The sequence below is a fragment of the Oncorhynchus kisutch genome, unplaced genomic scaffold, assembly GCF_002021735.2.
Source record: "Oncorhynchus kisutch isolate 150728-3 unplaced genomic scaffold, Okis_V2 Okis09a-Okis19a_hom, whole genome shotgun sequence".
In the NCBI taxonomy this organism is placed as follows: domain Eukaryota; kingdom Metazoa; phylum Chordata; class Actinopteri; order Salmoniformes; family Salmonidae; genus Oncorhynchus; species Oncorhynchus kisutch.
The window spans coordinates 12,080,338-12,152,426 of NW_022261985.1; the positions used below are offsets into that span (position 1 = coordinate 12,080,338).

At 45.2% G+C, this 72,089-nt stretch overlaps 1 protein-coding gene across 2 annotated transcripts; it reads right to left on the minus strand.

The window, feature by feature from the left end:
• Positions 1-19,617: 19,617 nt before the first annotated feature.
• Positions 19,618-51,111, minus strand: mdm1 (Mdm1 nuclear protein). Of its 2 annotated transcripts, XM_031815471.1 has the most exons (15): positions 50,957-51,111; positions 50,115-50,223; positions 47,592-47,893; positions 47,175-47,315; positions 45,727-45,909; positions 41,081-41,217; positions 40,102-40,198; positions 39,585-39,623; positions 30,860-31,068; positions 30,495-30,746; positions 29,762-29,901; positions 28,592-28,725; positions 25,440-25,671; positions 23,551-23,619; positions 19,618-20,026 (listed from the first exon to the last, which is right to left on the minus strand). In XM_031815471.1, exons 1-15 carry the CDS (start codon positions 50,972-50,974, stop codon positions 19,917-19,919), a joined length of 2,172 nt encoding a protein of 723 aa, XP_031671331.1. In that variant the 5' UTR covers positions 50,975-51,111; the 3' UTR covers positions 19,618-19,916. The 2 variants fall into 2 exon arrangements, with proteins under 2 accessions (XP_031671331.1, XP_031671332.1); XM_031815472.1 differs by lacking the exon at positions 39,585-39,623.
• Positions 51,112-72,089: the final 20,978 nt, after the last annotated feature.

The following is a 72,089-nucleotide window of genomic DNA, read 5'->3' on the forward strand; positions in this document are numbered from 1 at the left end:
TCACAGTTAGGAGCTGAGAGGTGGTGGTGGTGGTGGGGGGTCACAGTTAGGAGCTGAGAGGTGGTGGTGGTGGTGGTGGGGGGGGTCACAGTTAGGAGCTGAGAGGTGTGGTGGGGGGGGTCACAGTTAGGAGCTGAGAGGTGTGGTGGTGGGGGGGTCACAGTTAGGAGCTGAGAGGTGTGGTGGTGGGGGTCACAGTTAGGAGCTGAGAGGTGTGGTGGTGGGGGGTCACAGTTAGGAGCTGAGAGGTGTGGTGGTGGGGGGTCACAGTTAGGAGCTGAGAGGTGTGGTGGTGGGGGGTCACAGTCAGGAGCTGAGAGGTGTGGTGGGGGTCACAGTCAGGAGCTGAGAGGTGTGGTGGGGGGGGTCACAGTTAAGAGATGAGAGGTGTGGTGGTGGGGGGTCACAGTTAGGAGCTGAGAGGTGGTGGTGGGGGGGTGGTGGGGGGTCACAGTTAGGAGCTGAGAGGTGTGGTGGTGGGGGTCACAGTTAGGAGCTGAGAGGTGTGGTGGTGGGGGGTCACAGTTAGGAGCTGAGAGGTGTGGTGGGGGTCACAGTTAGGAGCTGAGAGGTGGTGGTGGTGGTGGTGGTGGTGGTGGATCACAGTTAGGAGCTGAGAGGTGGTGGTGGTGGTGGGGGGTCACAGTTAGGAGCTGAGAGGTGGTGGTGGTGGTGGTGGTGGGGGGTCACAGTTAGGAGTTGAGAGGTGGTGGGGGGGTCACAGTTAGGAGCTGAGAGGTGTGGTGGTGGGGGGTTTCACAGTTAGGAGCTGAGAGGTGTGGTGGTGGTGGTGGGGGGGGGGTCACAGTTAGGAGCTGAGAGGTGTGATGGTGGGGGGGTCACAGTTAGGAGCTGAGAGGTGTGGTGGTGGTGGGGGGTCACAGTTAGGAGCTGAGAGGTGTGGTGGTGGGGGGTTTTACAGTTAGGAGCTGAGAGGTGTGGTGGTGGTGGGGGGGGGTAACAGTTAGGAGCTGAGGAGTGTGGTGGTGGGGGTGGGGGGGTAACAGTTAGGAGTTGAGAGGTGTGGTGGTGGGGGGGTCACAGTTAGGAGCTGAGAGGTGTGGTGGTGGTGGGGGGGGGGGGTAACAGTTAGGAGCTGAGGGGTGTGGTGGTGGTGGTGGGGGGGGTCACAGTAAGGAGCTGAGAGGTGGTGGTGGGGGGGGTCACAGTAAGGAGCTGAGAGGTGTGGTGGGGGGTGTAACAGTTAGGAGTTGAGAGATGTGGTGGGGGGGGGGGGTAACAGTTAGGAGCTGAGAGGTGTGGTGGTGGTGGGGGGTCTGAGCTGAGAGGTGTCACTGTCTCCATGGGGTATCACTGTCACCATGGGGTAATTCTGGGTAATTCTCAGGAAGATACATCCTCTGTTTCCTCTGCTGATGTGGAACAGGAAATAGCTGTAAAAACTCCAGGTCTTTATCTCTCTCTGTCTGTGTTTCATCACCTTAAACACTCCAGAGGTGGAATACAAGAACCTGGCCCGGCCACGCCCCGGCCACGCCCCCAGCCAAACCTCCGCCAGTTACTTCCCCTGGCCTGCATGTGGAGCAGAGAAGAGCAGAGAGGAACCAGGAAGTAAGTGTTTACCTGTCTCAGGTGTCATCATGTTGTCATTTACCTGAACTGGGGAAGCAGGTCAACTTCCTGATTGGACAATCCCACTGTTGGAGCATGCTTTCTGCATGACACAATACACACACTCATGCACCAACACACCCTCACACACACACACAAAACACACACATACACACAGACACAAACACACTCACACACATGGAGACTCACACACATACACACACATGGAGACTCACTCACACACACACACACACACACACACATGGAGACACACACACACACACACTCGGAGACACACATACACACACACACACATGGATACACAAACACACACATGCAGACACAAACACAAGTACACACACTTGGAGACACACACGCGTCAACGATAGTTAATGTTATTGTATGTTCCAGACTCTCTCAGTAACGACCATCCAAGGTTTAGATAGTATGTTTCAGAGCATAATGACAGCCCTTCTGCTTCTGTCATCAACTCTCACTGATAAGAGACGTATTATATATTGCTATAATAATGAAGGCCTAAATTGCCTGTCAAATTGTTCCTATTTCAATATCACAGTCTGTAGATGTTTTCCGGACTCAGATGAAGTCTAGTACTGGACTCAATGGAGAATCTCCAGGAAACTGGCCCAATCAATTTAGGAACCATTTATTGATGAATTCACCCTTAAACCTTGCTGTGTGGTCGCTGTACACAGTGAACAATGTATTTCTATGGGAAAAACAGTTGTGTGCTGAATGTGTGAATTTAATGTTGTTTGTATGTTCAGCGTCTAAAGATCTTTCTGGAAAAATAAAGATATTCTACCTCTGTCTAAGTCTATAACGTAACACTGTAACTACCTCTGTCTAAGTCTATAACGTAACACTGTAACTACCTCTGTCTAAGTCTATAACGTACACTGTAACTACTGCTGTCTAAGTCTATAACGTACACTGTAACTACTGCTGTCTAAGTCTATAACATAACACTGTAACTACTGCTGTCTAAGTCTATAACGTAACACTGTAACTACTGCTGTCTAAGTCTATAACGTACACTGTAACTACCTCTGTCTAAGTCTATAACGTAACACTGTAACTACTGCTGTCTAAGTCTATAACGTACACTGTAACTACCTCTGTCTAAGTCTATAACGTACACTGTAACTACCTCTGTCTAAGTCTATAACGTAACACTGTAACTACCTCTGTCTAAGTCTATAACGTACACTGTAACTACCTCTGTCTAAGTCTATAACGTAACACTGTAACTACCTCTGTCTAAGTCTATAACGTAACACTGTAACTACCTCTGTCTAAGTCTATAACGTAACACTGTAACTACCTCTGTCTAAGTCTATAACGTACACTAACTACCTCTGTCTAAGTCTATAACGTACACTGTAACTACCTCTGTCTAAGTCTATAACGTACACTGTAACTACCTCTGTCTAAGTCTATAACGTACACTGTAACTACTGCTGTCTAAGTCTATAACGTACACTGTAACTACTGCTGTCTAAGTCTATAACGTACACTGTAACTACCTCTGTCTAAGTCTATAACGTACACTGTAACTACTGCTGTCTAAGTCTATAACGTACACTGTAACTACTGCTGTCTAAGTCTATAACGTACACTAACTACCTCTGTCTAAGTCTATAACGTACACTAACTACCTCTCTCTAAGTCTATAACGTACACTGTAACTACCTCTGTCTAAGTCTATAACGTACACTGTGTAAAGACAATAATATATTTTACAAGAAGAATGTGTTTTTGAAAAGTGTTTTATTTTAGGAATCTTAGGTTACAAACACTGTGGTAAATCCAATACATTTCCCCATGTTACAGACAGCTGCATTCACTTCCTATATAAATACAATCACTTTATAGCAAAATACATATTTGCTCAATAGATGTAATAATAACTTAAACATTTCATAATCATTAAAACAAATGATAATAACTTAAAAATGGAATAAATTCTCTGTTTAAATATATTGAATAAATATAGTATTATTATTGTGTCCAGCACAAGATGTAGAAAGTAAGGGCCACCATGGGGCTACATATGAAATGATCAAGACCCTGCACATCTGATGTCAACAGAATCAGGATGCATTTGAAATACATTTCACCAGTTTGCATGTTGCTTAGTAACAACAATAAATAGATCAATAATAAATAAGCAATGCAAAATGAATACAAATATAACACACAATATCCTTATAGGATATCAGGTACAGAAACATAGCATGACTAAAACCTAGATGTACATCTCTGTGTGATGATATAGGATGTGTTGGATCTAGATGTACATCTCTATGTGATGATATAGGATGTGTTGGATCTAGGCGTACATCTCTATGTGATGATATAGGATGTGTTGGATCTAGGCGTACATCTCTATGTGATGATATAGGATGTGTTGGATCTAGATGTACTTCTCTATGTGATGATATAGGATGATGTTGGATCTAGGCGTACATCTCTATGTGATGATATAGGATGATGTTGGATCTAGATGTACATCTCTATGTGATGATATAGGATGATGTTGGATCTAGATGTACATCTCTATGTGATGATATAGGATGATGTTGGATCTAGATGTACATCTCTATGTGATGATATAGGATGATGTTGGATCTAGATGTACATCTCTATGTGATGATATAGGATGTGTTGGATCTAGATTTACATCTCTATGTGATGATATAGGATGATGTTGGATCTAGATGTACTTCTCTATGTGATGATATAGGATGATGTTGGATCTAGATGTACATCTCTATGTGATGATATAGGATGATGTTGGATCTAGATGTACTTCTCTATGTGATGATATAGGATGATGTTGGATCTAGATGTACATCTCTATGTGATGATATAGGATGTGTTGGATCTAGATTTACATCTCTATGTGATGATATAGGATGATGTTGGATCCAGATGTACTTCTCTATGTGATGATATAGGATGATGTTGGATCTAGATGTACATCTCTATGTGATGATATAGGATGATGTTGGATCTAGGCGTACATCTCTATGTGATGATATAGGATGATGTTGGATCTAGGCGTACATCTCTATGTGATGATATAGGATGATGTTGGATCTAGGCGTACATCTCTATGTGATGATATAGGATGATGTTGGATCTAGGCGTACATCTCTATGTGGTGATATAGGATGATGTTGGATCTAGGCGTGCACACAGAAGTCTTTCAGGAAGGTGAAGAGGATGTCAATCTCTCCAATGGCTTTCTTGATCCCTTTCCCCTCCTCCATCTGAAACAACAAACCAAAAACAATGGAGGTTTTAGACAAAGATCACATTCAATCAAATGTTCAATGGATTCATTTCCACTTTGATTCATGCATTAACTCTTGTTCATAACTTTGTTTATCGTGTTTCTTTGTGACAAGTATGAAAATGATCAAGTCTGAACAGGATATCCTGGAGAATTACCTCGGACAACTTCTTGCGGAAAGCAATGCTGTGGTGGTGGTCATTGTAGTGTTTAATAGCCTTGAAGAAAGAGAGAAAATCAGTCACTTTCTCTGATATAAACACCATCTCTACACAATATCACACTTAAGATCTCTGACTAAGAGAGAGAGGAAAGAGAGGAAGAGAGAGGAGAGAAAGGAAGAGAGGAAGAGAGAGGAAGAGTAAGGAAGAGAGAGGAAGAGAGAGGAAGAGTGAGGAAGAGAGAGGAGGAAGAGGAAGAGAGAGAGAAAGAGGAAGAGGGAGAGGGAGAGGGAGAGGGAGAGAGAGACAGAGAGAGAGAGAGAGACAGACAGACAGACACATTGGAAGGTGTTGAAAAGGTAAAGATGGATGAAGAGAGAAGGGGATGAAACAAAGGAGTGTAGGTGAAGCAGATGACAGAGACTTACACAGCCGTGTTCCTTCAGGTCTCTGCTGACTCGGGCCAGGTCTTCCTTCAGGGCAGGGAGTTTAGGATGATGCTTCTCCTTAGTGGTCAGGATGTTACTCAGGTAGAAGTCCAGGATGTTAGCATGCAGGCAGCAGATGTCTCTGTGGTTCTGCCATTGGAGACATCAGTTCAAAGTTCAGTTCAAAGGCATCAATTCATTAGTATGATATGATTAGTATTGCCTACAGCTGCATCAGGTGGTAGAAATAGAAAATACAACACTAAACTAAATACCATTTCACACCAAGCTGTAAAATAATGTAGGCTAGACATGGATTAACATGACATTACTCATTGGTTTAATAGACATACCTTTTTAGTATCGATGTCTGGCATCAGTTTAGTGTCAGTATCGATGTCAGAATTTTGCGCCTGTTGAAACAGACAGGAATGGCATCATTAGGCTTTTTAAAGTCATAATCATAATTAAATAAACCCGAATAAATGGACTAAATAATAGGCTACTAGTTCTACAAATATAATATATTTAGTTTAGTCCTACAATTATAAGCCATTATGGAATATGAAATATGATCATGTAACTTACATGTTGAGCCACCTGCTGTACCATGGTGTCGGTATCCGCGCTGTGCAGGGGGGCGCTGAGCGGGCGATGGATGGAGTGCGCCACGGATTCGCGCAGCAGACAGACGCTCATCACCACTACCACAGCGGCTACGAGTTGGATCGTGCTGAACTTCATATTGGCTCCGGGAGATTTGCCTTTCTTCAGTTTGAATAATAATGCGAAAATATCACAGTTCACCTGGAAAGAATAAATTACAGTCAGATAACTTGTTTTGATTTAGGTCAGCCTTATCTAATCCTATAGACTACACGCTACAAGTGATCATAAATCTATTTTGTAAGAGAGACCTGTTGTAATACTACAACCAAGATCGCAGATTAGGCTGCTTACCTTGCGGGTTGGTTTGGTAGGTTGTCATGTTTTCTACCTGGTAGGGACAGTATTTATATTGTCTAGGAGACGTCATTGTGGTTCCTTTCTCTGCATTCAGGTCAATCCGCGGGTATCCCCCCTCCCTTCCGGCTTCCCTACCTGGGTTAACCAGGTCAACGTTATTACACCGAATTGCAAAACTATACACAAAAATAACATCATAGTCAGAAAAAAAAGAGAAGGTGGTTTATGAACAAAAAGATGACATAATATAAATACGCGTGTGTTCCTAAATGAATGACATGTGGAATCAGTCATTCGTCAAAAAGAGAAGTGATGGCGAAGGGTTCGGGATATTGTGCCTACGTCACCCCGTTATTAATATTTGAAATGATTACGTCAGTTTTCTTCTCCTCAAGTGGTTTAGGATGCTGGAACACCCGATAGAGTAAGTGTATAACGCTCACTGTAAATTCCCCTTGATGAAATGAAATATATGGTCAACACTGCAAACAGATCAGCCATTGAGGCCCAGGCCCTACACACATCATGATGTTTACAGTAGATCATGTCCCACATCCCAAATGGCACCTTATTCCCTTTATAGTGCACTACTTTTGAACAGGGCCCATCAGGCTCCGGTCAGAAGTAGTGCACTATGTAGTGAATCAGGTACCATTTGGGACTTAACCCAATAAAAGAGAGCTGGTGCGCTTGAGACAGATTGAGGCAGAGTTGCCAAGTGACCCTCTGAGAGCGTTGGTTACATCCCAATTGGCACCCTATGTAGTGCACTACTTTTGAACAGGGCCCATAAGGCTCTGTTCAGAAGTAGTGCACTATAATAGGGAAATAGGGTGCCATTTTGGGACACGTGATTTTGTTCAGCCATAGAGGGAAACCACTAGGCTCTTTCACAACTCGGGGCATTTTCCCTCGTTATTGGCAACTGTCATCAAACACAGTGGGATGTGTTTCTTTGAAGCAGACAAGTGAAGCAGACCAGTGAAGCAGACCAGTGAAGCAGACCAGTAAAGCAGACCAGTGAAGCAGACCAGTGAAGCTGACCAGTGAAGCAGACCAGTGAAGCAGACGAGTGAAGCAGACGAGTGAAGCAGACCAGTAAAGCAGACCAGTGAAGCAGACCAGTGAAGCAGACCAGTGAAGCAGACCAGTGTAGCAGACCAGTGAAGCTGACCAGTGAAGCAGATGAGTGAAGCAGACCAGTGAAGCTGACCAGTGAAGCAGACCAGTGAAGCAGACCAGTAAATTACCTGATAACTGTTACCTGGTTATATTACCTGATGACTGTTACCTGGTTATATTACCTGATAACTGTTACCTGGTTATATTACCTGATGACTGTTACCTGGTTATATTACCTGATGACTGTTACCTGGTTATATTACCTGATGACTGTTACCTGGTTATATTACCTGATGACTGTTACCTGGTTATATTACCTGATGACTGTTACCTGGTTATATTACCTGATGACTGTTACCTGGTTATATTACCTGATGACTGTTACCTGGTTATATTACCTGATGACTGTTACCTGGCTATATTACCTGATGACTGTTACCTGGTTATATTAAATCAAATCAAATCAAATTTGATTTGTCACATACACATGGTTAGCAGATGTTAATGCGAGTGTAGCGAAATGCTTGTGCTTCTAGTTCCGACAATGCAGTAATAACCAACAAGTAATCTAACTAACAATTCCAAAACTACTGTCTTATACACAGTGTAAGGGGATAAAGAATATGTACATAAGGATATATGAATGAGTGATGGTACAGAGCAGCATAGGCAAGATACAGTAGATGGTATCGAGTACAGTATATACATATGAGATGAGTATGTAAACAAAGTGGCATAGTTAAAGTGGCTAGTGATACATGTATAACATAAGGATGCAGTCGATGATATAGAGTACAGTATATACGTATATGAGATGAATAATGTAGGGTAAGTAACATTATATAAGGTAGCATTGTTTAAAGTGGCTAGTGATATATTTACATCATTTCCCATCAATTCCCATTATTAAAGTGGCTGGAGTAGAGTCAGTGTCAGTGTGTTGGCAGCAGCCACTCAATGTTAGTGGTGGCTGTTTAACAGTCTGATGGCCTTGAGATAGAAGCTGTTTTTCAGTCTCTCGGTCCCAGCTTTGATGCACCTGTACTGACCTCGCCTTCTGGATGATAGCGGGGTGAACAGGCAGTGGCTCGGGTGGTTGTTGTCCTTGATGATCTTTGTGGCCTTCCTGTGACATCGGGTGGTGTAGGTGTCCTGGAGGGCAGGTAGTTTGCCCCCGGTGTTGTGCAGACCTCACTACCCTCTGGAGAGCCTTACGGTTGAGGGCGGAGCAGTTGCCGTACCAGGCGGTGATACAGCCCACCAGGATGCTCTTGATTGTGCATCTGTAGAAGTTTGTGAGTGCTTTTGGGGACAAGCCAAATTTCTTCAGCCTCCTGAGGTTGAAGAGGCGCTGCTGCGCCTTCTTCACGATGCTGTCTGTGTGAGTGGACCAATTCAGTTTGTCTGTGATGTGTATACCGAGGAACTTAAAACTTGCTACCCTCTCCACTACTGTTCCATCGATGTGGATAGGGGGGTGTTCCCTCTGCTGTTTCCTGAAGTCCACAATCATCTCCTTAGTTTTGTTGACGTTGAGTGTGAGGTTATTTTCCTGACACCACACTCCGAGGGCCCTCACCTCCTCCCTGTAGGCCGTCTCGTCGTTGTTGGTAATCAAGCCTACCACTGTTGTGTCGTCCGCAAACTTGATGATTGAGTTGGAGGCGTGCGTGGCCACGCAGTCGTGGTTGAACAGGGAGTACAGGAGAGGGCTCAGAACGCACCCTTGTGGGGCCCCAGTGTTGAGGATCAGCGGAGAGGAGATGTTGTTGCCTACCCTCACCACCTGGGGGCGGACCGTCAGGAAGTCCAGTACCCAGTTGCACAGGGCGGGGTCGAGACCCAGGGTCTCGAGCTTGATGACGAGCTTGGAGGGTACCATGGTGTTGAATGCCGAGCTGTAGTCGATGAACAGCATTCTCACATAGGTATTCCTCTTGTCCAGATGGGTTAGGGCAGTGTGCAGTGTGGTTGAGATTGCATCGTCTGTGGACCTATTTGGGCGGTAAGCAAATTGGAGTGGGTCTAGGGTGTCAGGTAGGGTGGAGGTGATATGGTCCTTGACTAGTCTCTCAAAGCACTTCATGATGACAGAAGTGTGTGCTACGGGGCGGTAGTCGTTTAGCTCAGTTACCTTAGCTTTCTTGGGAACAGGAACAATGGTGGCCCTCTTGAAGCATGTGGGAACAGCAGACTGGTATAGGGATTGATTGAATATGTCCGTAAACACACCGGCCAGCTGGTCTGCGCATGCTCTGAGGGCGCGGCTGGGGATGCCGTCTGGGCCTGCAGCCTTGCGAGGGTTAACACGTTTAAATGTCTTACTCACCTCGGCTGCAGTGAAGGAGAGACCGCATGTTTTCGTTGCAGGCCGTGTCAGTGGCACTGTATTGTCCTCAAAGCGGGCAAAAAAGTTATTTAGTCTGCCTGGGAGCAAGACATCCTGGTCCGTGACTGGGCTGGATTTCTTCCTGTAGTCCGTGATTGACTGTAGACCCTGCCACATGCCTCTTGTGTCTGAGCCGTTGAATTGAGATTCTACTTTGTCTCTGTACTGACGCTTAGCTTGTTTGATAGCCTTGCGGAGGGAATAGCTGCACTGTTTGTATTCGGTCATGTTACCAGACACCTTTAAAAGCAGTGGTTCGCGCTTTCAGTTTCACGCGAATGCTGCCATCAATCCACGGTTTCTGGTTAGGGAATGTTTTAATCGTTGCTATGGGAACGACATCTTCAACGAGCAGTCTTGGAGTGTGGAGTCAGCTTGTTTGGACCAGCGTTGGACAGACCTCAGCGTGGGAGCCTCTTGTTTTAGTTTCTGTCTGTAGGCAGGGATCAACAAAATGGAGTCGTGGTCAGCTTTTCCGAAAGGGGGGCGGGGCAGGGCCTTATATGCGTCGCGGAAGTTAGAGTAACAATGATCCAAGGTCTTTCCACCCCTGGTTGCGCAATCGATATGCTGATAAAATTTAGGGAGTCTTGTTTTCAGATTAGCCTTGTTAAAATCCCAAGCTACAATGAATGCAGCCTCCGGATAAATGGTTTCCAGTTTGCAAAGAGTTAAATAAAGTTCGTTCAGAGCCATCGATGTGTCTGCTTGGGGGGGGATATATACGGCTGTGATTATAATCGAAGAGAATTCTCTTGGTAGATAATGCGGTCTACATTTGATTGTGAGGAATTCTAAATCAGGTGAACAGAAGGATTTGAGTTACTGTATGTTTCTTTCATCACACCATGTCTCGTTAGCCATAAGGCATACGCCCCCGCCCCTCTTCTTACCAGAAAGATGTTTGTTTCTGTCGGCGAGATGCGTGGAGAAACCCGTTGGCTGCACCGCCTCGGATAGCGTCTCCCCAGTGAGCCATGTTTCCGTGAAGCAAAGAACGTTACAGTCTCTGATGTCCCTCTGGAATGCTACCCTTGCTCGGATTTCATCAACCTTGTTGTCAAGAGACTGGACATTGGCAAGAAGAATGCTAGGGAGTGGTGCACGGTGTGCCCGTCTCCGGAGTCTGACCAGAAGACCGCCTCGTTTCCCTCTTTTTCAGAGTCGTTTTTTTGGGTCTGTCACGCCCTGGTCTAAGTATTTTGTGTTTTTCTTCATGTATTGGGTCAGGCCAGGGTGTGGCATGGGGTTATTGTATTGTGGTGTGTTTTGTCTTGGGGTTTTGGTGTGTATGTATTGGGATTGTAGCTAGTGGGGTTATCTAGCAAAGTCTATGGCTGTCTGGAGTGGTTCTCAATCAGAGGCAGGTGTTTATCGTTGTCTCTGATTGGGAACCATATTTAGGCAGCCATATTCTTTGAGTTTGTCGTGGGTGATTGTCCTTAGTGTCTTTGTTCCTGTCTTTGTTAGTTTTCACAAGTATAGGCTGTTTCGGTTTTCGGTTCGTTATTTACATTCTTTGTTTTGTAGTGTTTGTGTTACTTCGTGTTTACGTTTTTTCTTTAAACATGGATCGCAATCTACACGCTGCATTTTGGTCCGACTCTCCTTCACACCTAGAAAACCGTAACAGGGTCGCTGCATGGGATCCACTCCGTTGTCCTGTTTGTAAGGCAGAACACAGGATCCGCGTCGCGAAAAACATATTCTTGGTCGTACTGATGGTGAGTTGACGCTGATCTTATATTCAGTAGTTCTTCTCGACTGTATGTAATGAAACCTAAGATGACCTGGGGTACTAATGTAAGAAATAACATGTAAAAAAACCTGATGACTGTTACCTGGTTATGACAGACTAACCTCGGGGCCTTCCTGGTAAATGACCTGACTATTACCTGGCTATGACAGACTAACCTCGGGGCCTTCCTGGTAAATGACCTGACTATTACCTGGCTATGACAGACCAACCTCGGGGCCTTCCTGGTAAATGACCTGACTGTTACCTGGCTATGACAGACCAACCTCGGGGTCTTCCTGGTAAATGACCTGACTATTACCTGGCTATGACAGACCAACCTCGGGGCCTTCCTGGTAAATTACCTGACTGTTACCTGGCTATGACAGACCAACCTCGGGGTCTTCCTGGTAAATTACCTGACTATTACCTGGCTATGACAGACCAACCTCGGGGTCTTCCTGGTAAATGACCTGACTATTACCTGGCTATGACAGACCAACCTCGGGGCCTTCCTGGTAAATGACCTGATTATTACCTGATTATTACCTGGCTATGACATACCAACCTCGGGGTCTTCCTGGGGAAGGAGGCCTAGTCAGTTGTACAACTGAAATGTGTCTTTCACATTTAACCCAACCCTTCTAAATCAGAGAGGTGCGGGGGGGGGGGCTGCCTTATTCAACATCCACATATTCAGTTCCCGGGGAATAGAGGGTTCACTGCCTTGCTCAGAATGACAGATTTTTACCTTGACAGCTCGGGGATTTGATCCAGCAACCTTTCGGTTACTGGCCCAACGCTCTAACCACTGGGATACCTGCCGCCCCAGTAAACACATATGAGATGAGTAAAGCAGTATGTAAACATTATTAAAGTAGCCAGTGATTCCATGTCTATGTTTTTGTGGCAGCAGCCTTTAAGGTGCCGGGTTGGGTAAGCGGGTGGTAGCCGGCTAGTGATGGCCATTTAACAGTCTGATGGCCTTGAGATAGAAACTGTTTTTCAGTCTCTCGGTCCCTGCTTTGATGCACCTGTACTGACCTCGCCTTCTGGATGATAGCGGGGTGAACAGGCAGTGGCTCGGGTGGTTGTTGTCCTTGATGATCTTTTCTGCCTTCCTGTGACATCGGGTGCTGTAGGTGTCCTGGAGGGTAGGCAGTGTGCCCCCGGTGATGCGTTGGGCAGATCGCACCACCCTCTTGAGAGCCCAGCGGTTGTGGGCGGTGCTGTTGCCGTACCAGGCGGTGATACAGCCCGACAGGATGCTCTCAATTGTGCATCTGTAAAAGTTTGACAGGGTTTTGGGGGACAAGACAAATTTCTTCAGCCTCCTGAGGTTGAAGAGGCGCTGTTTCTCCTTCTTCACCACACTGTCTGTGTGGGTGGACCATTTCAGTTTGTCTGTGGCGTATACGCCGAGGAACTGGAAGCTCAGCACCTTCTCCACTATGGTCCCGTCGATGTGAATAGGGGCGTGCTCTCTCAGCTGTTTCCTGAATTACACAATCAGCTTCTTCGTTTTGTTGACGTTGAGGGAGAGGTTATTTTACTGGCACCTCCTCCCTGTAGGCTGTCTCATCATTTTTGGTAATCAGGCCTATTACTGTTGTCATCTGCAAACGTCATGATTGAATTGCAGGCGTGCGTGGCCACGCAGTCATGGGTGAACAGGGAGTACAGGAGGGGGCTGAGCACGCATGACCAACCATGGTTCCTTCCTGGTAAATGACCTGACTGTTACCTGGGTGTGACAGACCAACCATGGTTCCTTCCCGGTAAATGACCTGACTGTTACCTGGGTATGACAGACCAACCATGGTTCCTGGTAAATGACCTGTTACATGGGTATGACAGACCAACCCTGGTTCCTGGTAAATTACCTGTTACCTGGGTATGACAGACCAACCATGGTTCCTGGTAAATGACCTGTTACCTGGGTATGACAGACCAACCATGGTTCCTTCCTGGTAAATGACCTGTTACCTGGGTATGACAGACCAACCATGGTTCCTGGTAAATGACCTGTTACCTGGGTATGACAGACCAACCATGGTTCTTGGTAATTTAGCTGCTACCTGGGTATGACAGACCAACCATGGTTCCTGGTAAATGACCTGTTACCTGGGTATGACAGACCAACCATGGTTCTTGGTCATTTAGCTGTTACCTGGGTATGACAGACCAACCATGGTTCTTGGTAATTTAGCTGTTACCTGGGTATGACAGACCAACCATGGTTCCTGGTAAATGACCTGTTACCTGGGTATGACAGACCAACCATGGTTCCTGGTAAATGACCTGTTACCTGGGTATGACAGACCAACCATGGTTCCTGGTAAATGACCTGTTACCTGGGTATGACAGACCAACCATGGTTCCTTCCTGGTAAATGACCTGTTACCTGGGTATGACAGACCAACCATGGTTCCTTCCTGGTAAATGACCTGTTACCTGGGTATGACAGACCAACCATGGTTCCTGGTAAATTACCTGTTACCTGGGTATGACAGACCAACCATGGTTCCTGGTAAATTACCTGTTACCTGGGTATGACAGACCAACCATGGTTCTTGGTAAATTACCTGTTACCTGGGTATGACAGACCAACCATGGTTCTTGGTAAATTACCTGTTACCTGGGTATGACAGACCAACCATGGTTCTTGGTAAATTACCTGTTACCTGGGTATGACAGACCAACCATGGTTCCTGGTAAATTACCTGTTACCTGGGTATGACAGACCAACCATGGTTCTTGGTAAATTACCTGTTACCTGGGTATGACAGACCAACCATGGTTCTTGGTAAATGACCTGTTACCTGGGTATGACAGACCAACCATGGTTCTTGGTAAATTACCTGTTACCTGGGTATGACAGACCAACCATGGTTCCTGGTAAATTACCTGTTACCTGGGTATGACAGACCAACCATGGTTCCTGGTAAATTACCTGTTACCTGGGTATGACAGACCAACCATGGTTCTTGGTAAATTACCTGTTACCTGGGTATGACAGACCAACCATGGTTCTTGGTAAATTACCTGTTACCTGGGTATGACAGACCAACCATGGTTCTTGGTAAATTACCTGTTACCTGGGTATGACAGACCAACCATGGTTCCTGGTAAATTACCTGTTACCTGGGTATGACAGACCAACCATGGTTCTTGGTAAATTACCTGTTACCTGGGTATGACAGACCAACCATGGTTCCTGGTAAATTACCTGTTACCTGGGTATGACAGACCAACCATGGTTCTTGGTAAATTACCTGTTACCTGGGTATGACAGACCAACCATGGTTCTTGGTAAATTACCTGTTACCTGGGTATGACAGACCAACCATGGTTCTTGGTAAATTACCTGTTACCTGGGTATGACAGACCAACCATGGTTCCTGGTAAATTACCTGTTACCTGGGTATGACAGACCAACCATGGTTCCTTCCTGGTAAATGACCTGTTACCTGGGTATGACAGACCAACCATGGTTCTTGGTCAAAATACCATCAGAAGGTATTCATACCTCTTGACATATTATTGCACATTTTGTTGAGTTACAGCCTGAATTCAAAGTGAATTAAATGTACTTTGATTCTCACACATTTACCCCATAATGACAAAATGAAAACGAATAGTGAAAGTATTCATACCTCTGAGTCAATACATGATGAAATCAGCGATTACAGCTGTGAGTCTTTCTGGGTAAGTCTCTAAGAGTGATTACAGCTGTGAGTCTTTCTGGGTAAGTCTCTAAGAGTGATTACAGCTGTGAGTCTTTCTGGGTAAGTCTCTAAGAGTGATTACAGCTGTGAGTCTTTCTGGGTAAGTCTCTAAGAGCTTTGCACACCAGGATTGTACAACATTTAAAATTCTTAAAGATCTGTCAAGTTGGTTGTTGATCATTTCAAGATAGACATTTTCAAGTCTTTCCGGAGATTACCAAGCCGATTTAAGTCAAAACTGTAACTAGGCAACTCAGGAACATTCGATGTCATCTTGGTACGCAACTCCAGTGTATATTTGGCCTTGTGTTGTAGGTTACTGTCCTGCTGAAAGGTGCATGCATCTCTCAGTGTCTGGTGGAAAGCAGGCTGATCCAGGTTTTCCTCTAGGATGACATTTTTTATCCTAAAAAACTCCCCAGTCCTTGCCGATGACAAGCATACCCATAACATGATGCAGTCACCACCATGCTTAAAAATATGAAGAGTGGTATTCATTGATGTGTTGTATTCGCCCTAAACATAACACTTTGTATTCAAGACAAAGTTAATTTCTTTGCCACATTTTTTTGCAGTATTACTTTAGTTCCTTATTGCAAACAGGAAGCGTGTTTTGGAATATTTTTGATTCTGTAAAGGCTTCTTTTCCCTCTGTGATTTAGGTCGGTGTTGTGGAGTAACTTCAATGTTGTTGATCCATCCTCAGTTTTCTCCTATCACAGTCATTAAACTCTGTAACTGTTTTAAAGTCATCATTGGCCTCTTTGTGAAATCCCTGAGCGGTTTCCTTCCTCTCCGGCAACTGAGTTAGGAAGGACACCTGTATCTTTGTAGTGACTGGGTGTATTGATACACTTTCCAAAGTGAAATTAATAACTTCACAATTCTCAAAAGGTTATTCAATGTCTGCTTTTATTTATTTTTTACCCATCTACCAATAGGTGCCCTTCTTTGCGAGGCACTGGAAAACCTCCCTGGTCTTCGTGGTAAATCTGTGTTTGAAATTCACTGCTCGACTGCGGGACCTTACAGATAATTGTATGTGTGGCCACTCCGGTTATACAAACCCAAAAATCATGTTAAAACACTATTATTGCACACAGAGTGATGAGTCCATGCAACTTACTATGTGTCTTGTTAAGCACATTTTTACTGAACTAATGTAGCCTTGCCATAACAAAGGGTTTGAATACTTATTTACTTTTCATTTGCATAAATTCTAATTCTACTATGACATTATGGGGTATTTAATTTGCATAAATTCTAATTCTACTATGACATTATGGGGTATTCATTGTGTGTTGGGACAGTAACATAAAATCTCAATTGAATCCATGTTAAACTCACGCTGCAAGACAACAAAATGTGGAAGAAGTCAAGGGGTGTGAATATATTTTTTTTAACCTTTATGGCAGGATAATTATGTGGAAATATTTTTACCTTTATTTAACTAGGCAAGTCAGTTAAGAACATATTCTTATTTTCAATGACGGCCTGGGAACAGTGGGTTAACTGCCTTGTTCAGGGGCAGAACGACAGATTTGTACCTTGTCAGTTCGGGGATTTGAACTTGCAACCTTCCGGTTACTAGTACCAACACTCTAACCGCTAGGCTACCCTGCCGCCCCAATATCTTCTGAAGGCTCTGTTAAAGGACTAGGCTGCTATTTTGGGAAGCAGTCAATCACATGTTGATTAAATGAAACACGTCCATCACCTACGGAACAAACGGTATTCTATGTACAGGAAGTCAATGAGACAGCTGAATGCAATAGCGACTGTTCCAACATTTATTTAATATTTTCTCTCAACGGTTGTTGTATCCAAACACACAGTGTATATCTCTTATACAAACCTATACAACATGTTTCAATTGCATCAATATTGATTCGTAGTAGCAGTAGTAGTGCATAATTCACTTTCCAACAAGGATAGTGTATCAAGAAATATATGAACAATGCAGAACCGATAATACAGTAAAAAGATCAATTACAATAAAAAGAGTGGTTCTCCATATAATAAAACTAAATAATTTAAAATCAATACAAACCTTGTTCTTTACACTCAATACATTATTACAAAACATCTGAACTAAATTCATACAAATAGGGAGGGTATCCCAGACACTCTGGTTATATACACCCAGATTCAGTCTAGTAGTCTGGTTATATAAACCCAGATTCAGTCTAGTATCCCAGACACTCTGGTTATATACACCCAGATTCAGTCTAGTAGTCTGGACACTCTGGTTATATAAACCCAGATTCAGTCTAGTAGTCTGGACACTCTGGTTATATAAACCCAGATTCAGTCTAGTAGTCTGGTTATATAAACCCAGATTCAGTCTAGTAGTCTGGACACTCTGGTTATATAAACCCAGATTCAGTCTAGTAGTCTGGACACTGGTTATATAAACCCAGATTCAGTCTAGTAGTCTGGACACTCTGGTTATATAAACCCAGATTCAGTCTAGTAGTCTGGACACTCTGGTTATATAAACCCAGATTCAGTCTAGTAGTCTGGACACTCTGGTTATATAAACCCAGATTCAGTCTAGTAGTCTGGACACTCTGGTTATATAAACCCAGATTCAGTCTAGTAGTCTGGACACTCTGGTTATATAAACCCAGATTCAGTCTAGTAGTCTGGACACTCTGGTTATATAAACCCAGATTCAGTCTAGTAGTCTGGACACTCTGGTTATATAAACCCAGATTCAGTCTAGTAGTCTGGACACTCTGGTTATATAAACCCAGATTCAGTCTAGTAGTCTGGACACTCTGGTTATATAAACCCAGATTCAGTCTAGTAGTCTGGTTATATAAACCCAGATTCAGTCTGGACACTCTGGTTATATACACCCAGATTCAGTCTAGTAGTCTGGTTATATAAACCCAGATTCAGTCTAGTAGTCTGGTTATATAAACCCAGATTCAGTCTAGTAGTCTGGTTATATAAACCCAGATTCAGTCTAGTAGTCTGGTTATATAAACCCAGATTCAGTCTAGTAGTCTGGTTATATAAACCCAGATTCAGTCTAGTAGTCTGGTTATATAAACCCAGATTCAGTCTAGTAGTCTGGACACTCTGGTTATATAAACCCAGATTCAGTCTAGTAGTCTGGACACTCTGGTTATATAAACCCAGATTCAGTCTAGTAGTCTGGTTATATAAACCCAGATTCAGTCTAGTAGTCTGGTTATATAAACCCAGATTCAGTCTAGTAGTCTGGACACTCTGGTTATATAAACCCAGATTCAGTCTAGTAGTCTGGACACTGGTTATATAAACCCAGATTCAGTCTAGTAGTCTGGACACTCTGGTTATATAAACCCAGATTCAGTCTAGTAGTCTGGACACTCTGGTTATATAAACCCAGATTCAGTCTAGTAGTCTGGACACTCTGGTTATATAAACCCAGATTCAGTCTAGTAGTCTGGACACTCTGGTTATATAAACCCAGATTCAGTCTAGTAGTCTGGTTATATAAACCCAGATTCAGTCTAGTAGTCTGGACACTCTGGTTATATAAACCCAGATTCAGTCTAGTAGTCTGGACACTCTGGTTATATAAACCCAGATTCAGTCTAGTAGTCTGGACACTCTGGTTATATAAACCCAGATTCAGTCTAGTAGTCTGGTTATATAAACCCAGATTCAGTCTAGTAGTCTGGACACTCTGGTTATATAAACCCAGATTCAGTCTAGTAGTCTGGACACTCTGGTTATATAAACCCAGATTCAGTCTAGTAGTCTGGACACACTGGTTATATAAACCCAGATTCAGTCTAGTAGTCTGGTTATATAAACCCAGATTCAGTCTAGTAGTCTGGACACTCTGGTTATATAAACCCAGATTCAGTCTAGTAGTCTGGACACTCTGGTTATATACACCCAGATTCAGTCTAGTAGTCTGGACACTCTGGTTATATAAACCCAGATTCGGTCTAGTAGTCTGGACACTCTGGTTATATAAACCCAGATTCAGTCTAGTAGTCTGGACACTCTGGTTATATAAACCCAGATTCATTCTAGTAGTCTGGACACTCTGGTTATATAAACCCAGATTCAGTCTAGTAGTCTAGACACTCTGGTTATATAAACCCAGATTCAGTCTAGTAGTCTGGACACTCTGGTTATATAAACCCAGATTCAGTCTAGTAGTCTGGACACTCTGGTTATATACACCCAGATTCAGTCTAGTAGTCTGGTTATATCAACCCAGATTCAGTCTAGTAGTCTGGTGTGCATTGTGAGGGGGGGGGGGGGTCAGTGCTTCCTGTTATCTCTTCCCCCAGAAGTCATTCTTCCTCCTCTTAACAGTAGTGCACTACATAGGGAATAGGGTTCCATTTGGAATGCATTGTGAGGGGGGGACAGTGCTTCCTGTTATCTCTTCCCCCAGAAGTCATTCTTCCTCCTCTTAACAGTAGTGCACTACATAGGGAATAGGGTTCCATTTGGAATGCACTGTGAGGGGGGGGCAGTGCTTCCTTTCATCTCTTCCCCCAGAAGTGGTCCTTCCTCCTCTGGGCTCGGTCCAGGACCTGGGAGGCCATAGAGCAGGACGCTGCTGACCTGGATGAGATCTGGGACATCCTGTCATCTGGAGGGTCACCAAGGGTCAGGGGTCAGAGGTTAGCCAGGTCGGGGAGAGAGTGATCGGCTGACTCCCAAAGATTTAGAACCTCAGCTATCCTTTATGTTTTATGTCATGGAGATATTGAAGCAAATGTCTAATTTTATTTAGTGTAAGAGGGGGTGTCACTTCCCTTGTATCAAGACTTTAACACTGAAATGACCCCTAAGCCTGACTTTAACACTGAAATGACCCCTAAGCCTGACTTTAACACTGAAATTACCCCTAAACCTGATTTTAACACTGAAATTACCCATAAGCCTGACTTTAACACTGAAATTACCCATAAGCCTGACTTTAACACTGAAATTACCCCGAAGCCTGCCTTTAACACTGAAGACCAACATCAGCCTAGTTAGTCTACTTGTGATAAACTGAGCTTTTAACTTATCCAGAAGTCCAGGACACCAGAGGGGTATACTACAAAACAGGATACAGGAGTTAGCCAGATAACAAAAATAGATATATTTATAAGCATGAAATGGGCATCGTCTAATTGATTCAACAACCAAAAACACATATTTAAGTTTAGGTTTCTAAATTAACCAGAAAATCTACATATCATCAGACTAATGTGAAGAAGCTTGTTACTGCTATATTACCTTCATTATCAGACTAATGTGAAGAAGCTTGTTACTGCTACATTACCTTCATTATCAGACTAATGTGAAGAAGCTTGTTACTGCTACATTACCTTCATTATCAGACTAATGTGAAGAAGCTTGTTACTGCTATATTACCTTCATTATCAGACTAATGTGAAGAAGCTTGTTACTGCTACATTACCTTCATTATCAGACTAATTTGAAGAAGCTTGTTGCGGCTACATTACCTTCAGTATAAGACTAATGTGAAGAAGCTTGTTACTGCTACATTACCTTCATTATCAGACTAATGTGAAGAAGCTTGTTACTGCTACATTACCTTCATTATCAGACTAATGTGAAGAAGCTTGTTACTGCTATATTACCTTCATTATCAGACTAATGTGAAGAAGCTTGTTACGGCTATATTACCTTCATTATCAGACTAATGTGAAGAAGCTTGTTACTGCTATATTACCTTCATTATCAGACTAATGTGAAGAAGCTTGTTACTGCTACATTACCTTCATTATCAGACTAATGTGAAGAAGCTTGTTACTGCTACATTACCTTCATTATCAGACTAATGTGAAGAAGCTTGTTACTGCTACATTACCTTCATTATCAGACTGATGTGAAGAAGCTTGTTACTGCTACATTACCTTCATTATCAGACTGATTTGAAGAAGCTTGTTACGGCTACATTACCTTCATTATAAGACTAATGTGAAGAAGCTTGTTACTGCTACATTACCTTCATTATCAGACTAATGTGAAGAAGCTTGTTACTGCTACATTGCCTTCATTATCAGACTAATGTGAAGAAGCTTGTTACTGCTATATTACCTTCATTATCAGACTAATGTGAAGAAGCTTGTTACTGCTATATTACCTTCATTATCAGACTAATGTGAAGAAGCTTGTTACTGCCACATTACCTTCATTATCAGACTAATGTGAAGAAGCTTGTTACTGCTACATTACCTTCATTATCAGACTAATGTGAAGAAGCTTGTTACTGCTACATTACCTTCATTATCAGACTAATGTGAAGAAGCTTGTTACTGCTATATTACCTTCATTATCAGACTAATGTGAAGAAGATTGTTACTGCTACATTACCTTCATTATCAGACTAATGTGAAGAAGCTTGTTACTGCTATATTACCTTCATTATCAGACTAATGTGAAGCTTGTTACTGCTACATTACCTTCATTATCAGACTAATGTGAAGAAGCTTGTTACTGCTACATTACCTTCATTATCAGACTAATGTGAAGAAGCTTGTTACTGCTACATTACCTTCATTATCAGACTGATGTGAAGAAGCTTGTTACTGCTACATTACCTTCATTATCAGACTGATTTGAAGAAGCTTGTTACGGCTACATTACCTTCATTATAAGACTAATGTGAAGAAGCTTGTTACTGCTACATTACCTTCATTATCAGACTAATGTGAAGAAGCTTGTTACTGCTACATTGCCTTCATTATCAGACTAATGTGAAGAAGCTTGTTACTGCTATATTACCTTCATTATCAGACTAATGTGAAGAAGCTTGTTACTGCTATATTACCTTCATTATCAGACTAATGTGAAGAAGCTTGTTACTGCCACATTACCTTCATTATCAGACTAATGTGAAGAAGCTTGTTACTGCTACATTACCTTCATTATCAGACTAATGTGAAGAAGCTTGTTACTGCTACATTACCTTCATTATCAGACTAATGTGAAGAAGCTTGTTACTGCTATATTACCTTCATTATCAGACTAATGTGAAGAAGCTTGTTACTGCCACATTACCTTCATTATCAGACTAATGTGAAGAAGCTTGTTACTGCTACATTACCTTCATTATCAGACTAATGTGAAGAAGCTTGTTACTGCTACATTACCTTCATTATCAGACTAATGTGAAGAAGCTTGTTACTGCTATATTACCTTCATTATCAGACTAATGTGAAGAAGATTGTTACTGCTACATTACCTTCATTATCAGACTAATGTGAAGAAGCTTGTTACTGCTATATTACCTTCATTATCAGACTAATGTGAAGCTTGTTACTGCTACATTACCTTCATTATCAGACTAATGTGAAGAAGCTTGTTACTGCTACATTACCTTCATTATCAGACTAATGTGAAGAAGCTTGTTACTGCTACATTACCTTCATTATCAGACTGATGTGAAGAAGCTTGTTACTGCTACATTACCTTCATTATCAGACTGATTTGAAGAAGCTTGTTACGGCTACATTACCTTCATTATAAGACTAATGTGAAGAAGCTTGTTACTGCTACATTACCTTCATTATCAGACTAATGTGAAGAAGCTTGTTACTGCTACATTGCCTTCATTATCAGACTAATGTGAAGAAGCTTGTTACTGCTATATTACCTTCATTATCAGACTAATGTGAAGAAGCTTGTTACTGCTATATTACCTTCATTATCAGACTAATGTGAAGAAGCTTGTTACTGCCACATTACCTTCATTATCAGACTAATGTGAAGAAGCTTGTTACTGCTACATTACCTTCATTATCAGACTAATGTGAAGAAGCTTGTTACTGCTACATTACCTTCATTATCAGACTAATGTGAAGAAGCTTGTTACTGCTATATTACCTTCATTATCAGACTAATGTGAAGAAGATTGTTACTGCTACATTACCTTCATTATCAGACTAATGTGAAGAAGCTTGTTACTGCTATATTACCTTCATTATCAGACTAATGTGAAGCTTGTTACTGCTACATTACCTTCATTATCAGACTAATGTGAAGAAGCTTGTTACTGCTACATTACCTTCATTATCAGACTAATGTGAAGAAGCTTGTTACTGCTACATTACCTTCATTATCAGACGAATGTGAAGAAGCGTGTTACTGCTACATTACCTTCATTATCAGTTCCACAGCCACCACCAGGACACAGCAGCAGCTCAGACGTCCTCAGGCCTAAATTACCTAGAGTAGAGAAGACAATGGTGTTTCTGCCCCAGGTGTTTCTGCCCCAGGTGTCTCTGCCTCAGGTCTTTCTACCCCAGGTCTTTCTACCCCAGGTGTCTCTACCCCAGGTGTCTCTACCCCAGGTGTCTCTACCCCAGGTGTCTCTACCCCAGGTGTCTCTACCCCAGGTGTCTCTACCCCAGGTGTTTCTACCCCAGGTGTAGGCCTATTATTCTGAAAATAAACTGAATGGGGGGGGGTGGGGAGGGGGAGTTCTGGAGTGGAGTCAGGAATGGAGGGAGACGTGAGGAAGAGAAAGAGGTGAGGACTCTGGGAGGGAGAAAGGGAATTCCCCCAATTGTGATACCCAGGCACCGACTTCTGTATCTTTTGTCCTGAGGAGAAAGAAGCAGCTAGGAACTACAACACTAGACAATATCTGGGCTGGCGGGAAGGAATGAGGAGCGGACTTACAACAGATCTGGGACCAGGTTTTGTTATGCAACAGTAGAATATGCTGAGAAAAGCCACAAACTGTAAAGATGTCTCAGCAGTAGAGAGAGAGAGAGAGAGACCCCACCCCACAGGGACTCAGTCAGACAGACTGACCTATATACTGTAGAGGTGGCGGAAACCTGACACACACACACACCTCCCATCAACGGTAAATGACACTCATTGTCACATTTATATGAGCATTTAAGTCTCGTAAACTGTCTTTGATGAGGCAATGCAGTGTTTTTATTGGCTCATAACTATTTTGGGTGATGATGTGATGGGACAACGTCACACAGGTTGAACTAAAGACACAGATACAGCATCCCATATGCCAGTAATGTAAAAGTGGTTTGATCAGTCAAAAACCAAGGAAATTGAGATGTTCGTGTTCAACTGCTGACGCTGTTCGTAGACAGACAGTACCACACCACTATAGTACCACACTACTATAGTACCACACTACACTACTACAGTAGGTACCAGGGAGGTCCTCAGGACAGTTACCATTATGACAGACAGTACCACACTACTACAGTAGGTACCAGTGAGGTCCTCAGGACAGTTACCATTATGACAGACAGTACCACACTACTACAGTAGGTACCAGTGAGGTCCTCAGGACAGTTACCATTATGACAGACAGTACCACACTACTACAGTAGGTACCAGTGAGGTCCTCAGGACAGTTACCATTATGACAGACAGTACCACACTACTATAGTACCACACTACTATAGTACCACACTACTACAGTAGGTACCAGTGGGGTCCTCAGGACAGTTACCATTATGACAGACAGTACCACACTACTATAGTACCACACTACTACAGTAGGTACCAGTGAGTACCACACAACTACAGTAGGTACCAGTGAGGTCCTCAGGACAGTTACCATTATGACAGACAGTACCACACTACTACAGTAGGTACCAGGGAGGTCCTCAGGACAGTTACCATTATGACAGACAGTACCACACCACTACAGTACCACACTACTACAGTAGGTACCAGTGAGGTCCTCAGGACAGTTACCGTTATGACAGACAGTACCACACTACTACAGTAGGTACCAGGGAGGTCCTCAGGACAGTTACCATTATGACAGACAGTACCACACTACTACAGTAGGTACCAGGGAGGTCCTCAGGACAGTTACCATTATGACAGACAGCACCACACTACTACAGTAGGTACCAGTGAGTACCACACTACTACAGTAGGTACCAGGGAGGTCCTCAGGACAGTTACCATTATGACAGACAGCACCACACTACTACAGTAGGTACCAGTGAGTACCACACTACTACACTAGGTACCAGTGAGGTCCTCAGGACAGTTACCGTTATGTTGGAACTCTGGGTCTCTGAGCGTCCCCTGGATGCGGTTAACAGGGACGGTGGCGTCGGGTTGTCCGCTGGTAGTGCGTTTACGGGAGGGTTTGGCCTCCGGTGGAGGATCAGGGGGGTTCTCCGGAGAGGTCTCCCCCGACCAGGAGTCCTCTCTCAGGGGGAGGGGGTCCACAGTAGTCACCCCTGCTGCAGGAGAGGACTGGGGATGGTTCCGCTCCTCATTCTGATCGAGACACAACATCAGATTTTATTTTATTTATTTATTTGACCTTTATTTAACCAGGCAAGTCAGTTAAGAACAAATTCTTATTTTCAATGATGTCTAGGAACAGTGGGTTAACTGCCTTGTTCAGGGGCAGAACGACAGATTTGTACCTTGTCAGCTCGGGGGTTTGAACTTGCAACCTTCCGGTTACTAGTCCAACGCTCTAACAACTAGGCTACCCTGCCGCCCTCAGATTCACTAACTAACCAGACTAGAGGAACCTATAACAGATAGCATTAACAAGACATAGGCATTACAACCAGCCCGGGACAATGTCCTTATCTTAGTCGAACCACTAGCAAATACATACAATATCAATCAATCAAATCGATTTATAAATCAGCACAGCAGTTATCACAACGTGTTTTTAAAGTAACCCTGCCTATAAATACTACAAGATGCATCTTCTCACCAAGGAGAAGCCTATAAATACTACAAGATGCATCTTCTCACCAAGGAGAAGCCTATAAATACTACAAGATGCATCTTCTCACCAAGGAGAAGCCTATAAATACTACAAGATGCATCTTCTCACCAAGGAGAAGCCTATAAATACTACAAGATGCATCTTCTCACCAAGGAGAAGCCTATAAATACTACAAGATGCATCTTCTCACCAAGGAGAAGCCTATAAATACTACAAGATGCATCTTCTCACCAAGGAGAAGCCTATAAATACTACAAGATGCATCTTCTCACCAAGGAGAAGCCTATAAATACTACAAGATGCATCTTCTCACCAAGGAGAAGCCTATAAATACTACAAGATGCATCTTCTCACCAAGGAGAAGCCTATAAATACTACAAGATGCATCTTCTCACCAAGGAGAAGCCTATAAATACTACAAGATGCATCTTCTCACCAAGGAGAAGCCTATAAATACTACAAGATGCATCTTCTCACCAAGGAGAAGCCTATAAATACTACAAGATGCATCTTCTCACCAAGGAGAAGCCTATAAATACTACAAGATGCATCTTCTCACCAAGGAGAAGCCTATAAATACTACAAGATGCATCTTCTCACCAAGGAGAAGCCTATAAATACTACAAGATGCATCTTCTCACCAAGGAGAAGCCTATAAATACTACAAGATGCATCTTCTCACCAAGGAGAAGCCTATAAATACTACAAGATGCATCTTCTCACCAAGGAGAAGCCTATAAATACTACAAGATGAATCTTCTCACCAAGGAGAAGCCTATAAATACTACAAGATGTACAGTGCCTTGCGAAAGTATTCGGCCCCCTTGAACTTTGCAACCTTTTGCCACATTTCAGGCTTCAAACATAAAGATATAAAACTGTATTTTTTTGGAACGACATTTATTGGATATTTCAAACTTTTTTAACAAATCAAAAACTGAAAAGTTGGGCGTGCAAAATTATTCAGCCCCTTTACTTTCAGTGCAGCAAACTCTCTCCAGAAGTTCAGTGAGGATCTCTGAATGATCCAATGTTGACCTAAATGACTAATTATGATAAATACAATCCACCTGTGTGTAATCAAGTCTCTGTATAAATGCACCTGCACTGTGATAGTCTCAGAGGTCCGTTAAAAGCGCAGAGAGCATCATGAAGAACAAGGAACACACCAGGCAGGTCCGAGATACTGTTGTTGTGAAGTTTAAAGCCGGATTTGGATACAAAAATATTTCCCAAGCTTTAAACATCCCAAGGAGCACTGTGCAAGCGATAATATTGAAATGGAAGGAGTATCAGACCACTGCAAATCTACCAAGACCTGGCCGTCCCTCTAAACTCTCAGCTCATACAAGGAGAAGACTGATCAGAGATGCAGCCAAGAGGCCCATGATCACTCTGGATGAACTGCAGAGATCTACAGCTGAGGTGGGAGACTCTGTCCATAGGACAACAATCAGTCGTATATTGCACAAATCTGGCCTTTATGGAAGAGTGGCAAGAAGAAAGCCATTTCTTAAAGATATCCATAAAAAGTGTCATTTAAAGTTTGCCACAAGCCACCTGGGAGACACACCAAACATGTGGAAGAAGGTGCTCTGGTCAGATTAAACCAAAATTTAACTTTTTGGCAACAATGCAAAACGTTATGTTTGGCGTAAAAGCAACACAGCTCATCACCCTGAACACACCATCCCCACTGTCAAACATGGTGGTGGCAGCATCATGGTTTGGGCCTGCTTTTCTTCAGCAGGGACATGGAAGATGGTTAAAATTGATGGGAAGATGGATGGAGCCAAATACAGGACCATTCTGGAAGAAAACCTGATGGAGTCTGCAAAAGACCTGAGACTGGGACGGAGATTTTTCTTCCAACAAGACAATGATCCAAAACATAAAGCAAAATCTACAATGGAATGGTTCAAAAATAAACATATCCAGGTGTTAGAATGGCCAAGTCAAAGTCCAGACCTGAATCCAATCGAGAATCTGTGGAAAGAACTGAAAACTGCTGTTCACAAATGCTCTCCATCCAACCTCACTGAGCTCGAGCAGTTTTGCAAGGAGGAATGGGAAAATTTTTCTGTCTCTCGATGTGCAAAACTGATAGTCTCTTGGGGTATGTCTCTTACAGCTGTAATCGCAGCAAAAGGTGGCGCTACAAAGTATTAACTTAAGGGGGCTGAATAATTTTGCACGCCCAATTTTTCAGTTTTTGATTTGTTAAAAAAGTTTGAAATATCCAATAAATGTCATTCCACTTCATGATTGTGTCCCACTTGTTGTTGATTCTTCACAAAAAAATACAGTTTTATATCTTTATGTTTGAAGCCTGAAATGTGTCAAAAGGTCGCAAAGTTCAAGGGGGCCGAATACTTTCGCAAGGCACTGTATCTTCTCACCAAGGAGAAGCTCTACCCAACTATTCCAATATCCAGTGGTGTAGAATGTTACCTGTCTGGCTGCTCGTTGTGGCGAGGCCAGAGAGAGGGGTTTAAATGGGGAACGGGTTTTACCCAATGGAGGTTCACTTCTCTTCGCCCAACCGTTAGCCTCCATCTTAGGAGGAGACACCAGGATAGCACCTCCTGACAAGACATTAGACAAGGTGATCACGTTTACCCTCTGGGGATCAATAAAGTTTTTCTTTTTCAATTCAGCACAGAACAGAAGTAATGAACCATGATTTGATCTTGACTGTGATATGTGGTTGTTTATCTACTAAACCGAATGGTACTGTCTATAAGATGCTCTGGATATGAGTGTCTGCTAAATGATTCAATTGTCAAAAAAAATGTTGAAAACAGTGAGTTTAGTGTATATTATTGATGTGACCCATAACTGAACTGTGAAGATAAAAATAGTTTTTGAAAAAGTGTCGGCTGGATGCAAGGTGGGAAGATGAGGCTGACGTTGGCTTGTTTCCACTATCACCTAGTTTATGGTCATGGTTAAACTGCCTCAATACAGTAGTTAGTTGGCTTGTTTCCACTATCACCTAGTTTATCGTTAAACTGCCTCAATACAGTAGTTAGTTGGCTTGTTTCCACTATCACCTAGTTTATGGTTAAACTGCCTCAACACAGTAGTTAGTTGGCTTGTTTCCACTATCACCTAGTTTATGGTCATGGTGAAACTGCTACTGTAGACAAACACAGACTGGACAGGGCCAAACATTGTCCCTGGACACAAACCCAGACTGGGCCGGACCACATATTGTCCCCTGGAGACAAACCCAGACTGGGCCGGACCACATATTGTCCCCTGGAGACAAACCCAGACTGGGCCGGACCACATATTGTCCCCTGGAGACAAACCCAGACTGGGCCGGACCACACATTGTCCCTGGAGACAAACCCAGACTGGGCCGGACCAAACATTGTCCCTGGAGACAAACCCAGACTGGGCTGGACCACACATTGTCCCTGGAGACAAACCCAGACTGGGCTGGACCACACACTGTCCCTGGAGACAAACCCAGACTGGGCCGGACCACACACTGTCCCTGGATAATTTATTTGATTGTTTTTGTACCAGTAACCTCTCTCTCAAAAAGAAAAATTTGAATAAAAAGTTTGTCACAAAAATAAAACCAATATGTCAACCATATATCTGCTAGGTTACCAGTGGCTGGAGTCGTCAGGTCGTGGTGAGTTCTCTGAACAGTAGCGATCCTTTGCAGTGTGGGTGTGGGCATCCTGCCACCCTCTCTGGACCTGTGGGAGCCTGCTACAGACGACGAACGATGGTCCAGCACCCTCAGTCTGGAACACAGGCAGGCAGACAGGCAGGCAGACATACAGGCAGGCAGGCAGACAGACAGACAGACAGACAGACAGACAGACAGGCAGGCAGGCAGGCAGACAGGCAGGCAGGCAGGCAGACAGACAGACAGGCAGACAGGCAGACAGACATACAGGTATACAGGCAGGCAGACAGGCAGACAGACAGACAGGCAGGCAGACAGACAGGCAGGCAGACAGACATACAGGTATACAGGCAGACATACAGGCAGGCAGACAGACAGGCAGACAGGCAGGCAGGCAGGCAGGCAGACAGACAGGACAGAGTCACACTGTGTCTCTAAAAATAGTAGCTCTTAAAATAAGTAACAAAATGATGATCATCTCCAATATGGATATAAACAGAGTGGAGGTAACAGAACTGACCGTCTCCAATATGGATATAAACAGAGTGGAGGTAACAGAACTGACCGTCTCCAATATGGATATAAACAGAGTGGAGGTAACAGAACTGACCGTCTCCTATATGGATATAAACAGAGTGGAGGTAACAGAGCCACTCAGTGAAAGCAGAAATCAACAGGAAATGGAGAGGGAATGAAACAACCACATACTCATCCTTTCTCTCCTTTCTCTCATCCCTTCTCTCCTTGTCCTCCTCTTCCTCTCTCTCCTCCCCCGTTCCACCCCCAGCCCCTGTCTCCTCCTCCCAGGCTAGTCTCCTCTGAACAGGTAGGTTAAGGGCTCCAGGGTTAGGGTGACCAGGGGGGTCTGCTGTGTCCCCAGCCCCCCGGGTGGAGCTCCTTCTACTGGACACGGGGGTGAGGGGAGGGGGTCCGACTACGGAGCTGGAGCTACTGTCAACCCTACAGACACACAGGGAGAGGAGGAGGGACACACACAGAACATGACCTTAATAGGTCAGATGTATTAAGACCCCAGTAAAGGACTCTCAGCATCAGTGGTCGGTCTCCCTCACCTAGCGAGCTCCAGAGCCTGGGGGGTAGGACTCCTGTCTTCCTCCCCGTCCCCAGAACCTGTCCCAGAGCTGAGGTTAGAGGAGGAAGGGGTGGAGGCCTCCCACAGCTGGTTCTGGTCCGACAGGATCTGGTTGAGGTGGAGGCGGGAGAAATGGGTCCCCCACGCCCTCTGTCTGTAGGCCTCCGCCTTCTTACGAAGCTCTCGCACCTGGGAGGATGGAGGATTGGTTGGTTGGTTGCATTAATTTGATCATTAAAAGTAGCAGGCTGCTCCAGCCAGACAGGTGGGACAGAGCTCAGTCACCACACAGATTCTTTACGTTATATAGGTAGAACATAGTGGCCCGGCCTGGTGTCAGTCTGTTTCTCTTGTCAACTAACTTCCTAGTGGTCCGGCCTGGTGCCAGTCTGTTTCTCTTGTCAACTAACTTCCTAGTGGTCCGGCCTGGTGCCAGTCTGTTTCTCTTGTCAACCAACTTCCTAGTGGTCCGGCCTGGTGCCAGTCTGTTTCTCTCGTCAACTAACTTCCTAGTGGTCCGGCCTGGTGCCAGGCTGTTTCTCTCGTCAACTAACTTCCTAGTGGTCCGGCCTGGTGCCAGGCTGTTTCTCTCGTCAACTAACTTCCTAGTGGTCCGGCCTGGTGCCAGTCTGTTTCTCTCGTCAACTAACTTCCTAGTGGTCCGGCCTGGTGCCAGTCTGTTTCTCTCGTCAACTAACTTCCTAGTGGTCCGGCCTGGTGCCAGTCTGTTTCTCTCGTCAACTAACTTCCTAGTGGTCCGGCCTGGTGCCAGTCTGTTTCTCTTGTCAACTAACTTCTGAGTGGTCCGGCCTGGTGCCAGTCTGTTTCTCTCGTCAACTAACTTCCTAGTGGTCCGGCCTGGTGCCAGTCTGTTTCTCTCGTCAACTAACTTCCTAGTGGACCGGCCTGGTGCCAGTCTGTTTCTCTCGTCAACTAACTTCCTAGTGGTCTGGCCTGGTGCCAGTCTGTTTCTCCTCTCTCGTCAACTAACTTATTGAATCATCAAACCAAAACATGTTTGGCTTTTACAATGATAGAAATGGAGACGGGGAGAGCACAAACTGATCTTGGACCAGGTTATGGTTTAAATCCAGTTCCTGAAGAACTTCATATGAATACTGTACAGAGGCATGTCAAGTACATTAACAGCACGTGGTAAGGAGGGGGGGGGGGGGGGGGGGCTTGCAGTATCTGAGGCAGCACATTAACAGCACGTGGTAAGGAGGGGGGGGGGGGGCTTGCAGTATCTGAGGCAGCACAATAACAGCACGTGGTAAGGAGGGGGGGGGGGGGGGGGGCTTGCAGTATCTGAGGCAGCACATTAACAGCATGTGGTAATGAGGGGGGGGGCCTTGCAGTATCTGTGGCAGCACATTAACAGCACGTGGTAAGGAGGGGGGGGAGGGGCCTTGCAGTATCTGAGGCAGCACATTAACAGCACGTGGTAATGAGGGGGGGGGGGGGGGGCTTGCAGTATCTGAGGCAGCACATTAACAGCACGTGGTAATGAGGGGGGGGGGGGCCTTGCAGTATCTGAGGCAGCACATTAACAGCACGTGGTAATGAGGGGGGGGGGGGCCTTGCAGTATCTGAGGCAGCACATTAACAGCACGTGGTAATGAGGGGGGGGGGGGGGGGCTTGCAGTATCTGAGGCAGCACATTAACAGCACGTGGTAATGAGGGGGGGGGGGGCCTTGCAGTATCTGAGGCAGCACATTAACAGCACGTGGTAATGAGGGGGGGGGGGGCCTTGCAGTATCTGAGGCAGCACATTAACAGCACGTGGTAATGAGGGGGGGGGGCCTTGCAGTATCTGAGGCAGCACATTAACAGCACGTGGTAATGAGGGGGGGGAGGGGCCTTGCAGTATCTGTGGCAGCACATTAACAGCACGTGGTAATGAGGGGGGGGGGCCTTGCAGTATCTGTGGCAGCACATTAACAGCACGTGGTAATGAGGGGGGGGGGGGCCTTGCAGTATCTGAGGCAGCACATTAACAGCACGTGGTAATGAGGGGGGGGGGGCCTTGCAGTATCTGAGGCAGCACATTAACAGCACGTGGTAAGGGGGGGGGGGAGGGGCCTTGCAGTATCTGAGGCAGCACAATAACAGCACGTGGTAAGGAGGGGGGGGGGGGGGGGGCTTGCAGTATCTGAGGCAGCACATTAACAGCACGTGGTAATGAGGGGGGGGGGGCCTTGCAGTATCTGTGGCAGCACATTAACAGCACGTGGTAAGGAGGGGGGGGGAGGGGCCTTGCAGTATCTGAGGCAGCACATTAACAGCACGTGGTAATGAGGGGGGGGGGGGGGCTTGCAGTATCTGAGGCAGCACATTAACAGCACGTGGTAATGAGGGGGGGGGGGCCTTGCAGTATCTGTGGCAGCACATTAACAGCACGTGGTAATGAGGGGGGGGGGGCCTTGCAGTATCTGTGGCAGCACATTAACAGCACGTGGTAATGAGGGGGGGGGGGCCTTGCAGTATCTGAGGCAGCACATTAACAGCACGTGGTAATGAGGGGGGGGGCCTTGCAGTATCTGAGGCAGCACATTAACAGCACGTGGTAAGGGGGGGGGGAGGGGCCTTGCAGTATCTGAGGCAGCACAATAACAGCACGTGGTAAGGAGGGGGGGGGGGGGGCTTGCAGTATCTGAGGCAGCACATTAACAGCACGTGGTAATGAGGGGGGGGGGGCCTTGCAGTATCTGAGGCAGCATATTAACAGCACGTGGTAATGAGGGGGGGGGGGGGCCTTGCAGTATCTGAGGCAGCACATTAACAGCACGTGGTAATGAGGGGGGGGGCCTTGCAGTATCTGAGGCAGCACATTAACAGCACGTGGTAAGGAGGGGGGGGAGGGGCCTTGCAGTATCTGAGGCAGCACATTAACAGCACGTGGTAAGGAGGGGGGGGAGGGGCCTTGCAGTATCTGTGGCAGCACATTAACAGCACGTGGTAATGAGGGGGGGGGGGGGCCTTGCAGTATCTGTGGCAGCACATTAACAGCACGTGGTAAGGAGGGGGGGGAGGGGCCTTGCAGTATCTGAGGCAGCACAATAACAGCACGTGGTAAGGAGGGGAGGGGGGGGGGGCTTGCAGTATCTGAGGCAGCACATTAACAGCACGTGGTAATGAGGGGGGGGGCCTTGCAGTATCTGAGGCAGCACATTAACAGCACGTGGTAAGGAGGGGGGGAGGGGCCTTGCAGTATCTGTGGCAGCACATTAACAGCACGTGGTAATGAGGGGGGGGGGGCCTTGCAGTATCTGAGGCAGCACATTAACAGCACGTGGTAATGAGGGGGGCCTTGCAGTATCTGAGGCAGCACATTAACAGCACGTGGTAATGAGGGGGGGGGGGGGGGCTTGCAGTATCTGAGGCAGCACATTAACAGCACGTGGTAATGAGGGGGGGGGGGGCCTTGCAGTATCTGTGGCAGCACATTAACAGCACGTGGTAATGAGGGGGGGGGGCCTTGCAGTATCTGAGGCAGCACATTAACAGCACGTGGTAATGAGGGGGGGGGGGCCTTGCAGTATCTGAGGCAGCACATTAACAGCACGCGGTAAGGAGGGGGGGGGGGGGGCCTTGCAGTATCTGAGGCAGCACATTAACTGCACGTGGTAAGGAGGGGGGGGGGGGGCCTTGCAGTATCTGAGGCAGCACATTAACTGCACGTGGTAAGGAGGGGGGGGGGGCTTGCAGTATCTGTGGCAGCACATTAACAGCACGTGGTAAGGAGGGGGGGGGGGCCTTGCAGTATCTGAGGCAGCACATTAACAGCACGTGGTAATGAGGGGGGGGGGGGCCTTGCAGTATCTGAGGCAGCACATTAACAGCACGTGGTAATGAGGGGGGGGGGGGGGCTTGCAGTATCTGAGGCAGCACATTAACAGCACGTGGTAATGAGGGGGGGGGCCTTGCAGTATCTGTGGCAGCACATTAACAGCACGTGGTAATGAGGGGGGGGGCCTTGCAGTATCTGAGGCAGCACATTAACAGCACGTGGTAATGAGGGGGGGGGGCCTTGCAGTATCTGAGGCAGCACATTAACAGCACGCGGTAAGGAGGGGGGGGGGGCCTTGCAGTATCTGAGGCAGCACATTAACTGCACGTGGTAAGGAGGGGGGGGGGGGCCTTGCAGTATCTGAGGCAGCACATTAACTGCACGTGGTAAGGAGGGGGGGGGGGCCTTGCAGTATCTGAGGCAGCACATTAACAGCACGTGGTAATGAGGGGGGGGGGCCTTGCAGTATCTGTGGCAGCACATTAACAGCACGTGGTAATGAGGGGGGGGGGGCCTTGCAGTATCTGAGGCAGCACATTAACAGCACGTGGTAATGAGGGGGGGGGGGCCTTGCAGTATCTGAGGCAGCACATTAACAGCACGTGGTAAGGAGGGGGGGGGGGGCCTTGCAGTATCTGAGGCAGCACATTAACTGCACGTGGTAAGGAGGGGGGGGGCCTTGCAGTATCTGTGGCAGCACATTAACAGCACGTGGTAATGAGGGGGGGGGGCCTTGCAGTATCTGAGGCAGCACATTAACAGCACGCGGTAAGGAGGGGGGGGGGGGGCTTGCAGTATCTGTGGCAGCACATTAACAGCACGTGGTAATGAGGGGGGGGGGCCTTGCAGTATCTGAGGCAGCACATTAACAGCACGTGGTAATGAGGGGGGGGGGCCTTGCAGTATCTGAGGCAGCACATTAACTGCACGTGGTAAGGAGGGGGGGGGGGCTTGCAGTATCTGAGGCAGCACATTAACAGCACGTGGTAATGAGGGGGGGGGGGCCTTGCAGTATCTGAGGCAGCACATTAACAGCACGTGGTAATGAGGGGGGGGGGGGGGGGGGGCTTGCAGTATCTGAGGCAGCACATTAACAGCACGTGGTAATGAGGGGGGGGGGGCCTTGCAGTATCTGTGGCAGCACATTAACAGCACGTGGTAATGAGGGGGGGGGCCTTGCAGTATCTGAGGCAGCACATTAACAGCACGCGGTAAGGAGGGGGGGGGGCCTTGCAGTATCTGAGGCAGCACATTAACTGCACGTGGTAAGGAGTGGGGGGGGGGCCTTGCAGTATCTGAGGCAGCACATTAACTGCACGTGGTAAGGAGGGGGGGGGGGGCTTGCAGTATCTGTGGCAGCACATTAACAGCACGTGGTAAGGAGGGGCGGGGGCCTTGCAGTATCTGAGGCAGCACATTAACAGCACGTGGTAATGAGGGGGGGGGGGGGCCTTGCAGTATCTGAGGCAGCACATTAACAGCACGTGGTAATGAGGGGGGGGGGGGGCTTGCAGTATCTGAGGCAGCACATTAACAGCACGTGGTAAGGAGGGGCGGGGGCCTTGCAGTATCTGAGGCAGCACATTAACAGCACGTGGTAATGAGGGGGGGGGGGGGCCTTGCAGTATCTGAGGCAGCACATTAACAGCACGTGGTAATGAGGGGGGGGGGGGGCTTGCAGTATCTGAGGCAGCACATTAACAGCACGTGGTAATGAGGGGGGGGGGCCTTGCAGTATCTGTGGCAGCACATTAACAGCACGTGGTAATGAGGGGGGGGGCCTTGCAGTATCTGAGGCAGCACATTAACAGCACGTGGTAATGAGGGGGGGGGGCCTTGCAGTATCTGAGGCAGCACATTAACAGCACGCGGTAAGGAGGGGGGGGGGGCCTTGCAGTATCTGAGGCAGCACATTAACTGCACGTGGTAAGGAGGGGGGGGGGGGGGCCTTGCAGTATCTGAGGCAGCACATTAACTGCACGTGGTAAGGAGGGGGGGGGGGGCCTTGCAGTATCTGAGGCAGCACATTAACAGCACATGGTAAGGAGGGGGGGAGGGGCCTTGCAGTATCTGAGGCAGCACATTAACAGCACATGGTAAGGAGGGGGGGAGGGGCCTTGCAGTATCTGAGGCAGCACATTAACAGCACGTGGTAAGGAGGGGGGGGGGGGGCCTTGCAGTATCTGAGGCAGCACATTAACAGCACGTGGTAAGGAGGGGGGGGAGGGGCCTTGCAGTATCTGTGGCATCAGAAGCAAAGGCAGCAGACTCATTTTTAGTTGTCGTTCTTTTAGCTGCAAATTCAACCCTTTCCTCTGGTACTGATCACAAAATCAGAGCTCTGTGAGTCAACCCTTTCCTCTGATACTGATCACAAAATCAGAGCTCTGTGAGTCAACCCTTTCCTCTGGTACTGATCACAAAATCAGAGCTCTGTGAGTCAACCCTTTCCTCTGATACTGATCACAAAATCAGAGCTCTGTGAGTCAACCCTTTCCTCTGGTACTGATCACAAAATCAGAGCTCTGTGAGTCAACCCTTTCCTCTGATACTGATCACAAAATCAGAGCTCTGTGAGTCAACCCTTTCCTCTGGTACTGATCACAAAATCAGAGCTCTGTGAGTCAACCCTTTCCTCTGGTACTGATCACAAAATCAGAGCTCTGTGAGTCAACCCTTTCCTCTGGTACTGATCACAAAATCAGAGCTCTGTGAGTCAACCCTTTCCTCTGATACTGATCACAAAAATCAGAGCTCTGTGAGTCAACACTTTCCTCTGATACTGATCACAAAATCAGAGCTCTGTGAGTCAACCCTTTCCTCTGGTACTGATCACAAAATCAGAGCTCTGTGAGTCAACCCTTTCCTCTGGTACTGATCACAAAATCAGAGCTCTGTGAGTCAACCCTTTCCTCTGGTACTGATCACAAAATCAGAGCTCTGTGAGTCAACCCTTTCCTCTGATACTGATCACAAAAATCAGAGCTCTGTGAGTCAACACTTTCCTCTGATACTGATCACAGGTGTGTGGTAGAGAGATCTCAACACAGAAAGTGTTATCAATATCTTTAACACACAATGATGCAACAGATGACTGACTTTCATGCACACAAGCAAAGCCAGGGCACGACACAACACACACTGAGCTGGCATCTGGACCTAGGCTGGCATCTGAACCTAGGCTGGCATCTGAACCTAGGCTGGCATCTGAACCTAGGCTGGCATCTGAACCTAGGCTGGCATCTGGACCTAGGCAGGCATCTGGACCTAGGCTGGCATCTGGACCTAGGCAGGCATCTGGACCTAGGCAGGCATCTGGACCTAGACTGGCATCTGGACCTAGACTGGCATCTGGACCTAGACTGGCATCTGGACCTAGGCAGGCATCTGAACCTAGGCTGGCATCTGGACCTATACTGGCATCTGGACCTAGGCAGGCATCTGGACCTAGACTGGCATCTGAACCTAGGCTGGCATCTGGACCTAGGCTGGCATCTGAACCTAGGGTGGCATCTGGACCTAGGCTGGCATCTGGACCTAGGCTGGCATCTGGACCTAGACTGGCATCTGGACCTAGACTGGCATCTGGACCTAGACTGGCATCTGGACCTAGACTGGCATCTGGACACAGTCTTCCTCCCTCTGTCCTTATATAGTGCACTACTTTTGACCAGGACCCATAGGCCTCTAGTAGTGCACTATATAGGGAATAGACTGGTAGACTGGTAGACTGGTAGACTAGACTGGTAGACTGATAGACTGGTAGACTGATAGACTGATAGCTAGCAGGACTTTGGAGAAGGGTTGAACTACTTTTCAACAGAATCAATTAGAGGGAGGTTACACTGAAATTCAACAGATAATCCTCATTCAGCTGAAAAATAAAAACATCTCTTTCTGTCCTCATTGATTTCCTCAAATTAAACTAGAGCCCAGTTGAAATGACGTTGAGCCCGATCCTGGAGTGGAACATCAGATCAATCAGACTTGGTCCAACTAATGGTCCTAAGAATTCCTTCATTATATTGGTGGGTATTAAACTACTTCACTGAGAAGACAAAACGGCAATCGAATTTCTAGAAAGTTCTTCCACGTCTAGACTATATTTAGTACATTTCCATGAAGTTTATGGGCCAGGTTTCTACGTATCGTGCAAGGCAAGGTAGGGTTAACCACTCAGCATATTCAGGTTGAACGGAAAGAAGAACGCTGTCTAACCAACCTCCTGCTGACTCATTGTATTTATGCTGACAATGCCTGAAACACACACACACACACCGTGATCTCATACAAGCACGCACACACACACACACACACACACACACACACACACACACAATTAATCTTTACAGCAACCTATCAGATCAACAATCTCAGGCCTAGATCTCAGGTATGGACCTTTCTGAAACTCTACAATCTCAGGCCTAGATCTCAGGTATGGACCTTTCTGAAACTCAACAATCTCAGGCCTAGATCTCAGGTATGGACCTTTCTGAAACTCAACAATCTCAGGCCTAGATCTCAGGTATGGACCTTTCTGAAACTCAACAATCTCAGGCCTAGATCTCAGGTATGGACCTTTCTGAAACTCAACAATCTCAGGCCTAGATCTCTGGTATGAGGCCTTTCTGAAACTCAACAATCTCAGGCCTAGATCTCTGGTATGAGGCCTTTCTGAAACTCAACCATCTTAGGCCTAGATCTCTGGTATGAGGCCTTTCTGAAACTCAACAATGGAAATTATTTTTGCCCATTGTATTTCTAAGGCGGATACACAGGTGTTCTGTTCACTCATGTATCATCACTCAGTTTGATGTAAACGTGAGAGGAGGGAAGGGGGGGGGGGGGTCATTGCCAACAGCCAAAAGAGAAGGAAGGTACAGTAGAACAGCGGGGAGAATAGGACCGTGTTACCTCGTGATACCAAACGTGACTATGCTGACTGTCACGCCCCTGCAATGGAGGATGGGAAGAGAGAATGTGTTAAAGAGACTCCATATCAATGACATTTACTTAGAGCCTGTAGGTCATTACTTTATACAATAACTACACTGACCTCCTCTACTGTGGTTGACACTGTAATAACTACACTAACCTCCTCTCCTACTGTGGTAGACAGGGTAATAACTACACTGACCTCCTCTCCTACTGTGGTAGACACTATAATAACTACACTGACCTCCTCTCCTACTGTGGTAGACACTGTAATAACTACACTGACCTCCTCTCCTACTGTGGTAGACACGGTAATAACTACACTGACCTCCTCGCCTACTGTGGTAGACATTATAATAACTACACTGACCTCCTCTCCTAGTGTGGTAGACACTATAATAACTACACTGACCTCCTCTCCTACTGTGGTAGACACTGTAATAACTACACTGACCTCCTCTCCTACTGTGGTAGACACGGTAATAACTACACTGACCTCCTCTCCTACTGTGGAAGCCTTGACCCAGGCGCCGTCCTTGTATATGTAGTTCAGTGGAGAGCGGAAGTTGGCATTATACTCTGATTTCACCTTTCTGGAGAGAGGGACAGAAATTCACAGAGACAGGCCAAGTCAGATAATGTATATTCAGTGATCGTTTAGCATTGCACTTGGCATTATGATTTATAAACTAAAATGTATTAGTTGAATAGGCCACATGTGAATGACCAAACTCTGCTGCTGTCCATTGGAGAGAGAGAGAGAGAGAGTGCAGAGAGAGAGTGCAGAGAGAGAGAGAGAGAGAGTGCAGAGAGAGAGTGCAGAGAGAGAGAGAGTGCAGAGAGAGAGAGAGAGAGAGCAGAGAGAGAGAGAGAGAGAGCAGAGAGAGAGAGAGAGAGAGAGAGAGAGAGTGCAGAGAGAGAGTGCAGAGAGAGAGTGCAGAGAGAGAGAGTGTGAGAGAGAGCAGAGAGAGAGAGTGAGAGAGAGAGTGCAGAGAGAGAGAGTGTGAGAGAGAGCAGAGAGAGAGAGTGAGAGAGAGAGTGCAGAGAGAGAGAGTGTGAGAGAGAGCAGAGAGAGAGAGTGAGAGTGAGAGAGAGAGAGAGTGCAGAGAGAGAGTGTGTGAGAGAGAGAGAGAGAGAGAGAGAGTGCAGTGTTACCGGTAATTATTACCAAAATACTGCATGCCACATAGCAGGAAGTGAAGATTGAAAGAGACAATATACAATACATGAGAGAGTTCCTATTACTGACAGGTTGCCTCTCTCTTTCCTCTCCTACTTCCCCACCCCTGACCCCTGACCTCTGACTCCAGGTGAAGTTTCCCAAAGGGACAGGTCTAGGATCAGCTCCCCCTCCCCCTAATCCTACCCTTAACGGTTAGTGGGAAGAATGCTAAATGAACCCAGGATCAGCGTGTCGAGGTAACTTCACCCTCCAACCAACATACCCTGTAATCACAACTGACCGCTGATCTCACCTGTGGGGAAGATGTGCCTTCTGGGGGCTGTGTGACTTCACTTCCTGGTCCGCCAGCTGCTCCCGAGGCTGTGGAAGTGGAATGTTCTCCTCTACGATGCTGGACTTTCTCTCTCTCTCTTCCCTCTTCTTCTTCCTCTGATGTCATCATCGCAACAAAAAGAACAGAGCCATTCGTAAAGGCCTCATCGTCCCAAATGGCACCCTATTCCCTACATAGTGCACTACTTTTGACCAGAACCCTTATATAGGGAATAGGGTGCCATTTGGGATGCAATCCAGTCAGTCAGTCAGAGGAACCTGGGTATAAAACCAGTGGAACCAGTACGGAAATACCACCAAACCTCCTGTACACTCCAGTGGGTGTATCCAGCGTGGCATGTGGAGAACATTATCTAAATAACTGGTTTATTTACTTCCATATTGGAGGTTCTAGGTGTTCATTGTATTTGTCACGCCCTGGTCTTAGTATTCTGTGTTTTCTTTATTAGTTTGGTCAGGCCAGGGTGTGACATGGGTTTATTTGTGTGGTGTGTTTTGTCTTGGGGTTTTTGTAGGTATTGGGATTGTGGTATAGTGGGGTTGTCTAGGTAAGTCTATGTTTGCCTAGAGTGGTTCTCAATCATGTGATGTTCTGAAAGAGCTGCAAAATCTGGACCCCTACAAATCAGCCGGGCTAGACAATCTGGACCCTTTCTTTCTAAAATTATCTGCCGAAATTGTTGCCACCCCTATTACTAGCCTGTTCAACCTCTCTTTCGTGTCGTCTGAGATTCCCAAAGATTGGAAAGCAGCTGCGGTCATCCCCCTCTTCAAAGGGGGGGACACTCTTGACCCAAACTGCTACAGACCTATATCTATCCTACCGTGCCTTTCTAAGGTCTTCGAAAGCCAAGTCAACAAACAGATTACCGACCATTTCGAATCTCACCATACCTTCTCTGCTATGCAATCTGGTTTCAGAGCTGGTCATGGGTGCACCTCAGCCACGCTCAAGGTCCTAAACGATATCTTAACCGCCATCGATAAGAAACATTACTGTGCAGCCGTATTCATTGATCTGGCCAAGGCTTTCGACTCTGTCAATCACCATATCCTCATCGGCAGACTCGACAGCCTTGGTTTCTCAAATGATTGCCTCGCCTGGTTCACCAACTACTTCTCTGATAGAGTTCAGTGTGTCAAATCGGAGGGTCTGCTGTCCGGACCTCTGGCAGTCTCTATGGCGGTGCCACAGGGTTCAATTCTTGGACCGACTCTCTTCTCTGTATACATCAATGAGGTCGCTCTTGCTGCTGGTGAGTCCCTGATCCACCTCTACGCAGACGACACCATTCTGTATACTTCCGGCCCTTCTTTGGACACTGTGTTAACAACCCTCCAGGCAAGCTTCAATGCCATACAACTCTCCTTCCGTGGCCTCCAATTGCTCTTAAATACAAGTAAAACTAAATGCATGCTCTTCAACAGATCGCTACCTGCACCTACCCGCCTGTCCAACATCACTACTCTGGACGGCTCTGACTTAGAATACGTGGACAACTACAAATACTTAGGTGTCTGGTTAGACTGTAAACTCTCCTTCCAGACCCATATCAAACATCTCCAATCCAAAGTTAAATCTAGAATTGGCTTCCTATTTCGCAACAAAGCATCCTTCACTCATGCTGCCAAACATACCCTTGTAAAACTGACCATCCTACCAATCCTCGACTTTGGCGATGTCATTTACAAAATAGCCTCCAATACCCTACTCAACAAATTGGATGCAGTCTATCACAGTGCAATCCGTTTTATCACCAAAGCCCCATATACTACCCACCATTGTGACCTGTACGCTCTCGTTGGCTGGCCCTCGCTTCATACTCGTCGCCAAACCCACTGGCTCCATGTCATCTACAAGACCCTGCTAGGTAAAGTCCCCCCTTATCTCAGCTCGCTGGTCACCATAGCATCTCCCACCTGTAGCACACGCTCCAGCAGGTATATCTCTCTAGTCACCCCCAAAACCAATTCTTTCTTTGGCCGCCTCTCCTTCCAGTTCTCTGCTGCCAATGACTGGAACGAACTACAAAAATCTCTGAAACTGGAAACACTTATCTCCCTCACTAGCTTTAAGCACCAACTGTCAGAGCAGCTCACAGATTACTGCACCTGTACATAGCCCACCTATAATTTAGCCCAAACAACTACCTCTTTCCCAACTGTATTTAATTTTAATTAATTTATTTATTTTGCTCCTTTGCACCCCATTATTTTTATTTCTACTTTGCACATTCTTCCATTGCAAAACTACCATTCCAGTATTTTACTTGCTATATTGTATTTACTTTGCCATCATGGCCTTTTTTGCCTTTACCTCCCTTCTCACCTCATTTGCTCACATCGTATATAGACTTGTTTATACTGCATTATTGACTGTATGTTTGTTTTTACTCCATGTGTAACTCTGTGTCGTTTTATCTGTCGAACTGCTGTGCTTTATCTTGGCCAGGTCGCAATTGTAAATGAGAACTTGTTCTCAACTTGCCTACCTGGTTAAATAAAGGTGTTCTCAACTAGCCTACCTGGTTAAATAAAGGTGTTCTCAACTAGCCTACCTGGTTAAATAAAGGTGTTCTCAACTAGCCTACCTGGTTAAATAAAGGTGTTCTCAACTCGCCCACCTGGTTAAATAAAGGTGTTCTCAACTAGCCTACCTGGTTAAATAAAGGTGTTCTCAACTAGCCTACCTGGTTAAATAAAGGTCAAATAAAAATAAAAATAAATAATAATAATAATTCTGAGGCAGGTGTTTATCGTTGTCTCTGATTGGGAACCATATTTAGGCAGCCATATTCTTTGAGTGTTTCGTGGGTGTTTGTTCCTGTCTCTGTTTGCACCAGATAAGGCTGTTTAGGATGTCACGGTTCTTGTTTTGTGTTGTTCGTGTTTATCTTTTATTAAAGATGAATCAAAATAACCACGCTGCATTTTGGTCCGCCTCTCCTTCGACGGACGAAAACCGTAACAGTATTCCCCTTTCATATTGGACGTTCTAGGTGTTCATTGTATTCCTCTATCATATTGGACGTTCTAGGTGTTCATTGTATTCCTCTTTCATATTGGACGTTCTAGGTGTTCATTGTATTCCCCTATCATATTGGACGTTCTAGGTGTTCATTGTATTCCCCTTTCATATTGGACGTTCTAGGTGTTCATTGTATTCCTCTTTCATATTGGACGTTCTAGGTGTTCATTGTATTCCCCTTTCATATTGGACGTTCTAGGTGTTCATTGTATTCCTCTTTCATATTGGACGTTCTAGGTGTTCATTGTAATCCTCTTTCATATTGGACGTTCTAGGTGTTCATTGTATTCCTCTTTCATATTGGACGTTCTAGGTGTTCATTGTATTCCTCTTTCATATTGGACGTTCTAGGTGTTCATTGTATTCCTCTATCATATTGGACGTTCTAGGTGTGTATTGTATTCCCCTTTCATATTGGACGTTCTAGGTGTTCATTGTATTCCTCTTTCATATTGGACGTTCTAGGTGTGTATTGTATTCCCCTTTCATATTGGACGTTCTAGGTGTTCATTGTATTCCTCTTTCATATTGGATGTTCTAGGTGTTCATTGTATTCCCCTTTCATATTGGATGTTCTAGGTGTTCATTGTATTCCTCTTTCATATTGGACGTTCTAGGTGTTCATTGTATTCCCCTTTCATATTGGACGTTCTAGGTGTTCATTGTATTCCTCTTTCATATTGGACGTTCTAGGTGTTCATTGTATTCCCCTTTCATATTGGACGTTCTAGGTGTTCATTGTATTCCTCTTTCATATTGGACGTTCTAGGTGTTCATTGTATTCCTCTTTCATATTGGACGTTCTAGGTGTTCATTGTATTCCTCTTTCATATTGGACGTTCTAGGTGTTCATTTGTATTCCTCTTTCATATTGGACGTTCTAGGTGTTCATTGTATTCCTCTTTCATATTGGACGTTCTAGGTGTTCATTGTATTCCCCTTTCATATTGGACGTTCTAGGTGTTCATTGTATTCCTCTTTCATATTGGACGTTCTAGGTGTTCATTGTATTCCCCTATCATATTGGACGTTCTAGGTGTTCATTGTATTCCCCTTTCATATTGGACGTTCTAGGTGTTCATTGTATTCCTCTTTCATATTGGACGTTCTAGGTGTTCATTGTATTCCTCTTTCATATTGGACGTTCTAGGTGTTCATTGTATTCCCCTATCATATTGGACGTTCTAGGTGTTCATTGTATTCCCCTATCATATTGGACGTTCTAGGTGTTCATTGTATTCCTCCAAGGGGGTTTTGAAATGTCAATAAACAGAGAAAAACCTTGCTAGTCCGTGTCCTGATGTATCCTGATCTTCCCAGAAATCAGTGACAAGTAAGCAGGGCTTTCTGCTTCCTTATTGAAACACAAAAGGTAACGGTGAAGATATTACCAACGCCGGGAGTATTATATTGTGGCCTAATCTTGGCACCCAGAATCAGATCATGTTTGAGTGCTGGTCTCTGGCCAGCTACGACACGTTCGTAAAGTCTGTTCCAGAAGAGGTTGAATAAATCGATTACCAGATCAAAGATTGAGTTGTAGTGTGGCGTGTGGACTGACTGGAACTCGGAAGTACCTTTGATGCTTTCTCGGGTGAAACGTTCTCTCTCTGGAACAGAGGCACCTGGTCTACATCGCTGCGTAGCCGTGGTCCTCTGGGAGGTGGAGAGGCTTTAAAGTTCCTGCTGTACTCGCTCTCCAACACCACCACCGGGTTAGACTTGAAAGGAGGGATGGAACGGTGGCTGGTGTACAGCATCTGAAGAAGACCATGCAAGGAAATATACTGTAACTGTCATAGTTGATTCATACTCAAATACTCTGCTACCATCTACTGGCTGTTTGACAAAACAGCATCTCTGCTCCACAGCTTGGGTAGATAGCCTACCTCTCAAACGAGTCATTTGTTTTGAAAACCAGACCCTAGGCAACACACTGACTGAGGTCTGGTTTCAATGATGGACTCTTTTGGTATCGAGGAACTACGTCACTTCCTACGTCACTTCCTACGTCACAACTTTATCCTCTTGAATAAAATACTAAATAGTAGCTAGCAAGATGGACATCACAAGAGGTTATAGTTCGCAAGTAGATACCTACTCAGGTTGTACAACTGAATGCCTTCAACTGAAATGTGTCTTCCGCATTTAACCCCACCCCTCTGAATCAGAGAGGTGGGGGGGGTGGTGGGGCTGCCTTAATCAACATCCACATCTTTGGCACCCGGGGAACAGTGGGTTAACAAGGCAGTTTTAACCTTGTCAGGTTACTGGCCCAACGCTCTAACCACTAGGCTACCTGCCGCCCCAGTACCTAGTTTACATCAACTACCTCAACTAAAACCACTGCAACGTTTGGTTTTAAATCACAGCGTTCTGGCATGTCTGCCCCTGTCCCCAGAACGCCCCCCCCCCCCCCCCCCCCCCTTATCGACGTAGGTAGTGATGTAGTTCCTCTAGGCCAACAGACCCTAATTAAAACCAGGTCCTAGTCACTGTGTTTTCTACGGTCTGGTTTTCAACAGACCCTCATTAAAACCAGATCCTAGTCACTGTGTTGTCTACGATCGGGTTTTCAACAGACCCTCATTAAAACCAGGTCCTAGTCACTGTGTTGCCCTCGGTTGGGTTTTCAAGACTAACTAGTAATGGGGCAGAATGGGTGACCAACCCTGGGTGACCAACCCTGGGTGACCAACCCTGGGTTCAGGGTGTAACATGAAGCAGTGAATATGACTTAATAGGTGTGCATTGGGTCCCTCTATGACCAGGAAATGCCTACACATGTCAAATGTGTGACTATCAGGGCTTTAACGTGGATGTTATGGAGGTTTAGGGTTGTATATACGTTCAGACAAGACGAGGATATGAGTGGAACATCAGGGCTTTAACGTGGATGTTATGGAGGTTTGGGGTTGTATATACGTTCAGACAAGACGAGGATATGAGTGGAACATCAGGGCTTTAACGTGGATGTTGTATATACGTTCAGACAAGACGAGGATATGAGTGGAACAACTAACACCTGCTCTGCAGCCAGCAGTGGGGAGGCGTGGCCAGCTACAGGTGTCTTCCACGGAAACTGTTTCCTGTACTCTGAGTTCTGTAGTCCGGTCCTCTGTCCAGACGACTTCAGCCCTGCCTTCCTCCTCAACACATAGTCCACCTGGAATCACATTTCTCACTTTACTACACAGGCCACTAGTAATAACTCACTGGCCGTCATTGTAAATACGAATTTGTTTTTAACTGACTTGGTTAAATTCAAAAATAAACTGTCTGCTGCACAGGCCACGGGGCTGCTTAGAAGGCCTGGGTCTAATACGTGTGTCAAACGGTCCTTTCAAATACATGAGCAGCGCTTGATTTACTTTTCCTCGTACAATGGAGCCAATGGAGCACCAGCATTTACATACATTAAATGAATAACAACCATTCTCACCCCATTGAAAGCTTGGTCCTGTCTCTCTACAGTAGCCAGGGGGCTCCGGGTGTGAGTCTGGCCCTGAAGAGTGGTCGGGCCTCGTTGGGGGTCCCCTGGAGGAGGGGGACCCCTAGGGGCCAGAGGGGTGTGGACTCTCTCTGGGGTAGGAGCCAGGGGAGAGGTACCAGGTCTGGGGGTCTCATCTCGTCTCTGTGGGGGCTCTGTGGTGGTGGGGTTCCATTGGAAGGAGCTGGACACCTGGGGCGAGTGGGAGGAGGGCACCTTCCTCTTGGACAGAAACTGAGGCTCTCGACTGATACCTGGTGTAATATGGATGACAGAAGGAGAGATGATAGTGTCTCTACTGATACCTGGTGTAATATGGATGACAGAAGGAGAGATGATAGTGTCTCTACTGATACCTGGTGTAATATGGATGACAGAAGGAGAGATGATAGTGTCTCTACTGATACCTGGTGTAATATGGATGATATAGAGATGATAGTGTCTCTACTGATACCTGGTGTAATATGGATGACAGAGAGATGATAGTGTCTCTACTGATACCTGGTGTAATATGGATGATAGAGATGATAGTGTCTCTACTGATACCTGGTGTAATATGGATGACAGAAGGAGAGATGATAGTGTCTCTACTGATACCTGGTGTAATATGGATGACAGAGAGATGATAGTGTCTCTACTGATACCTGGTGTAATATGGATGATAGAGATGATAGTGTCTCTACTGATACCTGGTGTAATATGGATGACAGAAGGAGAGATGATAGTTTCTCTACTGATACCTGGTGTAATATGGATGACAGAAGGAGAGATTATAGTTTCTCGACTGATACCTGGTGTAATATGGATGACAGAAGGAGAGATGATAGTTTCTCTACTGATACCTGGTGTAATATGGATGACAGAAGGAGAGATGATAGTTTCTCTACTGATACCTGGTGTAATATGGATGACAGAAGGAGAGATGATAGTTTCTCTACTGATACCTGGTGTAATATGGATGACAGAGAGATGATAGTGTCTCTACTGATACCTGGTGTAATATGGATGACAGAGAGATGATAGTGTCTCTACTGATACCTGGTGTAATATGGATGACAGAGAGATGATAGTGTCTCTACTGATACCTGGTGTAATATGGATGACAGAGAGATGATAGTGTCTCTACTGATACCTGGTGTAATATGGATGATATAGAGATGATAGTGTCTCTACTGATACCTGGTGTAATATGGATGACAGAAGGAGAGATGATAGTTTCTCTACTGATACCTGGTGTAATATGGATGACAGAAGGAGAGATGATAGTTTCTCGACTGATACCTGGTGTAATATGGATGACAGAAGGAGAGATGATAGTTTCTCTACTGATACCTGGTGTAATATGGATGACAGAAGGAGAGATGATAGTTTCTCTACTGATACCTGGTGTAATATGGATGACAGAGAGATGATAGTGTCTCTACTGATACCTGGTGTAATATGGATGACAGAGAGATGATAGTGTCTCTACTGATACCTGGTGTAATATGGATGACAGAGAGATGATAGTGTCTCTACTGATACCTGGTGTAATATGGATGACAGAGAGATGATAGTGTCTCTACTGATACCTGGTGTAATATGGATGACAGAGAGATGATAGTGTCTCTACTGATACCTGGTGTAATATGGATCACAGAAGGAGAGATGATAGTTGACCATGTGATTCAGGTGGTAGAGCATGGTTCTTACAAAGCCAGGGTTGTGGGTTCTATTCCCACGGAGGACCAGTACGATAATGTATGCACTCACGATGACTAAACTGTAAATAGTAAAATAAGAATAGTAGAGCTGCGCTCAGTGTTTTAAAGATGAAGATGCACGACAGGAATATGAATGATGTGTGGTATGTTAACTTGGTATATCATACTGTTACCGGGTCATATAGACCACTTTCTGTTTTTGCAAACATTGCGGCAGGAAGTGCAATACACGCAAGCTCGTGACAGAACACACAAAAACACCCCTCTATTTACATGTTGTTTATGAGTGCTTTTCACGCTACTTTTGGATTATAACTGGATTTTAAGGCTTGTATGGATGTCCTGCTTAATATAATGTGTGTGTCGTCATCGCAAATGCGACTGCATTATACTAATATTTAAAAACACTTGAACTTCAACCAGTAAAATGGCTCTTTGTCTAGCTTTTGATACAGTATGTCAATGAGCGTTAACATTCTAGCCAACACCTGCCGCATCCAAAATAGTTATTTTGAAAAGTTCACATCCAAATATAATCTTAGCGACTGTTCAAGCAAGAATCAAAACATAATTGTAAGCGTATAAGAACCTAAAAAGTTATTTTGTTTAGAAGTAATAAAACCTTAAATTCAGGCTATGTTGAAGGTGCGGCAGATGGCGACATCTTTTTATTTAATGCAGCCAAGAGTCGCGTGCATCTGTGCGTGACGTCAGTGTGTCGTGTCCTGGAAAAGGGTCTATATATATCAATAAATCAATTAATAAATCTTACCCATCTGGTCAGATCGAAGTCCAGCTAAGCGCATCCGTCGCTGAGGAGAGGCGCTTCTGGAGCGGGTAGCGACTCGGTCTTTAAATTTCTTCTTGTACTCACTGATGCCCTGTGCATGTGAGTATCCAAAACATTAGTAAATAGCATAGGAATACATGCCTTACTATATTGTTTAAGTGGGATATATTTAGCATGCCTTTAAAAGGACTGTAAACATCATGCATGCAGATTCGTGTTGGTCAGATGTTTCCTAGGAAACCGATTGGCTGCATTTGTTTGAATGAAATCTGTGAACTGAGTTTGCAGCTACAGGCATATCTAGCAAATTTACAGCTGTCTAGGTCACAGTTTCTAAACCAGACTGTACCACTGTCTTTATCTAGGCTGATTAATCATACTAACGCAATAAACCACGTTAAACGAATCCTCTCTTGCCCTTTACAATGTCATGCAGTTGATACATGCATCTATTTATCAATAAAAACAGGAAATAGCCGCTGTTAGCCACTGGCAGCTAGTTTACATTAGCGTATCCGCTCTATACCATTGTAACGTGTTAGGAAACACTTAGCTAAACCAAGCTAATAACCGACACCTTGGACGTGGGATTTGGTTGTTTCGTCGAAGATGGTTTATCCGATGTAATCGCAATGCACGATGTTAATAAACTAACATTTTATTTGTGAGAATGAAACAATGTTTTCTTGTATCAGTCGAAACCTCTTCACCTCACTCAGGCGGTGACCCAGATTACTGGACGTGGTTGTTTCAAAAACACTGCGCTAACCAAAGCCAAGAGTTGAATTTCTATACTCGTTCAATTTAAAAATACATTTGTTTACCTTGAAATGTAGTGGCATTTTTCTGTTGGTTAAAATTCTGCAGGTGTTTGGGAGAACTGTGTCTGTGTTTTCCAGCTAGATTGTTATTGTTGTAAAGTGAAGTTACAAGGTATCTGGACGGTTACAGCAGCGGCTTTGAGTTGCCTTGGCAAAGCGTCGACCTGCGCATGCGTGATCAAACCCGTTGTCATTTAGAAGGGTTGATATCTAGTAGCTGTGTCAGACCTATGCTTAGAGGGGCTGATATCTAGTAGCTGTGTCAGACCTATGCTTAGAGGGGCTGATATCTAGTAGCTGTGTCAGACCTATGCTTAGAGGGGTTGATATCTAGTAGCTGTGTCAGACCTATGCTTAGAGGGGCTGATATCTAGTAGCTGTGTCAGACCTATGCTTAGAGGGGCTGATATCTAGTAGCTGTGTCAGACCTATGCTTAGAGGGGTTGATATCTAGTAGCTGTATCAGACCTATGCTTAGAGGGGTTGATATCTAGTAGCTGTGTCAGACCTATGCTTAGAGGGGTTGATATCTAGTAGCTGTGTCAGACCTATGCTTAGAGGGGTTGATATCTAGTAGCTGTGTCAGACCTATGCTTAGAGGGGTTGATATCTAGTAGCTGTGTCAGACCTATGCTTAGAGGGGTTGATATCTAGTAGCTGTGTCAGACCTATGCTTAGAGGGGTTGATATCTAGTAGCTGTGTCAGACCTATGCTTAGAGGGGTTGATATCTAGTAGCTGTGTCAGACCTATGCTTAGAGGGGTTGATATCTAGTAGCTGTGTCAGACCTATGCTTAGAGGGGTTGATATCTAGTAGCTGTGTCAGACCTATGCTTAGAGGGGTTGATATCTAGTAGCTGTGTCAGACCTATGCTTTTAGGTAGCACATATAGTGCTTTTACACTATATGATATGACTATTAGATGTTCAATGTTTCCTTTGAAAATAAATTATTTGATAAGTTATAGTTTCACCATAAACAACAGTCCAGTTCACATGTAAAAAATAAAATGCATAATTTAACTAGTCACTTAACAAGAGAGAGAGATGTAGCCTACACTGTCTTCAACCTAGTAATAGACACACAGAGAGAGAGAGAGGTAGCCTACACTGTCTTCAGCCTAGTAATAGACACACAGAGAGAGAGAGAGAGAGAGAGAGAGAGAGAGAGAGGTAGCCTACACTGTCTTCAGCCTAGTAATAGACACACAGAGAGAGAGAGGTAGCCTACACTGTCTTCAGCCTCATAATAGACAGAGAGAGAGAGAGGTAGCCTACACTGTCTTCAGCCTAATAATAGACACAGAGAGGTAGCCTACACTGTCTTCAGCCTAATAATAGACAGAGAGGTAGCCTACACTGTCTTCAGCCTAATAATAGACACAGAGAGGTAGCCTACACTGTCTTCAGCCTAATAATAGACACAGAGAGGTAGCCTACACTGTCTTCAGCCTCATAATAGACAGAGAGGTAGCCTACACTGTCTTCAGCCTAATAATAGACAGAGAGAGGTAGCCTACACTGTCTTCAGCCTAATAATAGACAGAGAGGTAGCCTACACTGTCTTCAGCCTCATAATAGACAGAGAGAGGTAGCCTACACTGTCTTCAGCCTAATAATAGACAGAGAGGTAGCCTACACTGTCTTCAGCCTAATAATAGACAGAGAGGTAGCCTACACTGTCTTCAGCCTAATAATAGACAGAGAGAGAGAGAGGTAGCCTACACTGTCTTCAGCCTCATAATAGACAGAGAGGTAGCCTACACTGTCTTCAGCCTAATAATAGACAGAGAGGTAGCCTACACTGTCTTCAGCCTAATAATAGACAGAGAGGTAGCCTACACTGTCTTCAGCCTAATAATAGACAGAGAGGTAGCCTACACTGTCTTCAGCCTAATAATAGACAGAGAGGTAGCCTACACTGTCTTCAGCCTAATAATAGACAGAGAGAGGTAGCCTACACTGTCTTCAGCCTCATAATAGACAGAGAGAGGTAGCCTACACTGTCTTCAGCCTCATAATAGACAGAGAGAGGTAGCCTACACTGTCTTCAGCCTAATAATAGACAGAGAGGTAGCCTACACTGTCTTCAGCCTAATAATAGACAGAGAGAGGTAGCCTACACTGTCTTCAGCCTAATAATAGACAGAGAGGTAGCCTACACTGTCTTCAACCTAATAATAGACAGAGAGGTAGCCTACACTGTCTTCAGCCTAATAATAGAGAGAGAGGTAGCCTACACTGTCTTCAGCCTAATAATAGAGAGAGAGGTAGCCTACACTGTCTTCAGCCTCATAATAGACAGAGAGAGGTAGCCTACACTGTCTTCAGCCTAATAATAGACAGACAGAGAGAGAGAGGTAGCCTACACTGTCTTCAGCCTAATAATAGACAGAGAGGTAGCCTACACTGTCTTCGGCCTAATAATAGACAGAGAGGTAGCCTACACTGTCTTCAGCCTAATAATAGACAGAGAGGTAGCCTACACTGTCTTCAGCCTAATAATAGACAGAGAGGTAGCCTACACTGTCTTCAGCCTCATAATAGACAGAGAGGTAGCCTACACTGTCTTCAGCCTAATAATAGACAGAGAGAGAGAGAGGTAGCCTACACTGTCTTCAGCCTCATAATAGACAGAGAGGTAGCCTACACTGTCTTCAGCCTAATAATAGACAGAGAGGTAGCCTACACTGTCTTCAGCCTAATAATAGACAGAGAGGTAGCCTACACTGTCTTCAGCCTAATAATAGACAGAGAGGTAGCCTACACTGTCTTCAGCCTAATAATAGACAGAGAGGTAGCCTACACTGTCTTCAGCCTAATAATAGACAGAGAGAGGTAGCCTACACTGTCTTCAGCCTCATAATAGACAGAGAGAGGTAGCCTACACTGTCTTCAGCCTCATAATAGACAGAGAGAGGTAGCCTACACTGTCTTCAGCCTAATAATAGACAGAGAGGTAGCCTACACTGTCTTCAGCCTAATAATAGACAGAGAGAGGTAGCCTACACTGTCTTCAGCCTAATAATAGACAGAGAGGTAGCCTACACTGTCTTCAGCCTAATAATAGACAGAGAGAGGTAGCCTACACTGTCTTCAGCCTAATAATAGACAGAGAGAGGTAGCCTACACTGTCTTCAGCCTAATAATAGACAGAGAGAGGTAGCCTACACTGTCTTCAGCCTAATAATAGACAGAGAGGTAGCCTACACTGTCTTCAGCCTAATAATAGACAGAGAGAGGTAGCCTACACTGTCTTCAGCCTAATAATAGACAGAGAGGTAGCCTACACTGTCTTCAGCCTCATAATAGACAGAGAGAGGTAGCCTACACTGTCTTCAACCTAATAATAGACAGAGAGGTAGCCTACACTGTCTTCAGCCTAATAATAGAGAGAGAGGTAGCCTACACTGTCTTCAGCCTAATAATAGAGAGAGAGGTAGCCTACACTGTCTTCAGCCTCATAATAGACAGAGAGAGGTAGCCTACACTGTCTTCAGCCTAATAATAGACAGACAGAGAGAGAGAGGTAGCCTACACTGTCTTCAGCCTAATAATAGACAGAGAGGTAGCCTACACTGTCTTCGGCCTAATAATAGACAGAGAGGTAGCCTACACTGTCTTCAGCCTAATAATAGACAGAGAGGTAGCCTACACTGTCTTCAGCCTAATAATAGACAGAGAGGTAGCCTACACTGTCTTCAGCCTCATAATAGACAGAGAGGTAGCCTACACTGTCTTAAGCCTAATAATAGACAGAGAGAGAGAGAGAGAGGTAGCCTACACTGTCTTCAGCCTCATAATAGACAGAGAGAGGTAGCCTACACTGTCTTCAGCCTAATAATAGACAGAGAGGTAGCCTACACTGTCTTCAGCCTAATAATAGACAGAGAGGTAGCCTACACTGTCTTCAACCTAATAATAGACACAGAGGTAGCCTACACTGTCTTCAGCCTCATAATAGACAGAGAGGTAGCCTACACTGTCTTCAGCCTAATAATAGACAGAGAGAGGTAGCCTACACTGTCTTCAGCCTAATAATAGACAGAGAGGTAGCCTACACTGTCTTCAGCCTAATAATAGACAGAGAGAGGTAGCCTACACTGTCTTCAGCCTAATAATAGACAGAGAGGTAGCCTACACTGTCTTCAGCCTCATAATAGACAGAGAGAGAGAGAGGTAGCCTACACTGTCTTCAGCCTCATAATAGACAGAGAGAGGTAGCCTACACTGTCTTCAGCCTAATAATAGACAGAGAGAGAGAGAGGTAGCCTACACTGTCTTCAGCCTCATAATAGACAGAGAGGTAGCCTACACTGTCTTCAGCCTCATAATAGACAGAGAGGTAGTCTACACTGTCTTCAGCCTCATAATAGACAGAGAGGTAGCCTACACTGTCTTCAGCCTAATAATAGACAGAGAGAGGTAACCTACACTGTCTTCAACCTAATAATAGACAGAGAGAGGTAGCCTACACTGTCTTCAGCCTAATAATAGACAGAGAGGTAGCCTACACTGTCTTCAGCCTAATAATAGACAGAGAGAGGTAGCCTACACTGTCTTCAGCCTAATAATAGACAGAGAGGTAGCCTACACTGTCTTCAGCCTCATAATAGACAGAGAGAGGTAGCCTACACTGTCTTCAGCCTAATAATAGACAGAGAGGTAGCCTACACTGTCTTCAGCCTCATAATAGACAGAGGTAGCCTACACTGTCTTCAGCCTAATAATAGACAGAGAGGTAGCCTACACTGTCTTCAGCCTCATAATAGACAGAGAGAGGTAGCCTACACTGTCTTCAGCCTCATAATAGACAGAGAGGTAGCCTACACTGTCTTCAGCCTAATAATAGACAGAGAGAGGTAGCCTACACTGTCTTCAGCCTAATAATAGACAGAGAGGTAGCCTACACTGTCTTCAGCCTCATAATAGACAGAGAGGTAGCCTACACTGTCTTCAACCTAATAATAGACAGAGAGGTAGCCTACACTGTCTTCAGCCTAATAATAGACAGAGAGAGGTAGCCTACACTGTCTTCAGCCTAATAATAGACACACAGAGAGAGAGAGGTAGCCTACACTGTCTTCAGCCTAATAATAGACACAGAGAGGTAGCCTACACTGTCTTCAGCCTAATAATAGACACACAGAGAGAGAGAGGTAGCCTACACTGTCTTCAGCCTAATAATAGACACAGAGAGGTAGCCTACACTGTCTTCAGCCTAATAATAGACAGAGAGAGGTAGCCTACACTGTCTTCAGCCTAATAATAGACAGAGAGGTAGCCTACACTGTCTTCAGCCTAATAATAGACAGAGAGAGGTAGCCTACACTGTCTTCGGCCTAATAATAGACAGAGAGGTAGCCTACACTGTCTTCGGCCTAATAATAGACAGAGAGGTAGCCTACACTGTCTTCAGCCTCATAATAGACACAGAGAGGTAGCCTACACTGTCTTCAGCCTAATAATAGACAGAGAGAGGTAGCCTACACTGTCTTCGGCCTAATAATAGACAGAGAGGTAGCCTACACTGTCTTCAGCCTAATAATAGACAGAGAGGTAGCCTACACTGTCTTCAGCCTCATAATAGACAGAGAGAGGTAGCCTACACTGTCTTCAGCCTAATAATAGACACACAGAGAGAGAGAGAGGTAGCCTACACTGTCTTCAGCCTAATAATAGACAGAGAGGTAGCCTACACTGTCTTCAGCCTAATAATAGACAGAGAGGTAGCCTACACTGTCTTCAGCCTAATAATAGACAGAGAGGTAGCCTACACTGTCTTCAGCCTCATAATAGACACAGAGAGAGGTAGCCTACACTGTCTTCAGCCTAATAATAGACAGAGAGAGGTAGCCTACACTGTCTTCAGCCTAATAATAGACAGAGAGGTAGCCTACACTGTCTTCAGCCTAATAATAGACAGAGAGGTAGCCTACACTGTCTTCAGCCTAATAATAGACAGAGAGGTAGCCTACACTGTCTTCAGCCTCATAATAGACACAGAGAGAGGTAGCCTACACTGTCTTCAGCCTAATAATAGACAGAGAGGTAGCCTACACTGTCTTCAGCCTAATAATAGACAGAGAGGTAGCCTACACTGTCTTCAGCCTAATAATAGACAGAGAGGTAGCCTACACTGTCTTCAGCCTAATAATAGACAGAGAGGTAGCCTACACTGTCTTCAGCCTCATAATAGACACAGAGAGAGGTAGCCTACACTGTCTTCAGCCTAATAATAGACACAGAGAGAGGTAGCCTACACTGTCTTCAGCCTAATAATAGACACAGAGAGGTAGCCTACACTGTCTTCAGCCTAATAATAGACACAGAGAGAGGTAGCCTACACTGTCTTCAGCCTAATAATAGACACAGAGAGAGGTAGCCTACACTGTCTTCAGCCTAATAATAGACAGAGAGAGAGAGAGGTAGCCTACACTGTCTTCAGCCTCATAATAGACAGAGAGAGAGAGAGAGAGGTAGCCTACACTGTCTTCGGCCTAATAATAGACAGAGAGGTAGCCTACACTGTCTTCAGCCTAATAATAGACAGAGAGGTAGCCTACACTGTCTTCAGCCTAATAATAGACAGAGAGAGGTAGCCTACACTGTCTTCAGCCTCATAATAGACAGAGAGAGAGAGAGGTAGCCTACACTGTCTTCAGCCTCATAATAGACAGAGAGAGGTAGCCTACACTGTCTTCAGCCTCATAATAGACAGAGAGGTAGCCTACACTGTCTTCAGCCTAATAATAGACAGAGAGAGGTAGCCTACACTGTCTTCAGCCTCATAATAGACAGAGAGAGGTAGCCTACACTGTCTTCAGCCTCATAATAGACAGAGAGGTAGCCTACACTGTCTTCAGCCTCATAATAGACAGAGAGGTAGCCTACACTGTCTTCAGCCTAATAATAGACAGAGAGGTAGCCTACACTGTCTTCAGCCTAATAATAGACAGAGAGGTAGCCTACACTGTCTTCAACCTAATAATAGACACAGAGGTAGCCTACACTGTCTTCAGCCTCATAATAGACAGAGAGGTAGCCTACACTGTCTTCAGCCTAATAATAGACAGAGAGAGGTAGCCTACACTGTCTTCAGCCTAATAATAGACAGAGAGGTAGCCTACACTGTCTTCAGCCTAATAATAGACAGAGAGAGGTAGCCTACACTGTCTTCAGCCTAATAATAGACAGAGAGGTAGCCTACACTGTCTTCAGCCTCATAATAGACAGAGAGAGAGAGAGGTAGCCTACACTGTCTTCAGCCTCATAATAGACAGAGAGAGGTAGCCTACACTGTCTTCAGCCTAATAATAGACAGAGAGAGAGAGAGGTAGCCTACACTGTCTTCAGCCTCATAATAGACAGAGAGAGGTAGCCTACACTGTCTTCAGCCTAATAATAGACAGAGAGAGGTAGCCTACACTGTCTTCAGCCTCATAATAGACAGAGAGGTAGCCTACACTGTCTTCAGCCTCATAATAGACAGAGAGGTAGCCTACACTGTCTTCAGCCTCATAATAGACAGAGAGGTAGTCTACACTGTCTTCAGCCTCATAATAGACAGAGAGGTAGCCTACACTGTCTTCAGCCTAATAATAGACAGAGAGAGGTAACCTACACTGTCTTCAACCTAATAATAGACAGAGAGAGGTAGCCTACACTGTCTTCAGCCTAATAATAGACAGAGAGGTAGCCTACACTGTCTTCAGCCTAATAATAGACAGAGAGAGGTAGCCTACACTGTCTTCAGCCTAATAATAGACAGAGAGGTAGCCTACACTGTCTTCAGCCTCATAATAGACAGAGAGAGGTAGCCTACACTGTCTTCAGCCTAATAATAGACAGAGAGGTAGCCTACACTGTCTTCAGCCTCATAATAGACAGAGAGGTAGCCTACACTGTCTTCAGCCTAATAATAGACAGAGAGGTAGCCTACACTGTCTTCAGCCTCATAATAGACAGAGAGGTAGCCTACACTGTCTTCAGCCTCATAATAGACAGAGAGGTAGCCTACACTGTCTTCAGCCTAATAATAGACAGAGAGAGGTAGCCTACACTGTCTTCAGCCTAATAATAGACACACAGAGAGAGAGAGGTAGCCTACACTGTCTTCAGCCTAATAATAGACACAGAGAGGTAGCCTACACTGTCTTCAGCCTAATAATAGACACACAGAGAGAGAGAGGTAGCCTACACTGTCTTCAGCCTAATAATAGACACAGAGAGGTAGCCTACACTGTCTTCAGCCTAATAATAGACAGAGAGAGGTAGCCTACACTGTCTTCAGCCTAATAATAGACAGAGAGGTAGCCTACACTGTCTTCAGCCTAATAATAGACAGAGAGAGGTAGCCTACACTGTCTTCGGCCTAATAATAGACAGAGAGGTAGCCTACACTGTCTTCGGCCTAATAATAGACAGAGAGGTAGCCTACACTGTCTTCAGCCTCATAATAGACACAGAGAGGTAGCCTACACTGTCTTCAGCCTAATAATAGACAGAGAGAGAGAGAGAGAGGTAGCCTACACTGTCTTCAGCCTAATAATAGACAGAGAGGTAGCCTACACTGTCTTCAGCCTAATAATAGACAGAGAGGTAGCCTACACTGTCTTCAGCCTAATAATAGACAGAGAGGTAGCCTACACTGTCTTCAGCCTCATAATAGACACAGAGAGAGGTAGCCTACACTGTCTTCAGCCTAATAATAGACAGAGAGAGGTAGCCTACACTGTCTTCAGCCTAATAATAGACAGAGAGGTAGCCTACACTGTCTTCAGCCTAATAATAGACAGAGAGGTAGCCTACACTGTCTTCAGCCTAATAATAGACAGAGAGGTAGCCTACACTGTCTTCAGCCTAATAATAGACAGAGAGGTAGCCTACACTGTCTTCAGCCTCATAATAGACACAGAGAGAGGTAGCCTACACTGTCTTCAGCCTAATAATAGACAGAGAGGTAGCCTACACTGTCTTCAGCCTAATAATAGACAGAGAGGTAGCCTACACTGTCTTCAGCCTAATAATAGACAGAGAGGTAGCCTACACTGTCTTCAGCCTAATAATAGACAGAGAGGTAGCCTACACTGTCTTCAGCCTCATAATAGACACAGAGAGAGGTAGCCTACACTGTCTTCAGCCTAATAATAGACACAGAGAGAGGTAGCCTACACTGTCTTCAGCCTAATAATAGACACAGAGAGGTAGCCTACACTGTCTTCAGCCTAATAATAGACACAGAGAGAGGTAGCCTACACTGTCTTCAGCCTAATAATAGACACAGAGAGAGGTAGCCTACACTGTCTTCAGCCTAATAATAGACAGAGAGAGAGAGAGGTAGCCTACACTGTCTTCAGCCTCATAATAGACAGAGAGAGAGAGAGAGAGGTAGCCTACACTGTCTTCGGCCTAATAATAGACAGAGAGGTAGCCTACACTGTCTTCAGCCTAATAATAGACAGAGAGGTAGCCTACACTGTCTTCAGCCTAATAATAGACAGAGAGAGGTAGCCTACACTGTCTTCAGCCTCATAATAGACAGAGAGAGAGAGAGGTAGCCTACACTGTCTTCAGCCTCATAATAGACAGAGAGAGGTAGCCTACACTGTCTTCAGCCTCATAATAGACAGAGAGGTAGCCTACACTGTCTTCAGCCTAATAATAGACAGAGAGAGGTAGCCTACACTGTCTTCAGCCTAATAATAGACAGAGAGGTAGCCTACACTGTCTTCAGCCTCATAATAGACAGAGAGAGGTAGCCTACACTGTCTTCAGCCTCATAATAGACAGAGAGGTAGCCTACACTGTCTTCAGCCTAATAATAGACAGAGAGGTAGCCTACACTGTCTTCAGCCTAATAATAGACAGAGAGAGGTAGCCTACACTGTCTTCAGCCTAATAATAGACAGAGAGAGGTAGCCTACACTGTCTTCAGCCTAATAATAGACAGAGAGAGGTAGCCTACACTGTCTTCAGCCTAATAATAGACAGAGAGAGGTAGCCTACACTGTCTTCAGCCTAATAATAGACAGAGAGGTAGCCTACACTGTCTTCAGCCTAATAATAGACAGAGAGAGGTAGCCTACACTGTCTTCAGCCTAATAATAGACAGAGAGAGGTAGCCTACACTGTCTTCGGCCTAATAATAGACAGAGAGGTAGCCTACACTGTCTTCAGCCTCATAATAGACAGAGAGAGGTAGCCTACACTGTCTTCAGCCTCATAATAGACAGAGAGAGAGAGAGAGGTAGCCTACACTGTCTTCAGCCTCATAATAGACAGAGAGAGAGAGAGAGGTAGCCTACACTGTCTTCAGCCTCATAATAGACAGAGAGAGAGAGAGAGAGAGAGGTAGCCTACACTGTCTTCAGCCTAATAATAGACAGAGAGAGAAAGAGAGAGAGGTAGCCTACACTGTCTTCAGCCTAATAATAGACAGAGAGAGAGAGAGAGAGAGAGAGGTAGCCTACACTGTCTTCAGCCTAATAATAGACAGAGAGAGGTAGCCTACACTGTCTTCAGCCTAATAATAGAGAGAGAGGTAGCCTACACTGTCTTCAGCCTAATAATAGACAGAGAGGTAGCCTACACTGTCTTCGGCCTAATAATAGACAGAGAGGTAGCCTACACTGTCTTCAGCCTAATAATAGACAGAGAGGTAGCCTACACTGTCTTCAGCCTAATAATAGACAGAGAGGTAGCCTACACTGTCTTCAGCCTCATAATAGACAGAGAGAGAGAGAGAGAGGTAGCCTACACTGTCTTCAGCCTAATAATAGACAGAGAGGTAGCCTACACTGTCTTCAGCCTAATAATAGACAGAGAGAGGTAGCCTACACTGTCTTCAGCCTCATAATAGACACAGAGAGAGGTAGCCTACACTGTCTTCAGCCTAATAATAGACAGAGAGGTAGCCTACACTGTCTTCAGCCTAATAATAGACAGAGAGGTAGCCTACACTGTCTTCAACCTAATAATAGACACAGAGGTAGCCTACACTGTCTTCAGCCTCATAATAGACAGAGAGGTAGCCTACACTGTCTTCAGCCTAATAATAGACAGAGAGAGGTAGCCTACACTGTCTTCAGCCTAATAATAGACAGAGAGGTAGCCTACACTGTCTTCAGCCTAATAATAGACAGAGAGAGGTAGCCTACACTGTCTTCAGCCTAATAATAGACAGAGAGGTAGCCTACACTGTCTTCAGCCTCATAATAGACAGAGAGGTAGCCTACACTGTCTTCAGCCTAATAATAGACAGAGAGGTAGCCTACACTGTCTTCAGCCTAATAATAGACAGAGAGGTAGCCTACACTGTCTTCAGCCTAATAATAGACAGAGAGGTAGCCTACACTGTCTTCAGCCTCATAATAGACAGAGAGAGAGAGAGGTAGCCTACACTGTCTTCAGCCTCATAATAGACAGAGAGAGAGAGAGGTAGCCTACACTGTCTTCAGCCTCATAATAGACAGAGAGAGAGAGAGGTAGCCTACACTGTCTTCAGCCTAATAATAGACACAGAGAGGTAGCCTACACTGTCTTCAGCCTAATAATAGACACAGAGAGAGGTAGCCTACACTGTCTTCAGCCTAATAATAGACAGAGAGAGAGAGAGGTAGCCTACACTGTCTTCAGCCTCATAATAGACAGAGAGAGGTAGCCTACACTGTCTTCAGCCTCATAATAGACAGAGAGAGGTAGCCTACACTGTCTTCAGCCTCATAATAGACAGAGAGGTAGCCTACACTGTCTTCAGCCTCATAATAGACAGAGAGAGAGAGAGAGAGGTAGCCTACACTGTCTTCAGCCTCATAATAGACAGAGAGAGAGAGAGAGAGGTAGCCTACACTGTCTTCAGCCTCATAATAGACAGAGAGAGGTAGCCTACACTGTCTTCAGCCTAATAATAGACAGAGAGAGGTAGCCTACACTGTCTTCAGCCTAATAATAGACACAGAGAGAGAGAGAGGTAACCTACACTGTCTTCAGCCTCATAATAGACAGAGAGAGGTAGCCTACACTGTCTTCAGCCTAATAATAGACAGAGAGGTAGCCTACACTGTCTTCAGCCTCATAATAGACAGAGAGAGGTAGCCTACACTGTCTTCAGCCTCATAATAGACAGAGAGGTAGCCTACACTGTCTTCAGCCTAATAATAGACAGAGAGAGGTAGCCTACACTGTCTTCAGCCTAATAATAGACAGAGAGGTAGCCTACACTGTCTTCAGCCTAATAATAGACAGAGAGAGGTAGCCTACACTGTCTTCAGCCTAATAATAGACAGAGAGAGGTAGCCTACACTGTCTTCGGCCTAATAATAGACAGAGAGGTAGCCTACACTGTCTTCAGCCTCATAATAGACAGAGAGAGGTAGCCTACACTGTCTTCAGCCTCATAATAGACAGAGAGAGAGAGAGAGGTAGCCTACACTGTCTTCAGCCTCATAATAGACAGAGAGAGAGAGAGAGAGAGAGAGGTAGCCTACACTGTCTTCAGCCTCATAATAGACAGAGAGAGAGAGAGAGAGAGAGAGAGGTAGCCTACACTGTCTTCAGCCTAATAATAGACAGAGAGAGAGAGAGAGAGAGAGAGGTAGCCTACACTGTCTTCAGCCTAATAATAGACAGAGAGAGGTAGCCTACACTGTCTTCAGCCTAATAATAGAGAGAGAGGTAGCCTACACTGTCTTCAGCCTAATAATAGACAGAGAGGTAGCCTACACTGTCTTCGGCCTAATAATAGACAGAGAGGTAGCCTACACTGTCTTCAGCCTAATAATAGACAGAGAGGTAGCCTACACTGTCTTCAGCCTAATAATAGACAGAGAGGTAGCCTACACTGTCTTAAGCCTAATAATAGACAGAGAGAGAGAGAGAGAGGTAGCCTACACTGTCTTCAGCCTCATAATAGACAGAGAGAGGTAGCCTACACTGTCTTCAGCCTAATAATAGACAGAGAGGTAGCCTACACTGTCTTCAGCCTAATAATAGACAGAGAGGTAGCCTACACTGTCTTCAACCTAGTAATAGACACAGAGGTAGCCTACACTGTCTTCAGCCTCATAATAGACAGAGAGGTAGCCTACACTGTCTTCAGCCTAATAATAGACAGAGAGAGGTAGCCTACACTGTCTTCAGCCTAATAATAGACAGAGAGGTAGCCTACACTGTCTTCAGCCTAATAATAGACAGAGAGGTAGCCTACACTGTCTTCAACCTAATAATAGACACAGAGGTAGCCTACACTGTCTTCAGCCTCATAATAGACAGAGAGGTAGCCTACACTGTCTTCAGCCTAATAATAGACAGAGAGAGGTAGCCTACACTGTCTTCAGCCTAATAATAGACAGAGAGGTAGCCTACACTGTCTTCAGCCTCATAATAGACAGAGAGAGGTAGCCTACACTGTCTTCAGCCTAATAATAGACAGAGAGAGGTAGCCTACACTGTCTTCAGCCTAATAATAGACAGAGAGGTAGCCTACACTGTCTTCAGCCTCATAATAGACAGAGAGAGAGAGAGGTAGCCTACACTGTCTTCAGCCTCATAATAGACACAGAGAGGTAGCCTACACTGTCTTCAGCCTCATAATAGACAGAGAGAGAGAGAGGTAGCCTACACTGTCTTCAGCCTCATAATAGACAGAGAGAGGTAGCCTACACTGTCTTCAGCCTAATAATAGACAGAGAGAGAGAGAGGTAGCCTACACTGTCTTCAGCCTCATAATAGACAGAGAGAGGTAGCCTACACTGTCTTCAGCCTAATAATAGACAGAGAGAGGTAGCCTACACTGTCTTCAGCCTCATAATAGACAGAGAGGTAGTCTACACTGTCTTCAGCCTCATAATAGACAGAGAGAGAGAGAGGTAGCCTACACTGTCTTCAGCCTCATAATAGACAGAGAGAGGTAGCCTACACTGTCTTCAGCCTAATAATAGACAGAGAGAGAGAGAGGTAGCCTACACTGTCTTCAGCCTCATAATAGACAGAGAGAGGTAGCCTACACTGTCTTCAGCCTAATAATAGACAGAGAGAGGTAGCCTACACTGTCTTCAGCCTAATAATAGACAGAGAGAGGTAGCCTACACTGTCTTCAGCCTAATAATAGACAGAGAGAGGTAACCTACACTGTCTTCAACCTAATAATAGACAGAGAGAGGTAGCCTACACTGTCTTCAGCCTAATAATAGACAGAGAGGTAGCCTACACTGTCTTCAGCCTAATAATAGACAGAGAGGTAGCCTACACTGTCTTCAGCCTCATAATAGACAGAGAGAGGTAGCCTACACTGTCTTCAGCCTAATAATAGACAGAGAGGTAGCCTACACTGTCTTCAGCCTCATAATAGACAGAGAGGTAGCCTACACTGTCTTCAGCCTCATAATAGACAGAGAGAGGTAGCCTACACTGTCTTCAGCCTAATAATAGACAGAGAGAGGTAGCCTACACTGTCTTCAGCCTAATAATAGACACAGAGAGAGAGAGAGGTAGCCTACACTGTCTTCAGCCTAATAATAGACACAGAGAGGTAGCCTACACTGTCTTCAGCCTAATAATAGACACACAGAGAGAGAGAGGTAGCCTACACTGTCTTCAGCCTAATAATAGACAGAGAGAGGTAGCCTACACTGTCTTCAGCCTAATAATAGACAGAGAGGTAGCCTACACTGTCTTCAGCCTAATAATAGACAGAGAGAGGTAGCCTACACTGTCTTCGGCCTAATAATAGACAGAGAGGTAGCCTACACTGTCTTCGGCCTAATAATAGACAGAGAGGTAGCCTACACTGTCTTCAGCCTCATAATAGACACAGAGAGGTAGCCTACACTGTCTTCAGCCTAATAATAGACAGAGAGAGGTAGCCTACACTGTCTTCGGCCTAATAATAGACAGAGAGGTAGCCTACACTGTCTTCAGCCTAATAATAGACAGAGAGAGAGAGAGGTAGCCTACACTGTCTTCAGCCTCATAATAGACAGAGAGAGGTAGCCTACACTGTCTTCAGCCTCATAATAGACAGAGAGAGGTAGCCTACACTGTCTTCAGCCTAATAATAGACACACAGAGAGAGAGAGAGGTAGCCTACACTGTCTTCAGCCTCATAATAGACACACAGAGAGAGAGAGAGGTAGCCTACACTGTCTTCAGCCTAATAATAGACAGAGAGGTAGCCTACACTGTCTTCAGCCTAATAATAGACAGAGAGGTAGCCTACACTGTCTTCAGCCTCATAATAGACACAGAGAGAGGTAGCCTACACTGTCTTCAGCCTAATAATAGACACAGAGAGAGGTAGCCTACACTGTCTTCAGCCTAATAATAGACAGAGAGAGGTAGCCTACACTGTCTTCAGCCTCATAATAGACACAGAGAGAGGTAGCCTACACTGTCTTCAGCCTAATAATAGACACAGAGAGAGGTAGCCTACACTGTCTTCAGCCTAATAATAGACACAGAGAGGTAGCCTACACTGTCTTCAGCCTAATAATAGACACAGAGAGAGGTAGCCTACACTGTCTTCAGCCTAATAATAGACAGAGAGAGAGAGAGGTAGCCTACACTGTCTTCAGCCTCATAATAGACAGAGAGAGGTAGCCTACACTGTCTTCAGCCTCATAATAGACAGAGAGAGGTAGCCTACACTGTCTTCAGCCTCATAATAGACAGAGAGGTAGCCTACACTGTCTTCAGCCTCATAATAGACAGAGAGAGGTAGCCTACACTGTCTTCAGCCTCATAATAGACAGAGAGGTAGCCTACACTGTCTTCAGCCTAATAATAGACAGAGAGGTAGCCTACACTGTCTTCAGCCTCATAATAGACAGAGAGGTAGCCTACACTGTCTTCGGCCTAATAATAGACAGAGAGGTAGCCTACACTGTCTTCAGCCTAATAATAGACAGAGAGAGGTAGCCTACACTGTCTTCAGCCTAATAATAGACAGAGAGAGGTAGCCTACACTGTCTTCGGCCTAATAATAGACAGAGAGGTAGCCTACACTGTCTTCAGCCTCATAATAGACAGAGAGAGGTAGCCTACACTGTCTTCAGCTCATAATAGACAGAGAGAGAGAGAGAGAGAGAGAGGTAGCCTACACTGTCTTCAGCCTCATAATAGACAGAGAGAGAGAGAGAGAGAGAGAGAGGTAGCCTACACTGTCTTCAGCCTCATAATAGACAGAGAGAGAGAGAGAGAGAGAGAGGTAGCCTACACTGTCTTCAGCCTCATAATAGACAGAGAGAGGTAGCCTACACTGTCTTCAGCCTAATAATAGACAGAGAGAGGTAGCCTACACTGTCTTCAGCCTAATAATAGAGAGAGAGGTAGCCTACACTGTCTTCAGCCTCATAATAGACAGAGAGAGGTAGCCTACACTGTCTTCAGCCTAATAATAGACAGAGAGGTAGCCTACACTGTCTTCAGCCTAATAATAGACAGAGAGGTAGCCTACACTGTCTTCAGCCTAATAATAGAGAGAGAGGTAGCCTACACTGTCTTCAGCCTCATAATAGACAGAGAGGTAGCCTACACTGTCTTCAGCCTCATAATAGACAGAGAGGTAGCCTACACTGTCTTCAGCCTCATAATAGACAGAGAGGTAGCCTACACTGTCTTCAGCCTAATAATAGACAGAGAGGTAGCCTACACTGTCTTCAGCCTAATAATAGACAGAGAGGGGTAGCCTACACTGTCTTCAGCCTAATAATAGACAGAGAGGTAGCCTACACTGTCTTCAGCCTAATAATAGACAGAGAGAGGTAGCCTACACTGTCTTCAGCCTAATAATAGACAGAGAGGTAGCCTACACTGTCTTCAGCCTCATAATAGACAGAGAGAGGTAGCCTACACTGTCTTCAGCCTAATAATAGACAGAGAGGTAGCCTACACTGTCTTCAGCCTCATAATAGACAGAGAGGTAGCCTACACTGTCTTCAGCCTAATAATAGACAGAGAGAGAGAGAGAGAGAGAGAGAGAGGTAGCCTACACTGTCTTCAGCCTAATAATAGACAGAGAGAGGTAGCCTACACTGTCTTCAGCCTCATAATAGACAGAGAGAGGTAGCCTACACTGTCTTCAGCCTAATAATAGACAGAGAGGTAGCCTACACTGTCTTCAGCCTAATAATAGACAGAGAGAGGTAGCCTACACTGTCTTCAGCCTAATAATAGACAGAGAGAGGTAGCCTACACTGTCTTCAGCCTAATAATAGACAGAGAGAGGTAGCCTACACTGTCTTCAGCCTAATAATAGACAGAGAGAGAGAGAGAGGTAGCCTACACTGTCTTCAGCCTAATAATAGACAGAGAGAGAGAGAGAGGTAGCCTACACTGTCTTCAGCCTAATAATAGACAGAGAGAGAGAGAGAGAGAGAGGTAGCCTACACTGTCTTCAGCCTAATAATAGACAGAGAGAGGTAGCCTACACTGTCTTCAGCCTAATAATAGACAGAGAGGTAGCCTACACTGTCTTCAGCCTAATAATAGACAGAGAGAGGTAGCCTACACTGTCTTCAGCCTAATAATAGACAGAGAGGTAGCCTACACTGTCTTCAGCCTAATAATAGACAGAGAGGTAGCCTACACTGTCTTCAGCCTAATAATAGACAGAGAGAGGTAGCCTACACTGTCTTCAGCCTAATAATAGACAGAGAGAGGTAGCCTACACTGTCTTCAGCCTAATAATAGACAGAGAGAGGTAGCCTACACTGTCTTCAGCCTAATAATAGACAGAGAGAGAGAGAGAGAGAGAGAGGTAGCCTACACTGTCTTCAGCCTAATAATAGAGAGAGAGGTAGCCTACACTGTCTTCAGCCTCATAATAGACAGAGAGAGGTAGCCTACACTGTCTTCAGCCTAATAATAGACAGAGAGGTAGCCTACACTGTCTTCAGCCTAATAATAGACAGAGAGAGGTAGCCTACACTGTCTTCAGTCTCATAATAGACAGAGAGAGGTAGCCTACACTGTCTTCAGTCTCATAATAGACAGAGAGAGGTAGCCTACACTGTCTTCAGCCTCATAATAGACAGAGAGGTAGCCTACACTGTCTTCAGCCTAATAATAGACAGAGAGAGGTAGCCTACACTGTCTTCAGCCTAATAATAGACAGAGAGGTAGCCTACACTGTCTTCAGCCTAATAATAGACAGAGAGGTAGCCTACACTGTCTTCAGCCTAATAATAGACAGAGAGGTAGCCTACACTGTCTTCAGCCTCATAATAGACAGAGAGGTAGCCTACACTGTCTTCAGCCTAATAATAGACAGAGAGGTAGCCTACACTGTCTTCAGCCTAATAATAGACAGAGAGAGGTAGCCTACACTGTCTTCAGCCTAATAATAGACAGAGAGAGGTAGCCTACACTGTCTTCAGCCTAATAATAGACAGAGAGAGGTAGCCTACACTGTCTTCAGCCTAATAATAGACAGAGAGGTAGCCTACACTGTCTTCAGCCTCATAATAGACAGAGAGAGGTAGCCTACACTGTCTTCAGCCTAATAATAGACAGAGAGAGGTAGCCTACACTGTCTTCAGCCTAATAATAGACAGAGAGGTAGCCTACACTGTCTTCAGCCTAATAATAGACAGAGAGGTAGCCTACACTGTCTTCAGCCTAATAATAGACAGAGAGGTAGCCTACACTGTCTTCAGCCTAATAATAGACAGAGAGAGGTAGCCTACACTGTCTTCAGCCTAATAATAGACAGAGAGAGGTAGCCTACACTGTCTTCAGCCTCATAATAGACAGAGAGGTAGCCTACACTGTCTTCAGCCTAATAATAGACAGAGAGAGGTAGCCTACACTGTCTTCAGCCTAATAATAGACAGAGAGGTAGCCTACACTGTCTTCAGCCTAATAATAGACAGAGAGGTAGCCTACACTGTCTTCAGCCTAATAATAGACAGAGAGAGGTAGCCTACACTGTCTTCAGCCTAATAATAGACAGAGAGAGGTAGCCTACACTGTCTTCAGCCTCATAATAGACAGAGAGAGGTAGCCTACACTGTCTTCAGCCTCATAATAGACAGAGAGAGGTAGCCTACACTGTCTTCAGCCTCATAATAGACAGAGAGAGGTAGCCTACACTGTCTTCAGCCTAATAATAGACAGAGAGGTAGCCTACACTGTCTTCAGCCTCATAATAGACAGAGAGAGGTAGCCTACACTGTCTTCAGCCTAATAATAGACAGAGAGAGAGAGAGGTAGCCTACACTGTCTTCAGCCTAATAATAGACAGAGAGGTAGCCTACACTGTCTTCAGCCTCATAATAGACAGAGAGAGGTAGCCTACACTGTCTTCAGCCTAATAATAGACAGAGAGAGAGAGAGGTAGCCTACACTGTCTTCAGCCTAATAATAGACAGAGAGAGAGAGAGGTAGCCTACACTGTCTTCAGCCTAATAATAGACAGAGAGAGAGAGAGAGGTAGCCTACACTGTCTTCAGCCTCATAATAGACAGAGAGAGAGAGAGAGAGGTAGCCTACACTGTCTTCAGCCTAATAATAGACACACAGAGAGAGAGAGAGAGAGAGAGAGGTAGCCTACACTGTCTTCAGCCTAATAATAGACACACAGAGAGAGAGAGAGGTAGCCTACACTGTCTTCAGCCTAATAATAGACAGAGAGGTAGCCTACACTGTCTTCAGCCTAATAATAGACAGAGAGGTAGCCTACACTGTCTTCAGTCTAATAATAGACAGAGAGGTAGCCTACACTGTCTTCAGCCTCATAATAGACAGAGAGAGGTAGCCTACACTGTCTTCAGCCTAATAATAGACAGAGAGGTAGCCTACACTGTCTTCAGCCTAATAATAGACAGAGAGAGGTAGCCTACACTGTCTTCAACCTAATAATAGACAGAGAGGTAGCCTACACTGTCTTCAGCCTCATAATAGACAGAGAGAGGTAGCCTACACTGTCTTCAGCCTAATAATAGACAGAGAGAGGTAGCCTACACTGTCTTCAGCCTCATAATAGACACACAGAGAGAGAGAGAGGTAGCCTACACTGTCTTCAGCCTAATAATAGACAGCGAGAGGTAGCCTACACTGTCTTCAGCCTAATAATAGACAGAGAGGTAGCCTACACTGTCTTCAGCCTCATAATAGACAGAGAGGTAGCCTACACTGTCTTCAGCCTCATAATAGACAGAGAGAGGTAGCCTACACTGTCTTCAGCCTCATAATAGACAGAGAGGTAGCCTACACTGTCTTCAGCCTAATAATAGACAGAGAGGTAGCCTACACTGTCTTCAGCCTCATAATAGACAGAGAGAGGTAGCCTACACTGTCTTCAGCCTCATAATAGACAGAGAGAGGTAGCCTACACTGTCTTCAGCCTAATAATAGACAGAGAGGTAGCCTACACTGTCTTCAGCCTAATAATAGACAGAGAGGTAGCCTACACTGTCTTCAGCCTAATAATAGACAGAGAGGTAGCCTACACTGTCTTCAGCCTCATAATAGACAGAGAGGTAGCCTACACTGTCTTCAGCCTAATAATAGACAGAGAGGTAGCCTACACTGTCTTCAGCCTAATAATAGACAGAGAGAGGTAGCCTACACTGTCTTCAGCCTAATAATAGACAGAGAGAGGTAGCCTACACTGTCTTCAGCCTAATAATAGACAGAGAGAGGTAGCCTACACTGTCTTCAGCCTAATAATAGACAGAGAGGTAGCCTACACTGTCTTCAGCCTCATAATAGACAGAGAGAGGTAGCCTACACTGTCTTCAGCCTAATAATAGACAGAGAGAGGTAGCCTACACTGTCTTCAGCCTAATAATAGACAGAGAGGTAGCCTACACTGTCTTCAGCCTAATAATAGACAGAGAGGTAGCCTACACTGTCTTCAGCCTAATAATAGACAGAGAGGTAGCCTACACTGTCTTCAGCCTAATAATAGACAGAGAGGTAGCCTACACTGTCTTCAGCCTAATAATAGACAGAGAGGTAGCCTACACTGTCTTCAGCCTCATAATAGACAGAGAGAGGTAGCCTACACTGTCTTCAGCCTAATAATAGACAGAGAGAGGTAGCCTACACTGTCTTCAGCCTCATAATAGACAGAGAGAGGTAGCCTACACTGTCTTCAGCCTCATAATAGACAGAGAGAGGTAGCCTACACTGTCTT

Excerpts from the sequence above, each read along its gene's own strand:
- mdm1 (XM_031815471.1), bottom strand. Across the intron at positions 45,910-47,174 it reads CACTGCTGGCTGCAGAGCAG|ATGCTGTACACCAGCCACCG; the intron begins GTGTTAGTTGTT and ends GGTCTTCTTCAG. Across the intron at positions 39,624-40,101 it reads CTTCCACAGTAGGAGAGGAG|GGGCGTGACAGTCAGCATAG; the intron begins GTCAGTGTAGTT and ends CCTCCATTGCAG.